The 60,591-nt window shown below is 38.6% G+C and overlaps 4 protein-coding genes and 1 long non-coding RNA gene across 6 annotated transcripts; all 5 read left to right on the top strand.

Annotated features, from left to right (window-relative positions):
- Window positions 1-13,508: 13,508 nt before the first annotated feature.
- LOC124460817 lies at window positions 13,509-15,086 on the top strand. Its single transcript, XM_047012404.1, has 2 exons — window positions 13,509-13,968; window positions 14,020-15,086. The coding sequence occupies exons 1-2, from the start codon at window positions 13,509-13,511 to the stop codon at window positions 15,084-15,086; spliced, it is 1,527 nt and encodes a 508-aa protein (XP_046868360.1).
- Window positions 15,087-37,323: 22,237 nt separating this feature from the next.
- On the top strand, window positions 37,324-38,013 carry LOC124460816. Its single transcript, XM_047012403.1, has 2 exons — window positions 37,324-37,765; window positions 37,826-38,013. The coding sequence occupies exons 1-2, from the start codon at window positions 37,324-37,326 to the stop codon at window positions 38,011-38,013; spliced, it is 630 nt and encodes a 209-aa protein (XP_046868359.1).
- Window positions 38,014-39,745: 1,732 nt separating this feature from the next.
- LOC124460818 lies at window positions 39,746-41,722 on the top strand. The gene is made up of 2 exons (XM_047012405.1): window positions 39,746-40,603; window positions 40,664-41,722. Exons 1-2 carry the CDS (start codon window positions 40,063-40,065, stop codon window positions 41,035-41,037), a joined length of 915 nt encoding a protein of 304 aa, XP_046868361.1. The 5' UTR covers window positions 39,746-40,062; the 3' UTR covers window positions 41,038-41,722.
- An 84-nt stretch (window positions 41,723-41,806) lies between these two features.
- LOC124460820 lies at window positions 41,807-42,304 on the top strand. Of its 2 annotated transcripts, none has more exons than XR_006954805.1 (2): window positions 41,807-42,037; window positions 42,150-42,304. It is a non-coding gene; the product is annotated as an uncharacterized LOC124460820 (long non-coding RNA). The 2 variants fall into 2 exon arrangements; XR_006954804.1 differs by having other exon boundaries at window positions 41,807-42,082.
- An 8,062-nt stretch (window positions 42,305-50,366) lies between these two features.
- LOC124460819 lies at window positions 50,367-51,445 on the top strand. Its single transcript, XM_047012406.1, has 2 exons — window positions 50,367-51,064; window positions 51,125-51,445. Exons 1-2 carry the CDS (start codon window positions 50,467-50,469, stop codon window positions 51,250-51,252), a joined length of 726 nt encoding a protein of 241 aa, XP_046868362.1. The 5' UTR covers window positions 50,367-50,466; the 3' UTR covers window positions 51,253-51,445.
- Window positions 51,446-60,591: the final 9,146 nt, after the last annotated feature.

Genomic DNA, 60,591 nt, shown 5'->3' with positions numbered 1-60,591 from the left:
AAAGACCCATTAATTATTACAACAGAACAAATGGAATTTCATTAGAGTTCAGAAGACAAAGCAGAAACAACAACTTACTTTTACAAAACAAACATAAAATAACATACAAAGAAATGACCAATGCTTACGCAAGGGATATAATCATAAGATATCTTTGCAGTAAGAACACTGTACTATATTTTCATAATGAACAAGATTTTCCCATAATTCCAACAAGCTTTTATCGAAATAATACAACCAAACGCAAATACAAAAACCTCGAAAATCTAGCATTCAGTTAGAGGACCTTCAAACGTTTGCACAATTTAAAGAAATAATCCTAAAAACATAAAGAATATTACATCCAGGAATTGAAAAAACGATTAATTTGTTAAAAAAAATATTATTTTCCCCGATTTTCAAAACCTAATTCAAAACATTATTAATGAATGCTCAGTATGCAATATGCAAAGACAGAAAATAGAAATACAAAACTAACTTTTGAAATAACACCAGAACTTTTTAATATCAGAGAAAAATACGTCATGGACTTTTACATGATCGACAATTTACAATTCCTTTCATGCATTGACATTTACTCGAAATTTGCAACACTTGTAGAAGTAAAGTCTAGAGATTGGTTAGAAGCCAAGAGAGCAATTATGAAAGTATTGACTGAAATGGGCAAACCAATAGAAATAAAATCAGACAAAGATTCAGCATTTCTGTGTATAGCACTAAAAATTGGCTACAAGAAGAAAATGTAAAGTTAGAATCACATCAAGTAAAAACGCATCTCAGACGTAGAATGATTCCATAAAACAGTAAATGAAAAACTCAGAATTATAAATAGTGAAAATGACATCGAAGATAAATTACTTAAATTTGAAAAAATTCTCTACGTATACAACCATAAGACGAGACATAAAACAACTAACCGAACACCAGCGGACATTTTATCTATGCAGGATCCCCCGACTATAATACCCAAACAAAAAAAATACATCAAATAAACAATTTAAATGAAGATAGACACGACTTCGAAATCGACACTAGATTTAAACAAGCACCATTAGTAAAGTCAAAAACGACAAATCCATAAAAAAGACAGGAGAAATAAATCAGTTAGACGAGAAACATTTTGAAGAAAGAAATAGAGGACAAAAAGTTACACACTACAAGTCAAAATTCAAGAAGAAGAAGAAAGTTAATAAAAGCAAATACGACAATTAATTAATTACAGGTCAACAACTCAAGATGACCTTTTTATGCATCATGCTATTCTTAACATTAAAATCAACTTGCAGTCATCCATTGACATAAACCCAGTAAAAGCACCAAACGGTTACTTAATATTTAAAACAGGAACCATGGACTTACCGACAAACTTTGAATATCATTATTTAAAAGTGAATTTAACTCTAATAGACATTACATATAATAATTTAATGCAACAAGCACAGATTTTAAAAACCTAATCCATATTCAATACTTAACAGAAAAACTAAGTAGTGAAATTAATGGAATACACATTGTAAAACGTAATAAACGAGGACTAATTAACGGAATTGGTTCAATATACAAATATCTTTTTGGTACTCTTGATCAGGAAGATAAAGATGAATTAGAAGAAAAAATAAATAATCTTGAAAGCAATAGCATACAAGGAAATGAACTAAATTACGTAATAGACACTGTTAATAAAGATTTAGAAGTAATAAACAACCTCAGGGAAGAAAAAGAAAAATCAGTAAGATTAGAAGTTCTAATCTTTAATTTTGAGCATTTCACAGAATACATTGAAGACATAGAAATGGGCATGCAGCTCACTAGACTAGGAATTTTCAACCCAAAACTTTTAAAACATAATCACTTAAGTCATGTTAATTCGGAAAAACTATGAATACAAAAACTTCCACCTGGCTTTAAACCAAGTTCAAACGAGATATTTATCATTTCAAACATTCCTCAAGAAATAATAAAAACCCCTATCTTTGAGATACTTTCTTATTCAGACGAGAATAAAATATTTGACAGCAAATACATACGATAAATACTATTTTAATAACAACACTTTGTTCAATAAAAACACAAAACAAATAGAAACTAACGAATGTATAATAGGCATTTTAAATCAAATCCCAACCACTTGTAAATACACTAATTGTAACATGGAATCTACCAAAAACTAAACTTAATCAAATTGCATAAACAACGAATTAATAATAGAAGGCAATAACATAATAAAAATTTACGATTGTGCCTTACAACTAAACGAAATATCAATAATAAATTCATTGCTTGACTTTAGCCAAAGCATTTATGTAACAAACAATATCACCAGGCTAGAACCTATTTCCTTTATCCAAACAAAAGAGATAATTAACGAACATACGAAATATTATACTGCACTTCAAACTCTTACATTAACCACTTTTATACTTACTATAATAAGTTTGATTACATACTTAATCTATAAGTTTATGGCAATGCCACAAAAAATAATAATTAAGCATTTTCGATCAAATAACAATCGTGGTCCACAGACATAATCGAAACCCCAATTGTTGAAAAAATTGAGTCCCAAATTATAAACAAAATTGATACTCCAATATTTACAGCTGAGAAAAACCCTCGCTATATCCCAATGTATCCGCCTGAGGACAGGCTATTTTCTTTAGGATGGGGGAGTCATATATCCAACTCCAATACCCAATAACATATAATATTTCGCCCCCTAAAATTCATAACGTTAAAGTAAACATCCGTTTTTATAAACAATTGTCCCCCTCAAAACCAAAGCGTATGAACGCTAATCCATAAAATTAACATAAACAATTAAACACTTGAAATAATAATTGTCCCCTAACAACCAAAAGCGTGAGAACGCTAACTCAGCAATTAAAATCGGACCAATCAAATCATCGAAATATCAATCACGCCACCAAAGGGCTCCCAAATTTAGCTTATAAATATAACCATAAGACATTTTTGTAACCAGTTCTAAGTTTTCATTCAAATATAAAGTACGTTGCTTTTAACTCACAAAACATATCTTTTTTTTTCTTATTGGGAAAATTGGATATTTAATTATATACCCTTGCAGTCCTTGGTAATAATAATTTTACATGTTCAAAATTTGTTTTCTGCAACTCAATTCATCAATATACAAACAAAACAATTTTACTTTTTATTTACAATTTGTTCTTCTTCTTCCCTTATTCCCAAAGCAAAGCAACGCACGCATACACATACAGTTCATGTAGCGCTGCGTCTGTGTGTGTTATATTTATCCGATCACATTCAAATTTTGGGATCTGGGGTTTTATATCCAATTTATCACATATGTAAATTTCATAGCATACTCCGATTTTTATGAAAATGTTTCTTCTAGTTCTTCTAGAGCTATATGATATAGTGGTCCGATCCTTATGAATTTCATACTTTATTTTTCCCGGGTAATAAAAAATCCCGAAAAAAAATTGCAGTCCGATAGCTCTTAAGACGGCTGAGTAAAACGCATACGCACGACGGACGGACAGGCGGACAGACGGACATGGCTATATCGACTCAGCTTCTCATGCTGATCAAGAATATATATACTTTATAGGGTCGGAAACCTCCTTCTGTGCGTTACAAACATCTGACCAATTTAATAATACCCTCTGCAAGGGTATAATAAGTAAACATCTGGATTGTTAATGCAATTTTATATCTTTTGCTCTTTACAATTGGGAAATTTGGTTGTTTGGTAGTTCGATTGGGCGTCCCGAGGAGCTCACCTTATTTAGGACCGCAATTCATCCAATTAGCTATTGCTTTCAGAGAGCTAAAAACAGGCGGACATGGCCAATTTTTCTAGCTAGCAGACTGATGTACATTTTTACATTTGAGCAGTGACAGAAATCGATATGTATAATTGATTATAAGTTTAAGTTATATTTTTTTACTTCATCCTTAGAATAAGTAGATGCAAGAATATCCAAGTAAATGGTGGAAAGGTTTATCTTGAGTAGGCCCAAATATGTAATAATTAGGAAGTAACCCCAAAAGCTTTCCTAAGTTGTTATGGTAACAATGGTGATTAATTCGATTTTTTGAAGAACGTGCTTTATCCTCATGAATCGAATAAATCTGGTCTTGCGGGTATTGTGGAGCCACTTAAAAGCCATTCCCTCAATATTCCACTGTAAATACAACTAGATTATAGACTATAATCAGTATTTTACTGTTAACCATTCATAGAAATAAAATTAAGACATAATATATTAGACTTAAATATAATATTTAATGGAATCACATCTAAAAGATGTTAAAAGAAAGATTATTATGAAATCCTGATCAGACACTGACCGACAAAGGCAGTAGGCGGGAAAGTGAAAAATAAAAAGTGAAAAGTAGGCCATGTCCATTGCCTAGTTTAGCTGCCTCATTTCCTACTTCCATATTTCACATTCTAGAAATCGTGCTCGAGAAAATTTCAAGTAAAAACAAATTTCAAATAATAATGCCCAAGACTGGCCTAACTTTAATAAACCCGGAAAACGGCAAATTTAAAAAATTTGCTCAAAAACTGAAAGTTCCTAAAATGGCGACAGATTGTCGCAACCAAATTATGAAGGATGCACGAAATGTGCTAAATTCAATGGTCGTCCAAACTTCCAAAGTTTTAAAGCGAACAAAGTTAAACCTAAGATCCAAACGAAGAAGGCGGTCTTTTCCGCTAATCCACAAGTAGTGTTTGCATTTGCTGCTACATAGCAGCAATTTCAATAAAAATATTGCTCTGCTCCCGCTACTGCTCTGATTTTGAAGATTGTGCAGAGAGCACAAACGGAAAACGATTGCTCTTCTGCTCTGCTCCGTGGCATACATCGTCGGAGCACAGAGCAATAGCAAGAGCAAAAATTTTCGATATGCTGTATGTAGTTGTAGCAATAGCACAAGCATTAAAAGCCAGATGAGAGCGGATCAAACAAATAAATTTTTGTGCTACTCCTACGGATCATTTCCTTTTCTGTTGCTCTCGTAGCAATTTCGTAGTCGCTCTCGTAGCAACTTCGTAGTCGCTCTCATAGTAGATCTGTACTAGAGGTGGGCATGGGACGAAATGTTACATCCAACCCAACTCAGCCCATGGGATTAACTTTCACCCGCTCCCAAAAGCTAAAAAAATTTGGACATTCAGAGGAAACTGTAATTCCACAAACTGGGAGCACATCAGGGATAAATCCAACATGCAAGTTGATATGGACAAGAGGGTATAGCGGATGCATCTGCAATATTAGCAGTGGCCACGATCGCTGGTAACATGAGTCAGCCAATGCTTTTGGTTCTTGGATTTGGCACCTACACTCACAGTTGCTTGGCGATAGGCATCAATGTATTTCGCAAGGTGAAAGTCCAAGGATCAACTCTGGAGTGAAGCCACTGTGTTGGTTGATGTCGTTGTGTTTGGCTACCCTGGTGAGCTGGCAATTGCCTTTCTTTCCTTTCCGGTATCTGCCCCATACCCTACCGCACCCAACTCGAAATTTGGTTATTTAGCTCTCCCGTTTGATTATATTTAGTTAAAGATTAATTATAAATTGAATCAATGAATGGTAATTGTTTTGTCTTTAGGTTTTTACACGTCTTCGTCTTTAACACTTCTTTACTTCTTTTAATACCCGTCTTGCGTCTTTAATACATCTTTTAAAACACGTCTTCTCGTCGTTGGCTCGTCTTAAAAAGTTCTTCGTCTTCTCGTAGCAGCATTGCCACATCGTCGTTTCGTGGGTCGCTTGCCACCTCGTCTCATATGGATCGCTTGCCACACCGTCGTTAAACAGCTGTTTTGGGGTGGTCTGGCCATTCGGCGTTACCAACCCAACCCCACATATATGTATACGAATAAAGCATATTAAACCAGAGGGCCGGGGCTAACTTTGACCCCGTCTAAGTTTGTATACCCTTGCAAGTTTTTTGTGTAAAAGGTCTAATGCTTGCGAAAGAATGGCTTAGAAAATAACGAAGCTATTGATCAAAGTCACTGTTCACCACCGATTGTTCCTATGGGAGCTATATGATATAGTCGCCCGATCTTAATCAAATTTGGCACAGTCATTAATAGATATGCTAAACTGAGAAATATAACAATATATAATAAAATATGACAATTGCGTCAAAAGTAACGAAGTTATTGACAAAAGTCACTGTTTTCGAAAGATCGTTCCTATGGGAGCTACATGATTTAGTCACCCGATCTTGATCAAATTTGGCATAGTCGTTTATATGTGTAATTAACTCACCAATATTAAATTTCACGACAATAGCTCAGAAAATAACGAAGTTATTTAGAAAAGTCACTGTTCGTGACTTTGCCATTTGTATGGGAGCTATATGATATAGTGATACGATCCGGCTGAGTCCGAGATATACAACGCCTGCAGTATATACAAGCCTACATGCAAAATTTCAGCTCTGTAGCTCCAACGGTCGAGGAGGAGTTTGCGTTGATCCAGACGGACGGACGGAGGGACGGACGGACGGACGGACGGACGGACATGGCTATTTGAACTCGTCTCGTCGTGCTGATCAAGAATATATATACTTTATGTGGTCGGAGATGCTTCCTTCTATGCGTTGCACACTTCTGACCAAAATTAATATACCCTTTTTGCAAGGGTATAACAAATTTCAAGTAAAAATGCCCAATCCTGACTGGCCTAACTTTAATAAACCCGGAAACGGCAAGTTTAAAAAATTTTCCCAAAAACTGAAGGTTCCAAAGATGGCCTTAGATTGGCAAATCCAAACTATGAGGCCGAAGTCAAAGTGGAAGTGCACCAAAATGTGCTAAATTTAATGCTCGTCCAAAATTCCAAGGTTTTAAAGCGAAGAAGGCGGTAATTTCCCCTAATACGAAAGTAATGGTGATGGCTCCTTTTGGCCACGTTTCCCGTGAGGTACGCGCACTCACTAGAAGTCCGACTTCCAAAGCAAGGAGTATCAAGAAAAAACGTCATGTGGCCGATAACGTGAAAGAAATGGCGGTCAAAAGCATGAAGTCAGTTGGTAAAGAAGTACAATAAAATAAGAAATAAAAAAGAATGGCTTAAGGCCGCAGCTATGGGCGATCAACTGGAAAAGTTCAAGAAAATCGTTAATAAACATCCAGGAGAGCTGGCCATACGAAGAGGACACACCAAGATGAATATTGCTAGAAATGACCAAAAAGTTTTGGTTAAGGTGAAGAAAAAGGAGGACAAAGCATATGAAAGGAAGTAAGGCTTACGTATATATTGAATTTTTTTGCATTAGAATTGACAACGATTCTACAAATTTGTCAAAATTTCTATAATGACTTTTTTCGACCCATATTTGTATTTAACCAGAGGGCCGGGGCTAACTTCGACCACGTGAAAGTTTGTATACCCTTGCAACTTTTTTGGTAAATTTTTCCTTACTTATAGCCATCAAAGTGGAAAAACGTTTTATCTAAAAAGGCTAATGTTTGCGAAAGATCGGCCAACAATCTTTGCATAGGGAATAACGAAGATATTGATCAAAGTCACTGTTTTCCACCGATCGTTCCTATGGGAGCTATATGATATAGTAACCCGATATTTATCAAATTCGGTACAGTCATTAACAGATATATTAAACTAAAAAATGTTTAATTTAAAAGCAATCGCGTCAAAAGTAACGAAGTTATTGACAAAAGTCACTGTTTTCAACCGATTGTTCCTATGGAAGCTATATGATATAGTCAGCCGTTCTTGATCAAATTTGGCACAGTCGTTTATATGTATAATAAACTCACCAATATTAAATTTCAAGTTTATTGAAAAAAAGTCACTGTTCGTGACTTTGCGGTTTGTATGGGAGCTATATGATATAGTGGACCGATCCGGCTGAATCCGAGATATACAACGCCTGCAGTATATGCAAGCCTACATGCAAAATTGCAGCTCTGTAGCTCCAACGGTTTAGGAGGAGTTTGCGTTGATCCAGACGGACGGACAGACGGTCAGACGGACGGACGGACGCACGGACGGACATGGCTATATGAACTGGTCTCGTCATGCTGATCAAGAATATATATACTTTATATGGTCGGAGATGCTTCTATGCGTTGCACACTTCTGACCAAAATTAATATACCCTTTTTGCAAGGGTATAAAAATAAGTAAACATCTGGATTGTTAATGCAATTTTATATCTTCTCCTCTTTACAATGGGGAAATTTGGTTGTTTGGTAGTTCGATTGGGCGTCCCGAGGAGCTCACCTTATTTAAGACCGGAATTCATCCAATTAGCTATTGCTTTCAGAGAGCTAAAAACAGGCGGACATGGCCAATTTTTCTAGCTAGCAGACTGATGTACATTTTTACATTTGAGCAGTGACAGAAATCGATATGTATAATTGATTATAAGTTTAAGCTATATTTTTTTATTTGATCCTTAGAATAAGAAGTACATGCACGAATATCCAAGTAAATGGTGGAAAGGTTTATCTTGAATAGGCCCAAATATGTAATAATTAGGAAGTAACTCCAAAAGCTTTCCTAAGTTGTTATGGTAACACAGGAATAAGTGTTTAATTCGATTTTTAAAGAACGTGCTTTATCCTCATGAATCGAATAAATCTGGTCTTGCGGGTATTGTGGAGCCACTTAAAAGCCATTCCCTCAATATTCCACTGTAAATACAACTAGATTATAGACTATAATCAATATTTTACTGTTAACCATTCATAGAAATAAAATTAAGACATAATACATTAGACGTAAATATAATATTTAATGGAATCGCATCTGAAAGATTATTATGAAATCCTGAATTCATCCAATTAGCTATTGCTTTCAGAGAGCTAAAAACAGGCGGACATGGCCAATTTTTCTAGCTAGCAGACTGATCTACATTTTACATTTGAGCAGTGACAGAAATCGATATGTATAATTGATTATAATAAGAATAAGAAGTCGATGCACGAATATCCAAGTAAATGGTGGAAGGTTTATCTTGAATAGGCCCAAATATATAATAATTAGGAAGTAACCCCAAAAGCTTTCCTAAGTTGTTATGGTAACAATGGAATAAGTGTTTAATTCGATTTTTAAAGAACGTGCTTTATCCTCATGAATCGAATAAATCTGGTCTTGCTGGTATTGTGGAGCCACTTAAAAGACATTCCCTCAATATTCCACTGTAAATACAACTAGTGTTGCCGCCGAAATTCGCTAACTGCCCAGCAGACCCGACGCAGCCACCAATGGGTTAACACCCATATCACTCATTCTCTTTCATTTTCATACTTATTCTTAAGCGCCAGCCTACGTGCTGGGAAATTAACCGTTGCATCTTGCGCTTTAAGCTTACATGTTAGGTTCTATGCTTGTTACTAAGCGGCGGACAGAACAGTTTGGTTACAACCGCGAGTAAGGGCGATTAATTTATAGCGGCTCGCTTACAACCAAACGGCTCGCATAATAACGACTCGCATACGGCACACACACCATACACACCCCATTAGCATTAGAAATACACGTGGAAGAAATAAATGAAGTATCACGTGAAAGTGGAGTGTTTTCTTGTGGGCCCGCTAAAACATCGAACCTTAGCGCCAAACTCAACAATTCTATAAATTAATGGCAGGAATTAATTCTATAAATTAATTCTATAAATTATGCCAGGAATTAATTCTATAAATTAATTCTATAAATTACGCCATAAAGGCAATGAATTAATTCTAAAAATTAATTCTACAGATTAATTCCATAAATTAATCTTACAGTGGTAAACCACTAAATGAACCGGAAAAGTTAATTATTTAACTCAACTCGACAGGTCAACCCACGGTTCTACACGCCAATCATATAGAGGTTAACCTCGATGATTGCATAACCAATCACTAAATTGTGATACATAACCTCAACGGTCAACCGTTTACGACCTACATAGGTCACATAACTAATCAACATCGCTTAAAAGAATAAACTCATTGGTAAACCATGGCAACAAAAGACTTATCAAGTGCAATATATCATTGCAAGAAATGCTGTTCCTTGCATCATTTCGACTGCGTTGGAGTAATAGACGAGAAATCTGAGAACAGCTGGAACTGCGACTGCGTCAACGTGTCATCGGAAGTCATCACAACCATATTGAGCAACGCCCTGCAGAACCTCGGAAATACCACACGAGCAGCGAACCTCAGGCTACTTCGTCACCAGCAAAACCAACGGCGCCGCTACCAGAACCGGATCGGGACTTTGGACTATGACCGCCAAAAATATTCCCGGACACAGCTAGGACGGCTGTTCCTATTTTTACTTCTGCCAAACAAAAAGCGATGGTCACACACTCAGCTGTGCGTGTCACGTGGCATTACGATCACGAGGCACCGCAGCTGCCGTTCCTAACCTCAAACAACACGCGTGCTACGACACGCGAACAACCGCACCTAAGTGCTACGCCGATGGCTCCCTGGAATTTCACAAATACTCAAACCAGGGCTGCATCGTACTATCCAGCCCGTCAAGCGATACCGAAAGAGCTTCCAACATTTGATGGCAATCCTCAGAACTGGCCTCTATTCTACAGTAGTTTTCAGACAAGTACGGAAATCGCTGGGTATACGAATGCAGAAAATCTTATGCGGCTGCAAGCTAGCCTGAAGGGAAAAGCACGTGAGTTAGTTCAATCCAAACTCCTGTTACCAGCAATGGTCCCTGAAATCATACAAACATTACGTATGTGTTTCGGTCGGCCAGAGCATACTTTGCACAACTTACTGGAAAAAACGCGGCAACTACCCGCAATAAAAGATAAGCTTGAACCACTTATCGAATACGCACTGTGTGTACGAAACATCTACTCAACGATGGAAGCATGTGGACTCACAGGTTACATGCAAAACCCAATGCTCGTACAAGAGCTACTAGAGAAATTCCCCACACAATTGAAGCTGCAGTGGGCAATGTTTCCCAAAGACACTAAGGTACCATCAATGGAATCTTTTAGCAAATGGATCTACGACATAGCTGAAGCAGCAAGCCAGGTAACATCGCCGCTTTACCATAAGAAGAGCGGAAGCCTAAATCATCACACAGAGGCACCTAAAAAGCAGGTCAAGGAAATTACGTGCGTCGTATGTAACGAACCTGGGCACAAAATACACAGCTGCCCATCGTTCAAAGCCACGCCACATCAACGAAAGATGTCTTTTCTGAAAAATCACAAGCTCTGCCAACAATGCCTAAACCGTCATCACCAAAAGTGCCAACGTGAAAAGGTTTACGGCATACGAGGCTGCCGAAGCAAACATCACCCATTGATCCATGAGATGCAGCCGATGCCAGAGGCTGCGAAATCCAGCAGCCCAAACAGACCAGCTATGGTCACCAACGTGCATACGACGGAGGGCAAGCACGCCCAACGATCCAGAGAGTCTGGCTCAACATATTTCCGTGTCATTCCAATACAAATCATCAATAAAACGAAAGTCACTAATACTTTTGCATTTCTGGATGAGGGATCGGCACTAACGCTCATCGACAACAAGGTCTTTAAGCAACTCGGCTTAAAAGGCGCTCCAGATCCACTGTGCCTAAAATGGACCAACGATACAACACGCGAAGAAAATGCATCGGAACGTGTCACGCTTACGGTTGCCAATCCACATAATGGCAATCAATTCTACTTGGAAGAGGTTCACAGTGTAGATACCCTGGATAGTCGATCGACATAAGGGCTCTCGCCAAAGAATTCCCTCACCTAGCGGGACTACCGATAGCGTCATACACCAACGCACGACCAAGCATCCTAATCGGCACAAATAACTGGAACCTCGCCGTACCCCTTAAAATCAAGGAGGGGGCATGGCACCAACCAATAGCGTCAAAGACGCGACTGGGATGGGCACTACAAAGCTCCACGCCATCAAGAGCCACTAGAGCTAATGTCAGCGTTCACATGTGTGGATGCCGAGACGCAGACGCCAAGCTGCATGAGATCTTCAAACAAGCGTTCTCATTAGACGCTACCACAGCAAAACCGCTATCATCACCAGAAGAAACTCAAGCTCTAACCAGACTTGAATCTACTACCGCCTTGAAGAATGGCAGGTACGAGGTCGGTCTAATGTGGAAAGATCCTGAAGTTTTATTACCTGATAGCTACGCAAACGCACTAAAACGGCTTAAATGCCTACAAAAGCAATTTTCCCGACAACCACAGTTGAAGGAGCAAATCACCAAGCAAATCGAAAACCTTGTCGAAAAGGGCTATGCTCGCATGCTGACGCCGGAGGAAATAGCTGCACCAAACAGACGGACATGGTATCTACCAACATTTATAACTAAAAATCCAAATAAACCAGAGAAGGTCCGGCTTGTATGGGACGCAGCCGCCCAATCCGGCGGCAAGGCCCTGAATGACTACATCTGGAGTGGTCCAGATCTCCTAAACTCCCTGTTTGACCTCTTACTCTCATTCCGAGTGGGACGAGTGGCGATCTGTGGCGATATCGCCGAGATGTTCCACCAGATCCAGATCAAAGGTTTCTGTGGTTCGACAGCAAATCCGAGAGGCAAGAGCCTAACGTCTATGTTATGGAAGCGCTTACTTTCGGAATCAATTGCGCACCCTGCATTGCACACTTTATTCGTGACAAAAATGCAGATCGATTCTGCCAACAGTACCCTCAAGCAGCACAAGCCATGAAGGACTACCACTACGTGGATGATTTTATATACAGCGGCGACAACTACGTGGAAGTCGGAAACATCGCAACTCAAGTCAGAGACATCCATGCAGCAGGTGGTTTCCACATACGCAATTGGTCTTCGAACTCAAAGGAGGTAGAGGTAGAGGAGGAAGCTGTCGAAATTACCGCAACAGAAAAGGTACTCGGTTTATATTGGATGCCGAACTCCGACGTATTCACATTCATCTGCAAGTTTGCCAGGCTGAAGCGCAACGTTTTAGACAGCGACAAAACATTAACCAAACGCGAGCTCTTGCAAGTACTTATGTCAATGTACGACCCACTCGGCTTCATCTCATGCTTTACAATAGAGCTGAAAATCCTACTGCAAGAAGTCTGGAGAAGCGGCATTGGCTGGGATACTGGTTTGCCCGACGCATTGTTACCCAAATGGATACGATGGAAACGGATCCTTACAACAATCGCCGGATTGACCATCCCGAGATGTTATTTCAACAGCAGCGATCAAATCCATGATGTCCAGTTACACACGTTCGTTGACGCCAGCGAATTGGCATACGCAGCTGTCTGCTACCTTCGGATACGCCAGGGGGAAAGAACCTAACTCAGCTTCGTGGCCTCCAAGGCGAAAGTGTCACCGTTGAGTCCACTATCTATACCAAGGATGGAACTGCAGGCCGCAGTTATCGGAGCAAAGCTGAGTAACCGAATCCAACGCAATCCATGTTTGTCAATTAACTCGAGTTGTTATTGGTCCGACTCAAAGACTGTTCTCAAATGGCTTCGTATGGATCCACGAAAGTTTCAGCAATTCATCATGCACCGCGTGGGCGAAATACTGGATATCACAAACGTTAGCCAATGGAACTGGGTTCCAACCAACCTTAACCCTGCAGATCTTGCTACTAAAACAAACAACGCCAATAAATATAAAACTTGGCTACACGGTCCAGACTATTTGCTGCAGGATCAACACGAGTGGCCAAAATGCGATGATTTGGGGCCACCAAACAATGCTGAAGTCAGGCATAACATACTCTTCATCGACAATTCGCCGATGGAGCTAAAACTTAACGCGGAATATTTTTCCGACTGGCGCAGGCTATATCGAGCTTTAGCGCGCTTTATTCTCTACATTGAGAAACTGAAAGCGAAACAAAAGAAGGCATCCCCACCTACAGAGGTGTCTTACGAGATGATTCAGCAGGCACGCACACTCCTACTGCGGCATGCGCAGTCATCTGAATTCAACCCAGAAATTCGCAACTTAACGAGAGGTAAACCTTTAAAAACAAATTCTAAACTCATATGTTTGAATATCTTTCTAGATGAAAACCAGCTCCTACGTACCCGAGGGCGAGCAGAAAACCTAAACGGCCAAAACCAAATACTGCTCCCATATGGGCACCACATTACTCGGCTCATAGTGAACTGGTATCATCAGGAAATGCACCACACATCCCATGAGACGTGTATTAACAGGATTCGAGGCATGTTTTACATACCACGCCTACGAGTCTTATACAAAGGCATGCGGAAGTCTTGCCAACGCTGTAAAAATGAGAGCGTCATGCCTGTTCCACCGCAAATGGCTCCCTTGCCCATCGCCAGGCTGGCTGCCTACCAACGTCCCTTCACTTACGTCGGTATCGACTACTTCGGGCCCTTCTTGGTTGCTGTAGGACGGCGAAGCGAAAAAAGATGGGGCGTTATTTTCACCTGCCTAACCATACGGGCAGTGCATATAGAACTGGCGTGCTCTTTGGACACTGCATCGTGCATAATGTGCATCCTAAACTTCATTAATCGGCGCGGGACCCCGAGAGAAATTTACAGCGACAATGGCACTAACTTCAAAGCTGCTGAAAAGATTATCTGTGACAAAGCGCAGACGATCAACCTCAACGCCGTGCAACCGGCGTTCGATGACATGAAATGGAAATTTAATCCACCAGCCGCTCCTCATATGGGGGGAGCATGGGAGCGACTTGTTCGTTCCGTCAAGACAGTACTCTACGCAATCTGCCCAGCGAGAAAATTCACCAGCGAGGGCCTACAAAGCGCACTCTGGGAAGTGGAATTCATCCTAAATTCCAGACCGCTTACTTTTGTCTCTCTGGACAGCAAAGACGACGAGGCTATCACCCCTAACCATCTACTACTAGGATCAGCAAGCGGCTATAAACCAGTCTTCGAAACCACACATACCGTACAGCACATGTGGCAAGCTGTACAAGAATTCGCCGATCAATTCTGGCGACGATGGGTACGCGAATACGTTCCAGATTTAGCCAGGCGAGGAAAATGGTTTACGAAGAGACCACCAATAGCAGCTGGAGACGTCGTTGTAATATTGGACGAGACTCTGCCCGAAATAGATGGCCAAAAGGTATAGTCGAGCAAACAATCCTGGCCAAAGACAACCAGGTGCGTCGAGTGATCATCAGAACTTCCAACGGGACTCTTCAACGGCCCGTGGCTAAAGTAGCTGTATTAGACGTCGGCTGTTTTGGAGCAAAGCAACCCCCTGAAGAGAGCAGCTTTACTGGGGGGGGGAATGTTGCCGCCGAAATTCGCTAACTGCCCAGCAGACCCGACGCAGCCACCAATGGGTTAACACCCATATCACTCATTCTCTTTCATTTTCATACTTATTCTTAAGCGCCAGCCTACGTGCTGGGAAATTAACCGTTGCATCTTGCGCTTTAAGCTTACATGTTAGGTTCTATGCTTGTTACTAAGCGGCGGACAGAACAGTTTGGTTACAACCGCGAGTAAGGGCGATTAATTTATAGCGACTCGCTTACAATCAAACGGCTCGCATAATAACGACTCGCATACGGCACACACACCATACACACCCCATTAGCATAAGAAATACACGTGGAAGAAATAAATGAAGTATCACGTGAAAAGTGGAGTGTTTTCTTGTGGGCCCGCTAAAACATCGAACCTTAGCGCCAAACTCAACAACTAGATTATAGACTATAATCAGTATTTTACTGTTAACCATTCATAGAAACAAAATTAAGACATAATATATTAGACTTAAATATTATATTTAATGTTAATAGAAAGATTATTATGAAATCCTGATCAGACACTGACCGACAAAGAAGTAGGCGGGAAAGTGAAAAATAAAAAGTGAAAAGTAGGCCATGTCCATTTGCCTAGTTTACCAGCCTCATTTCATAATTCCACCCTTCACATTCTAGAAAATCGTGCTCGAGAGTTTAGTTCTAATAATTAAAACAAATTTCAAGTAAAAACAAATTTCAAGTAAAAATGCCCAATCCTGACTGGCCTAACTTTAATAAACCCGGAAACGGCAAGTTTAAAAAATTTGCCCAAAAACTGAACTTTTCAAAGATGGCCTTAGATTGGCGCATCCAAATTATGAGGCCGAAGACAAAGTGGAAAGATGCACCAAAATGTGCTAAATTGAATGCTCGTCCAAAATTCCAAGGTTTTAAAGCGGACAAAGTTAAACCTAAGATCGAAGCGAAGAAGGCGGTAATTTCCCCTAATACGAAAGTAATGGTGATGGCTCCTTTTGGCCACGTTTCCCGTGAGGTACGCACACTCACTAGAAGTCGGACTTCCAAAGCAAGGAGTATCAAGAAGAAACGTCGTGTGGCCGATAACGTGAAAGAAATGGCGGTCAAAAGCCTGAAGTCAGTTGGTAAAGAAGTACAAAAAATAAATAAAAAAGAATGGCTTAAGGCCGCAGCTAAGGTCGATCAACTGGAAAAGTTCAAGAAAATCGTTAATAAACATCCCCGAGAGCTGGCCATCCGAAGAGGACACACCAAGATAAATATCGTTTGAAATGACCAAAAAGTTTCGGTTAAGGTGAAGAAAGAGGAGAACAAAGCATATGAAAGAAAATAAGGGTTACGTATTGTTAACGTCAAGAATGTCTCGACCACGCGTTACTTTAACGCCCGAGAGTTTTACCGATACAAAAATAGAACATTTAGCACGAATTGATTTTAAACTTATTTATTACAAACTGAGTATAGAATAATTATGATGGTGTTTCTTAGATACAACAAATTATAAAGTTTATCCATATATATTAAGCCCTAAGGCTCCTAGCCTCGAGCTTCGTTTCGTGCCAATTATCGGATGTTTATTTTAACGTATCGTTCCTGTGCAATTTTCTTCTATACTGACGCCTCGTCTCACTTCTTAGAGCTGGTTTCTGCCTCGATAAGTCAGGGTTGCATTCAGGTCGATACATACTAAGTCTAAAGGGAAAACGATCAGAGCTACCTAAATTCAGGGCATTGGCAGTAACGTACCGCCTCCACAACATCCCACCTACCGTAAAACTACTCGAGAGTTTTACCCAAAACGTCTAATACAGCAAGCTTAGACACTGGTCGTTTTAAAATTCCGGCATTTGTTTGTACTTCAGCAACTCGTATTAGCCCATCTCTTGCTGGAATAACTTTCACGATGATTCCCCTTTTCCAGCTTGCCCTTAATTGGTTTTCGTCACATATTATGACTAAGTCTCCCATCTTGATGGGTCGAATCGGTGCGAACCACTTTGTTCACTTTGTCAGAGTTGGTAGATATTCCCTTATCCATCGTTTCCAAAACGTATTTTTTAATTGTTGACAAATCCTAAATTGTTTTCGATGACAAAAGTTGTCTTCCTCTCCAGGGGTTTGTGTCGAATTGGTTGTGCCAAGCAAGAAATGATTAGGTGTTAATAGACCTGCATCGTCTTTATCCACTGGAATGTGTGTAAGTGGTCTGCTATTTATGATATTTTCCGCTTCGATAAGCAAACTTCTAAGTGTTTCAACCTGCGGCGCCTTGTCTTGCAATGTTATTACCAACACCTTTTTAACTGACTGAACTAGGCGTTCCCAACATCCTCCTGAACTTGGGTTTGCTGGACAGTTGAACTTCCATTCTATGCCTTTATTTGCCATCTCTTCAGCGATGTAGTTCCAGTCTTTGACTTCCCTTATTAGACGATCAGCTCCAACAAAATTTGTTCCCATATCCGACCGTATTCTGATTGGTATACCACGCCTGTTTACGAAGTTTTGAATACATAAAATACATGCGTCTGTAGACAAATCCGCTGCTAATTCCAAGTGTATAGCTCGTATGGTAAGGCACGTAAATAGAGCCACCCATCGCTTTTCATGTCGACGGCCGATCGTTACAGTAACTGGCCCAAAATAGTCAAGTCCTACATAGGAAAACGGTCTTTGGTAAGGAGTGACACGATCGGTCGGTAACTGACCCATCCGCTTGCGGTTGAATTTTTCTATTTTTACAAAACGGGCAAACTGTTTTTGCCCTTTTTACAGCAGCTCGCAAGCATATTATCCAAAATTTTTGACGAATCTCAGTGATAATGAGTTCATCGTTTTGATGGTGGAGTCTCTCGTGATACGATGTTACTATTAAATCAGTTAGTTTGTGTTTTTTGGGTAATATAATAGGTTGACGAGCACTTTGCGATAGTGATGTTGCATAGTCAAGCCTACCGTTGACCACGAAGATCCCGTCGGCATTCATCGTAGGAGTTAAAGAGAAGATGCTACTTTCATTTGATACGGATGAATTTGCTTGTAAATCAGCTAGTTCCTTATGATAGATTTCCTTTTGCATGATTTTTATACCCTTGCAGAGGGTATTATAAAATTGGTCAGATGTTTGTAACGCACAGAAGGAGACGTTTCCGACCCCATAAAGTATATATATTCTTGATCAGCATGAGAAGCTAAGTCGATATAGCCATGTCCGTCTGTCCGTCTGACCGTCTGTCCGTCTGTCCGTCGGTGCGTACGCGTTTTACTCAGCCATCTTAAGAGCTATCGGGATGAAATTTTTTTTGGGAGCTTTTTTTTACCCGGGTGAGATAAAGTATGAAAATCTTTGGGATCGGACCACTATATCATATAGCTCTAGAAGAAACATTTTTGCAAAAATTGGAGTATCCCCATGAAATTTACCAATATGATAGTAATAGATATAAAATCTCAGATCCCAAAATTTGAATCTGATCCGATAAATAGAACACAAGTTACAGTCAATATAAATCGGTTCAAACGCTGCCGGCAGCGCTGCTTGCTGCCTACTACTGCCATCATCAAATCAACAGAGCACACGCATACACACACAGACGCAACGCTACATGAACTGTATGTGTATGCGTGCCGTGCTTTGCTTAGAAAATGATGGAAGAAGAAAAACTTGTGGTAAAAAGAGAAATAATATTTTGTTTGTGTATTGATGAATTGAGTTGCAGGGAAAGAAATTTCAAAAAGGAAAAATATTATTGCCAAGTATACTGCAAGGGTATATAAACTTCGGCATAGCCGAAGTTAGCTTCTTTGATATTTACTAATGTATTTTCTGCATCTTGCAATTCCCGCGAAGAAAGTGTTGTTACATCATTATCACATTGACGTTTCAATATCCGTTGTTTAAATCTCAATATCCATCCCATTGTTCGCTTCAGTTTCAAATACTTAGAAAATCTGTTTAGGTCAATAATATTTTCAACAGAAGTTGTTAAATATACCCGTTTTACTTCAGAGGAATCGTTTTCAACGTAGATCTTTTCCTGTACTGGCCAGCTAGATTCATCCTTCAATAAAAATTCGGGGCCTCTTGTCCAAATATTACCTGGCTCGTACTTAATTTTTACCTTTGTTCTCGTGGCTTCATCGGCAGCATTTAAATGTGTTGGAACCCATCGCCAATCATTTTCGTTTGTTATTTCCAGTATTTCATTTATACGGTGAGCCACAAATTGTTTATATTTCCGATGATCTGATTGAATCCAAGCTATGACAGTCTTTGAATCCGACCATAATGTATATTTCTGTACGTTAACAGAATGACTTTCCAGTTTCAGAGTCTTAAGTCGGGTACCTAAAACCGCTGCCTAAAGCTCTAATCGGGGAACAGATAAAGTCTTTATTGGTGCGCATCTAGTTTTCCCGCGACGAAAATTGTTTCGATAAGTCCATTAAGTATTATTCTCCAATAACCAACGGCAGCAAAGGCTTGTTCACTAGCATCTACAAAAATATGCAATTCTATGTTAGCTTGAGATGACATAAAATTTCGAGAGTAACATCTGTTTAATCTAAAACTATTTACATTTTCGATTTGTAAGACCCAATTTTTGAAACGAATAAATAATTCTTCTGGGATCAAATAATTCCAGTGAATGCCTGACCTCCAGACATCCTGAATCAATATTTTTCCATGAATCGTCAGGTCGGCTAACATCCCTAATGGATCATAGATAGACATGACCAAGCTTAGAAGCTGCCTCTTTGTTGGACAATTTTCAGCTTTAAGTATGCTTTGTTCCACGCGATTCATTTTTAAGTCAAAAGTAAATTGGTCTATGTCGTTGTACCAATACATGCCCAATACCTTATCGACAGCCTTCTTATCCATACTTACTGGTAACTTATCAGTTTTATTTTTCTCTTCTTTATTCAATCTGTTTTGTACCCACTTCGAGTTTGAAACAAGGCCTCTTAGTTCAAAGTGAGCTAATTCATGCACCCTTTTTACTTCAGAGCTTATGTCGTATGCCTTTTGCTCAGATACAAAGCTTGCTACAAAGTCATCAACGTAATGATTATTTTGTATTGCATCAATTACTTCCTTTGAACTCGTACTGTTTTGCGCGTTTATATTTTTTACATATTGAGCACAACACGGAGAACAAGTGGCTCCGAATATCATGACCGTCATCTTATAAGTATCGACTTCTCTTGTTGTGTCACCATGTCTCCATAAAAACCGTAAGCAATCCTGATCTTCCTGTCGAACTCGCACCTGCAAGAACATTTCCTTGATATCTGCACAAACTCCCACTGCTCCTTGTTGAAATTGGAATAAAATTTGAGTCAATGGCGGATTTTCATCGGGTCCTTTTAATAATCTTGAATTCAATGAAACTTCTTCGATTGAAGCTGCTGCGTCGAATACTAGTCGTAGCTTTCCTGGTTTGTTCACGTTGTAAACGGCGAAATGAGGCTTCATCGTAGGTCTTTACGCTATTTGAGCGAATAATTTTATGCTCTATTAATTGGAGTCTTTTCAAAGCCATACTGTAACTGTCGGGAAGATTTAATGTTTCTTTTGACCATAACAATCCGGTTTCATATTCTCCTTCTAATTTTACTGTTGTGTTTTGAAGTATCTCTTTAGCTCGAATTATGTCAGCGGACTCTACAGACTTAATATACGGCCGTACTCCAAAATTCTCAGTTGTGAAATAATCTGCCATCGAATCGTGCATTTCCCTGTTCATTTGATCCTCCAAAGAATTCGCATGAAATACTGATGTCACTAACGGGCTTGTATTAGAATGGTCTGCTCTTGATCCAAAAATCACCCATCCCAAAGGTGTTTTTGATGCCACTAGTCTTGGACCGATATCAACGCTTCGTATAGTCTTGACCAGGTGGGTATTATCTATGCCGATCAGTATTGTTGGTTTGGCATCTGTGTAACTTGCTATTGGGAGGTTCGCAACTCGAATATACTCTTCCGCTAATGTTTGATGATCCATTGATTGTAGAGGTAATTCCAGATCAGGGATTGTAGTGCCTTTTAACTGTAACCAATTTTTATTTCCATTAATACCTGTTATTTTAGATGACATACTGTCGTATTCAAGTTAATGGCATGATTCTTTATCCAATTTAATGTCAACCGATCCATGTTTTCTTTTACCCCTAGCTTTTTAGCTAAATTCTCATTAATTAACGTTACGTTGGAACCCTCATCCAAAAACGCGAACGTTTCAACTAATGTATTCTGCGGGCCCATTATTTCGACTGGCAGGACTTTAACTAACAACCTTTTCATGCTGGATTTGACTGTATGTGTCGCTGCTTCTGCTTTATCTTCTTCTACCGTCTGTCTATTAGGATTGTGCAACGATTTGTGATGTGAACTCTTGCAGCGACTGATGTTACATCTTCGTTTGAACTTACAGGATATCATATTGTGGTTGCGTTTTAGACAGCTGAAACAAACCCCTAATTTCTTGACCATGTTCCACTTTTCATTTACATCAGCCTTTACATATACATCGCATTCAGACAAAGAGTGGTCACCATTACATTCGGTGCAAACTTTTGTATATTTCTTATCCTTCTTTTGATATTCGCCAGTATTTGTTTGCATTACCAGTTTTGGATTGTGACGACAATCACCTTTTGAAGGCCAATTCGAAGTTGTCATTAATGTTACCTTCGCAATCGTTCTTGCTATACTATTTAACCACTTACTAAAATCCATCAAATTGGCGTATGGATATATTTGAGATGAAAACTCTTGCCACTGCATGCGTTTTGACATTGGCATTTTTGAAACTAATTGATCCAGCAAAGATGGATTTTGCAGGTGTAATACTGCATTTGAAGATTGCAAAAATATGACCAAATTTTTTACCTTTGTGGCAAATGGAATCATCCTTTCTAGATTTTTCTCTGGGATTTGGGATATATAATTGACCATTTCTAGCTGACTTTTAATAAGCAACTCTGGTCTTCCGTACATAAACTGTAGGTGCTCGATAATATGTGGCACGTTTGCCGGATTCACTAATAGCCCTTTTACCTCCTCTTTTGCCGCTCCCTTTAAGCTTTTCTGTAAACGTATTACATTTTCCAGTTGGGTATAACCATAATCAGCGGAGGATTCTATGAACATTGTAATAAATACTGGCCAATCTTCTGCCCTACCACTAAATTCTGGCAGATCCATAATTCTGTGTCCCTGACTAGCCTGACCAACCCGAACGCAACCCGTAACATTACCAGACTCACCCGTACCAACATTAATGGGGAAAGGTTCGTAGACACCAGATATTCCGGTTGTAGTTTTAAATGGCATTTTGTTTTGTGTAGCACCATCATCGGTAGCACCCTGTGTGCCGCTCGAAGCATGCGGAGCGCCCATTATGGCTCCATGACGTTGTGCACCGTTTATATTTGCAGCACCCAAAGCATGCGGAGCTCCCATTATGGCTCAATGACGTTGTGCTCCGTCCAAGTTTGCAGCACCCTGTGTGCCACCCAAAGCATGCGGAGCTCCCATTATGGCTCCATGACGTTGTGCACCGTCCAAGATAGCAGCACCCTGTGTGCCGCCCAAAGCATGAGTCTTCTCCAATTCTGAAATGCAGTCAGTTATAGATTCATTAGCAATTTTTAAATTAACTATTTCACTTTGCACTAAAGGAATTTCTTGTATTTGTTGTTCTTGTCCATTATGGATAGCTTCAATTTTTGAAATTTGTGACGCAATTTGTTCTTGCAATTGCGTCATCATTCTTTGCACACTTTCCAATATATTCGTATTGTCTTCTCTGTCTTTTGGCGCTTTGCTTTTATTGGAAGCGTCTCTTTCTATCTCGCTCTCTCCCGCGGTAGACTCGTTTACCGCCGATTTCGGCGTTTCCATCGCGTCCATATTGATACGCTTTTTTCTCCCGCGCGTTTTCATTTTATTGCTCATATTTCACATGTCTAGTCAATTCCGACACCATCAAAGCACTTTTACTTATTATTTAAGTTAAAATAAAGAATGTTAACTTCAAGAATGTGTCGACCACGCGTTACTTTAACGCCCGAAAGTTTTACCGATACAAAAATAGAACATTTAGCACGAATTGATTTTAAACTTATTTATTACAAACTGAGTATAGAATAATTATGATGGTGTTTCTTAGATACAACAAATTATAAAGTTTATCCATATATATTAAGCCCTAAGGCTCCTAGCCTCGAGCTTCGTTTCGTGCCAATTATCGGATGTTTATTTTAACGTATCGTTCCTGTGCAATTTTCTTCTATACTGACGCCTCGTCTCACTTCTTAGAGCTGGTTTCTGCCTCGATAAGTCAGGGTTGCATTCAGGTCGACACATACTAAGTCTAAAGGGAAAACGATCAGAGCTACCTAAATTCAGGGCATTGGCAGTAACGTACCGCCTCCACAACACGTATATATTGATATATATATTTTTGCATTAGAATTGACAACGGTTCTACAAATTTTATTAAATTTCTATAATGACTTTTTTCGACCCACATTTGTATTTTAAAATAAGTAAACATCTGGATTGTTAATACAATTTTATATCTTTTGCTCTTTAGAATGGGGAAATTCGGTTGTTTGGTAGTTCGATTTGGCGTCCCGAGGAGCTCACCTTATTTAGGACTGGAATTCATCCAATTAGCTATTGCTTTCAGAGAGCTAAAAACAGGCGGACATGGCCAATTTTTCTAGCTAGCAGACTGATGTACATTTTTACATTTGAGCAGTGACAGAAATCGATATGTATAATTGATACTTAGAATAAGAAGTAGATGCACGAATATCCAAGTAAATGGTGGAAAGGTTTATCTTGAATAGGCCCAAATATGTAATAATTAGGAAGTAACCCCAAAAGCTTTCCTAAGTTGTTATGGTAACAATGGAATAAGTGTTTAATTCGATTTTTTAAAGAACGTGCTTTATCCTCATGAATCGAATAAATCTGGTCTTGCGGGTTTTGTGGAGCCACTTAAAAGCCATTCCCTCAATATTCCACTGTAAATACAACTAGATTATAGATTATAATCAGTATTTTACTGTTAACCATTCATAGAAATAAAATTAAGACATAATATATTAGACTTAAATATAATATTTAATGGAATGCCATCTTAAAGATGTTAATAGAAAGATTATTATGAAATCCTGATCAGACACTGACCGACAAACAAGTAGGCGGGAAAGTGAAAAATAAAAAGTGAAAAGTAGCCCATGTCCATTTGCCTAGTTTACCTGCCTCATTTCCTAATTCCACACTTCACATTCTAGAAAATCGTGCTCGAGAGCATAGTTCTAATAATTAAAACAAATTTCAAGTAAAAACAAATTTCAAATAAAAATGCCCAATCCTGACTGGCCTAACTTTAATAAACCCGGAAACGGCAAGTTTAAAAAATTTGCTCAAAACTGAAGGTTCCTCAAATGGCGACAGATGCGCTACATCCAAATTATGAAGCCGAAGCCAAAGTGGAAGGATGCACCAAAATGTGCAAAATTTAATGCTCGACCAAAATTCAAAGGTTTTAAAGCGGACAAAGTTAAACCTAAGATCGAAGCGAAGAAGGCGGTAATTTCCCCTAATACGAAAGTAATGGTGATGGCTCCTTTTGGCCACGTTTCCCGTGAGGTATGCCCACTCACTAGAAGTCCGACTTCCAAAGCAAGGAGTATCAAGAAAAAACGTCATGTGGCCGATAACGTGAAAGAAATGGCGGTCAAAAGCCTGAAGTCAGTTGGTAAAGAAGTTCAAAAAAATATGAAATAAAAAAGAATGCCTTAAGGCCGCAGCTAAGGGCGATCAACTGGAAAAGATCAAGAAAAGAGAGCTGGCCATCCGAAGAGGACACACCAAGATAAATATTGCTAGAATGACCAAAAAGTTTTGGTTAAGGTGAAGAAAGCGGAGGACATGGCATATGAAAGAAAATAAGGCTTACGTATATATTGATTTTTTTTGCATTAGAATTGACAACGATTCTACAAATTTTTTAAAATTTCTATGACTTTTTTCGACCCACATTTGTATTTCCCGAGGAGCTCACCTTATTTGAGACCGGAATTCATCCAATTAGCTATTGCTTTCAGAGAGCTAAAAACAGACTGATGTACATTTTTACATTTGAGCAGTGACAGAAATCGATATGTATAATTGATTATAAGTTTAAGATGTAATGACCGGGTTCCATTTAAGAAGAAATGATATTATTGAGGACGGACACGTCGGTGTCCGTTGATTCTAGTTTTCAGATTGATTCTTTATTCCAAATTATTATTTAAGCTAAGTTTACATATATATTCTTATGCTGCGACTTATGCGACAGCTACAAAAGAGAGGGAGAGTGTCAGTACATACATACATATTGTTGGAGCGCATGCATCAAAGTGCATATACAAATGCACATACATATATGATCATGCTTAGCTGTAGATTTATGTGAATATGTTTATGTACATACATCAATGTATATATATATAAACATATTCAAGTGCACAATTATATTTTAATGCGTGTAGCGTTGATTTAGCGATCGTTACTATATTTATTTATTTATTAATATTTGAATTGTTTGATGACAATCGAGTTCAATATATTGTTAGAATTTAAACATACTTATAGAAATAACACTAAACTAATTATGGACCTTGACGTGCGACTCAGTTGACAGTCTCTTTGCGAATGATCCACGGCCTCTTTAACAAGCTCTCTCTCAACTTATATAATGATCCTATGCCCCCTGCTCTCTCTACTACTACTAGAATGTTCGGCCACTACGCGTTTGTCTCCTCTCTTCTATTACTTTTGATTGCTCCCTCTCAATACCATTTCCCACATTCGGCCCTCCTGACTGTACATTCGACCCGAATGACGGTCCCCACAATTTCATATATTCCGATACAGTTGATGTCCTATTAGGCCCTTCCGCCTGTCCAACTTTCTCTACTTCATATCTACCATGATTTTTAATTGCCGTTACTTTATAGGGTCCTAAATACTTTCCTTTAAGTTTCAGACCAACGCCATATTGGGTACGCTTAATAGCAACCAAATCATTTATTTTGAATCGTTTTCCCTCTTTTCTCTTTAGATTAGCTGACTTCTTGTTCTCCTCCTGAATTTGTTTTATATTTTCAACTGCCTCCATTCGTATTTTCTTTCTGTGTTCTGCTAGTTCTTCGATTAGAAGATCATCGAGTAGTTCTTTAAGTTTTACATCCTCTGATCTACGCATGTCAATACCGGTTAGGATCTTAAAAGGAGCTATCTTAGTACTTCTAGGTGCCGTATCGTTGATGATTTGCTGAACTTTCCCAACGTATTTATACCATGAAGCTGGATTATCTAAACTCATTTTAGCTAGCATTGGAATAACAATCTTGTGAATCCTTTCAACCTGCCCATTTCCTCGCGGTACTCCGGTGGTAATCAATAAATGCACGATGTCGTGATCCTCGCAATACCTTTTGAAAATATGCGATGTAAAAGCCGCGCCTCTATCAGATATCAATCGTACTGGGTTCCCAAAATTTGTTGCTTGAACTTCTAAACACCGTATCACTTCATCTACGCCTGTGCTCCTAGTGGGATACAACCAAACGTACTTAGAAAAACCATCTATAATAACCAACAAGTAATTATACCGTTTATTTGTAAGTTCCATTGGTCCGACGTGATCAATATGGTAAGAACAAAGTGGTTTGTCACCCTTTTCTATCGAAGTTAGATAACCCTCTCTTTTGCCAGCCTTTGCGTTAATAACAATGCACTCCACACAACTATGTACCACACGAATAACCTTATCTCTCAATTCGGGAATATAGTATGATTTCTCGATTAAATCTTGCGTTTTCTTGACGGAAAAGTGACCCTGGGTATGTGCAAGTCTAATAATCTCATGTTCCATTGCCGAAGGCACTACAATCAACTCACAATTAGGGTCTTTAAAGAGAATCTCGTTCTCTATATAGAAGTCTTTATAACTTTCTTTTTCGACTAGCGTCCTTACTGCCTTGGTCCACTCATCTTGCAACTGAGCTTCTTTTAATCGATGTTTAATAGTGTCCTCAACAAGCATAAAACATGCAAAACGACTCAACGCATCGACGTGCCTCATTTGAGTACCTGATCGATGTACGATAACATAATCAAAATCTTGAAGATACATAGCCCAACGAGCAACTCTCAAAGGAACATCTTTCTTTTTCATGGTCATAGCAAATGCGTTACAATCAGTAACTATGGTGAATCGAGATCCTAGGACATAAACACGCCATTTGGTTAGTGCTCCAATTATAGCAAGCACTTCGAGTTCGTAAGAATGATACCTTTCCTCGCACAATTTTGTCTTACGACTCATATATTCAACGGGATGAAATAAATTATCCTCTGGATGCTTTTGTAACAAAGCTGCCCCAAATCCGTATTTTGAAGCGTCCGCATGTATTTCAGTTTGCAATTTCGGGTTAAACAATTTAAGGACGGGTTCTTTGGTCAACGCAGCTCTTAGTTCCTCGAAAGCGAGTTTGTGTATATCTTTGAATTCAAACTTAGAATCCTTACGCATTAAATCGGACAATGGTTTCGCAATTACTGCATACCTTTCAATAAACTTTCTAAAATAGGAAGTTAGACCCAAAAATCTTTGTAACCCCTTTTTGCTATTTGGGATAGGAAAATTCGAAACAGCTCTAATCTTTTCTTTGCTCGGCGTTATGGTACCATTTTCCACATCATACCCTAAAAATAGGACTTTTCGTTGTAGCATCTGACATTTACTCCAATTAATTCGTAAACCGTTTTTGGCTGACACGTCTAGTACGCGTTTTAGCTTGGCCAACCCATCATCGATACCTGTACTTGGAATGATGATGTCGTCCATGTACACTACACAATCGTTTGCTTTAATCAAATCTCGTAACACAACCATTATGAATCTTGTAAATACAGCTGGTGAATTTGAAATACCAAAAGGAACATACAGGAATTCATATTGTCCACTCTGAGTAACAAAAGAAGTGTATTTCTGAGAGCTTTCTACTACCGGTACATGGAAAAATCCGTTTGTTAAGTCTAAAGTTGAAAACATATTGGCACCTTGCAACTTTTCTAAAACGCTGTCCATATGAGCCATGGGAAAGTTATCACGAAGAATCTTCTCGTTTAATTTCCTGTAGTCACAGCATAAACGCTTTTGACCATTCTTTTTCGAGACTGGCGACGCGTACTCAGAAGTACTGGTTTTAATTATTTTCTCTGCTAGCCATTCTTGAATTTGTTTATCAACAATTTCCTGATCACAAAGGGCTAAACGTCTCGGGTGCTGATACACAGGTATTTCGTCGCTCAATATAATTTTCATGCTTACTGGTGCGTTTGCATTTCTTTTTGGCTGGTAGTTCCGAATTAATTTCTCTACATCCCCTTTTATCAAATGGTTTAAATGCGAAAGATTTATGTCTGGACTCTTATCCCTGTCTTCAATATTTGTGATGAAGATATTTCCAATATCTCCTGCCCACTGAATATCTGACTCATTTTGTTTTCTCTTTGACATACTATGGGTGTGACAAACTTCTATATCGTTGCGCATAGCAAACCTAGATCCATTTGCTGTTACATTTATATTGACAGTGTTCAATATCGTTCGACCCAGTATAGCATCAAAACTTATATCCTGATCTGGCACTACATGGAATTCTATGTTCATAACTAAACCATCCACTTTCACTGGTATGATAAAACTACCGAAAGTCAACACTTTACTGTCGCCAATTCCTGTTAAGTGTCTAGCTCCGCCTAATAACGGTTTCGATCCAATCATAAAATAAATATTTCTTCGCATAAGACATAATCCAGCGCCAGTATCTACGAGTCCTTTAAATATAACGTTAGAATATACGATGTCTTTAAGTTCTAACCCTGACGGAGTAAATTCGCTTGACGGCTGTATTACTACATCTTCATTTTCTACCACCTTTGTATTTCTCTCGTATTTAATTGGATTTTATAGTTTGCACTGTGCCATTCGATGTCCATCTTTACCACATTTGAAACACTTTTGGTCGTTCTTCGGACAGTCTCGTCTGATATGTGATGTATCACCGCAACTATAGCATTTCCGATTCTTAGATGTATCAATTATTTTACCCTGATTAATCTTTCCTCCTGACTGAGCCTCAAACTTGTTTAACGACTTCTGTGAAGCACGAACTTTCTGATACGTTTCTATTTGAAACTTCAGTTCTTGTAGATTCCTGGCTTGAAATAGAATAGCTTTATTTACTTGTGAGTCTGGAATGCCCTTTACAAAGTATTCTATCAAGCTCTCATCGTCCAAATTCACTGGTTTGGCAATTTCCATTAAAGCATAGAAATATTCATGCAAAGTCTCCTCTCTTTTCTGAGAACGTTGCGATAATATTCTATGTATCTCAGCTGCTGATCGTTTCGAACCAAATTCTTTGCGCAGTGCTGCTTTTAATATCTCCCAATTGTTTATACCATGTTGACTCCGAATAAATGATTTAGCTGCCGCAGCTAACAACTGTTTGGCGTATATAAAGGTCTGTAACTTGTCCCATTGTACTGTAATAGCACACTCTTCTATCTCTTGTACCCACGAATCAATGTCGGGACTACCTGAGCCGGAAAAATAGGATACACTGCCCTCAACATCTTTTAAGGTGTACCAAGATCGACTACAATTGTTTATGGGCAATTCGCCTCTAGCTGTAACTACTGATTCTACTTCTTCATCCTCGCTATCTTGGTCTTGAATATCGTAATGAGTAAGAAGTCTATTCTGTAGATCACGTTTTCTTCCCACTGTGCTTAGGTTCAATTCGGCCAACTTATTTCGCAAATCTGCGACTCGCAATGCCATAACCCCGTCAAGCTCCATATTACAATATTTTCTTTGTTCAATACCAATAATTAATGCTAAGGTTAGTTTTAGTAAATTCAATTAAGGTTAGAGCTATATACATATAGTCCCCAAAAATTTACCCAAGTCCGCTCCTGTCCCACGAAGTCTTCGTTTAATTTCTGCCAGCAGGTTGTCTGTCCTCTTCTAACGTTTTGTCTCTTGCCGCGTCCAGCTTCTGCCTCTGCCAACGGGTTGCCTCTGCCAACGGTTCGCCTCTGCCAACGGGTTGCCTCTGCCTCTGCTGACGTTTTGCCTCACGCTACGTCCAGCTTTGCCTCTGCCAACGGGTTGCCTCTGCCAACGGTTCGCCTCTGCCAACGCGTTGCCTCTGCCTCTGCTGACGTTTTGCCTCACGCTACGTCCAGCTTTGCCTCTGCCAACGGGTTGCCTCTGCCAACTGTTCGCCTCTGCCAACGGGTTGCCTCTGCCTCTGCTGACGTTTTGCCTCACGCTACGTCCAGCTTTGCCTCTGCCAACGGGTTGCCTCTGCCAACGGTTCGCCTCTGCCAACGGGTTGCCTCTGCCTCTGCTGACGTTTTGCCTCACGCTACGTCCAGCTTTGCCTCTGCCAACGGGTTGCCTCTGCCAACGGTTCGCCTCTGCCAACGGGTTGCCTCTGCCAACGGTTCGCCTCTGCCAACGGGTTGCCTCTGCCTCTGCTGACGTTTTGCCTCACGCTACGTCCAGCTTTGCCTCTGCCAACGGGTTGCCTCTGCCAACGGTTCGCCTCTGCCAACGGGTTGCCTCTGCCTCTGCTGACGTTTTGCTTCTTGATTCGCTCTGTCCAAATATTTCTAGACTGTTCTAGAAAAATTCACTGATCGCCGTCCGTTACCAAACATGCTCGTGCGTGTATTGTCTGCGTCGTAACGTATTTGGGCACCAAAGATTTTATGCAACAATTTAGCACAGCCTATCTCGCTTGCTCTTACACAATGATGACGACACAAAAGTTTTTGCTTTGTCACTTCGAAGAACTTTGTTTGTTGTCTCATTCACTCACGCAGTGTTATATGTTTGTATGTTAATTTCTTTAAACAATATTTCGGGCGAGCCCCCAAAAATGTAGCGTTGATTTAGCGATCGTTACTATATTTATTTATTTATTAATATTTGAATTGTTTGATGACAATCGAGTTCAATATATTGTTAGAATTTAAACATACTTATAGAAATAACACTAAACTAATTATGGACCTTGACGTGCGACTCAGTTGACAGTCTCTTTGCGAATGATCCACGGCCTCTTTAACAAGCTCTCTCTCAACTTATATAATGATCCTATGCCCCCTGCTCTAGTGGCCTGCGGCCACTACGCGTTTGTCTCCTCTCTTCTATTACTTTTGATTGCTCCCTCTCAATACCATTTCCCACATGCGTATATGTTTAATTGTTTACATTGTACTGAATGATTATTTGTATGAATATACTACACCTCCCCTTTTTAGAGAATAACGTAATATTATGGAGTTATTAATAATCATTAGATTAATTAAAGGTAAAATAAGGGTAAGGTAAATGTGTATATAAGGGAAAAAAAATTTTTTTTGTGTTTTAGTTTGTGTCTGCTCAGACAAATACTCTTTCTCTCTTTCTTTTCGAAATCATATGAATATATTTTCAATAATAGATGAATCCATAAAAAAATTTTATATATATATTTTTTTTCGTTTTCACTTTTTGATATTATATATTTATTTTATTTTTTTTTTTGTAAAGATATCTATATATATATATTCTTATTAAAAATTTTTTTTTTCTTTTTTTATATATATGTATATATATATTTTTTTTTGTGTTTTATTTGTTATTCATTTTTAGTCTATCCTTATGAACTTTTTGTTCCCTATTTTTCCTATTCTTTATAACTACATTATTATTTTTCTCTATACTAATGACCTCAAACGGTCCTATATAAGAAGATTCTAATTTATGACCTGTTTCATTCTTGAGATAAACTTGGTCTCCTATTTCTATTTTAAAATCTAATACTTTGCTATCATTTATTTCTTTCTGCTTAATTTTATTTTTTTCTAAAAGAATTCGAGCTCTCTTACACGCGTTTTCTAATCTAAACTTAACTTCCTTAGAATAGTCTTCTATATTATATATTGGATCTATAGTATTAACGCTATTAAATTGAATGGTAGGTTACTTTGTCTACCAAATACAAGTTCATATGGACAATAATTATGTGTTACTGATGGTGTTGTGTTAAAACAATACACGAAATACTATAACCATATGTCCCAATCAGTTTTATCTACTGAAATATATGAACGAATGTACTGTTGAAGGTCCTATGACTTCTTTCAACGGTACCTAATGTCTGGTGGTGGTGTGCTGTAGACGTTATATTGTCTATTTTTAAATACTTGCACAAGTCATTTATAATGGAATTTTTATATTCTGTTCCCATGTCCGTAATGAACGTCTTCATTGGACCGTACTTCAGAATAAAAGATTCGACTATGGCTTTTGCCACAGTTGTTGCACTTTTGTTTGCCACAGGAATTGCTACTAAATACTTTGTCAGGTCACATATTAATGTGATTGCGTATTCATTCCCATTTTCCGAACGTGGTAGTGGACCAATTGTGTCCACTATCACTCTGTCAAAAGCATATTGTGGAGTTTCGGTTATAATCATAGGTGATCGTATATGTTTCGTCGTTTTCGACGTCAGGCATTTTGGACATTTATTAATGTACTTTTTTACATATTTAGTCATGTTTTTCCAATAATATAGTCTCTTTATTTTTGCAATTGTTTTATTTATGCCTGTATGACCTCCTTGAATTGGATCTTCATGGAATGTAGACAATATAGCTTCTTTTTCTTCATCGTTTTGGATGAGGGTCACCGGCGTGAGTAGCGCTACTCTTAAAAATTGTAAAATTTGATTGCCCATATTTTTGAAAGATTCTATTGAAATAGTTTCAAAGATCTTTTCGCTCGGTGCCACTTTGACTTTGGTGATACTAAGTATACCGGCTTCTTTTTCAAGCCTTTGAAAAAATTGACCTAAGTCGAGAATTCCATTGGTATAGATATCGCAAATGTCAATTCTTGCTATAACTTTCTTGCCATGTTTGAATGTGGTCGAGGAATCAGTTATTCGCAAGGTCACTACTTTTCGTACTTCGTCATTTACAATAACGTCAAATACGTTGGGCTTACAAGCTTTTTCAAGATTTTGCCTTGGCAATAGTTCTTGTTTATTTTCTGCGCAGAAATTGTTTTGTCTACTTTGGTACCTGGTAGTGACTTTCAGGATTCTTTTGTTCATGTCAATTAGATCGGATATTGTTATCCTTGATAGGGCGTCTGCCACAAAGTTATCTTTACCTCTCAAATACTCTACTGTAAAGTCGTACTCTTCCAATTCTAGCCGCATGCGTGTCAGTTTTGAACTCGGGTTGACCATGGAGAACAAATATGTTAATGGTCTATGGTCTGTTCGCACTGTGAAATGTTTTCCATATATACATGGTCGAAAATATGTTATTGCCCAGTGTATTGCTGCTAGCTCTTGTTCTGTAGTACTCTGGTTGCTTTCACCTTTAGTGAATGCTCTTGATGCATATGAAACTGGAAGCTGGAGTCCATTATTGTTTTGTGTTAAAACTGCTCCACATGCTTGTTTGCTTGCATCTGTGATTATGCAAAATTCTTTGCTAAAATCCGGGTACTGCAATAGATTAGGTTGAACGAGCTTTTCTTTTAAGTATTGGAATGCATTTTCGCATTCTGCTGTCCATTCGAATGGAACATTCTTTTTACATAATCTTGTTATGTGCCGGGAATATTCGGCGAAATTTTTTATGAAACGTCTATAGTAATTGCAAAATGCAACGAAACGTCTAGCACTATCTGCATCATGTGGATAATTCTTGATGACGTCAATTTTTGTGTCGTCCGGCAAGATTCCTTTATCTGTGCATTTGTGACCTAGGAATGTCACCTCATGCATAAAGAATGAGCATTTTTCTGGATGCAGTTTTAGATTATTTTTTCTGCAGAGTTTAAAAACATCTACTAAATTTTTAATCATATGTTGTTCAGAACAACCAATAACGATTAAATCATCCATATAGAGGAAAGCTTGACTTGGCTCAAGCCCCGAGAATGCTATTGTCATCATTCTCTGAAATGAATTAGGTGCTATTTTTAGACCGAAAGGTAATCGTGTAAAACGATATGAGCCATTGCTCGTTGAAAAAGACGTTATATCTCTTGATTTTTCTTCTAGTTCAATTTGATGAAAACCTGACATTAAGTCAAGGCAAGAAAAATATTTTGCTCTTCCCAATTGATCAAGAATATCATCAATTCTGGGGAGCGGAAACTTATCTGACAGCAATTTTTTGTTTATTTGACGATAGTCAATTGCTAATCGCCAGTTTTTTTCTTTAGATCCCGAAAGTGTTTTCTTTGGGACTAGCAAGAGTGGGCTATTATAAGGCGAAACAGATGGTTCAACAATACCCTGTTCGATTAACTTTCCAACTTGTCGCTGGATCTCGTTTAGTTGGCTATGCGGACTCCGGTAATTTTTCACATATACCGGTTCATCATCCTTAAGTCTTAATTTTTGTTTATAAAAATTATTTGTTGTGATCGGTTCGGTGTCAAGTCCGAACACATCACTATACTCAGTGCATAACTTTTCGAGTTTGTCTTTGAATAGTATTGGAAAATTTTTCTTCAATTTATGAATTACAGATTCTTTTCTTATATCTTTGGTGTTTTGAACTATATCGTAGTTCGAAAGTGATTCAAATTTTATATTGTTAACGCCTACTATTTGGCATTTATCTGTGGTATTTAAGAATCGGACAAAAGTACTTTGGGCTGTTGCAATAGTGTTTGCAACATAAACGCCCGGTTTAATTTCCTGATTCGGAATTAAAATGTTATCTTCTGCTGAAGATAGTTCTATTTTGCGTACCACTTGGGATCTTGCCGGTAGAAGTGTTGAGTTATTACCAGAATTGAATGTTATTGGAACATAAATTGGGTACGTTAAATTTGGTGGTCTAATTATTAACCAATCCTCGGAACTATTGTAATCTAATTGGCAATTAAATCTTTTCATGAAATCTAGTCCTATTATTCCATCGCAGGGGATTGCGAAATCTTCATGAAGTACATGAAATTTATATGGAATAATGTATTTGTCTGTTTGTAGCTCAATTGAGGCTAGTCCTTTGGATTTTATTACTCCTTCTCCTATGCCTCGAATGTCTACAGTTTTGTTTACTTGGATGTCGTGAAATACGTCAGAAAGTTGCCGTACATGAAAATACTGGATCAATAAAATTACCAACCGGTTTTTGCACGATCGTCCACTCGCAAGATGTTCTCATCGACTGTATATTTCCCGATGTACACACACAATATATAAATCTTGAGTGGCTGACAGAAAGAGCCATTTTAGCAGCGAAAAATGTGGACGTTCATGGATTAAATTTCATGATACAACAATTGTTGCCAACAAACTCTGTCATACAAATCTGTTGATACAGTTTGCAATACTATCGAAGCTGTAAATTACCAAGTAGAATTTTTGAATTCCTTGGATTTGCCAGGCATGCCACCGCACCACTTACAATTGAAAGTAGGATCTCCGGTGATTTTGCTCCGTAACTTGAACCCACCACGGCTGTGCAATGGCACACGATTGGTTATTAAAAAATTAATGAAGAACGTGATTGAGGCCACCATTTTAAAAGGCAAGTTTCAAGCTAAAAGGTAAGACGAAATTCTTTGACTGTTAGGCGTTACGAAGTTCGCCGGGTTTGCTATCTATATATATAAAATTCTCGAGTGTGTTTGTGTTTGTTACAAAACTACTCCGAAACGGCTCGACCGATTCTCACGAAATTTTTTATGCAGATCGTGTAGGACTGAGAATAGGCTAACATCTACTTTTTATACCCAAATAATAAGCTCACGATTAAAACTGCCTAACTGTGCTGGATATCTGAACTACCCTGTGTTTTATACGAGTGAAATTAGACACACGGCCTACTTGATAAGAGATGAAATTCAACAAAAATAATTTAAATCTTCAAATCGGAACAGGCCGTGAAAAACCATATACAACGTTGAGACTTTCTAGATTTCAGTAAGGTGATGTACACTGTTGAGTTCACACGGCTTCGCTTGGGGATTTCCGTATACAAAAATTTAATTTTCCACTTTTTTTTCGCAACAAACAGTTGAAATTTTCTTTTAATTTCAGGACAAGCGTTCTGTCGCTGTCGCCGAGTGTGGTTCGGTGGAAGGCGCGCACAAGAATTGTGCGTCTCGAGTTCAGTCGTTGTTACAACTCGAGTGCGACCGAACTCGCTGCGCTAATTATTGATCAAGAAAATAATACACGTTATACACCAATCAGTTTTCCAACTTGATTTATTACAACAATGCCACGAACACGCAGGGGGGCTAATTTGAGTCGTCAAACAAACAGATCTAGAGGCATGCAAGATAGAAGAGCAATAAGATCAGATGCAGAAAGGCAACAAAGTAATGCAGATGTCCGTGTAAGAATGGCGCAGTTACGAGATGAGCGAAACCAACAAAGACAATTGGAACGAAGAGAAGCGCGCAGATTCGTAGCCAACAGACGTAGAGGGATTGACCAACATCAACAAGTACTTCGAGCATTTACATCACATTCATTTCTTCGACTAGCATTTCAGTATGAGCCTGATGTTGAATATTACGCTCATTCCAAAGTGGTAATTGGTACATTGGACAAGGAATGCCCGCACTGTCAAGCCCTTAAATTTAAAAATGAGCCAATTGGGATGTGTTGCTCATCAGGAAAAGTGAAACTTCCAGAAATTGAAACACCGCCGGAACCATTGCACGGCCTCCTTATTGGTACTGATCCAAATTCTTCGCTGTTCTTGCGTTTAATTCGGCAATTCAATTCATGTTTTCAAATGACATCGTTCGGAGCAACGGAAATAGTTAAAAATACTGCTGCAAATGGTCAACAATTTAATTCCACGTTCAAAATCAAAGGCCAAATAATAAAGTCGGCTCATTACTACCAATGCCAAACGAACCTTATAAATTTTTACAAATTTACTTTATGGGTGGCGAGGACTCCGAACGGGCACTCGCAAATCGCGTGAATACACGTTGCAACTATAATCACCTCAATTCACCATTTGCAACGCGCATTGTCAGCGAGCTGGACGCTCTGTTAAATGAGCACAACGAATTGTTGAAATTATTCAAATCACATATGCATAAGCTACTAAGTGACAATCACGCTATTTTCATCAATCCTGATAGAACACCAGCTGGAGGGCATATACGTCGATTCAACGCACCTGTTGTTGACGACGTGGCTGGAATCATGGTTGGCGACCATACAGCTACGCGACAAATCGTGATTCGAAGAAGAAATAATTCTCTTCAGTCCATTCCTGATACCCATCGTTTATATGATGCTCTCCAATATCCACTCATTTTTTGGAAGGGACAAGACGGATATTGCATAAACCTTAAGCAACGAGATCCGGTAACAGGTAATTCATTCATTAAGAATATGAAAACTCTTCAATTAATACATGGATATACTATTATAGGAACCGAAACAAACAAGAATATTAGCTCAAAGGATTTCTATTCGTTTCGGTTGATGATTAGACGTGGTCAGGATAATATCATTCTACGATGTCGTGAGCTTTGCCAACAATTTATGGTCGATATGTACGTCAAGATAGAGAGTCAACGACTACGATACTTGCGATTTAACCAACAGAAAATTGCGTGAGGAAGAATACATTCACTTGCGAGATGCTATTGCCAGCAACGCTGTTACTGCCGAAATCGGTAACTCTGTCATCCTACCATCATCGTACATAGGTAGTCCACGTCACATGCAAGAATACATACAGGATGCTATGGATATAATATGGATAATATGGACGACCTTGCTTTTTTATTACTTTTACATGTAATCCAAAATGGCAGGAAATTACATCGTTATTACCTGGACAAAGTGCAATACATCGTCATGACAGGGCATGTGAACATGCGCGTTCAAACGCTTCAGGATCCATCCGCCGAAACTTTTTCGAAACAGCTATTAGATATTGGCAGTGGGATAGTTGCCGTACATGAAAATACTGGATCAATAAAATTACCAACCGGTTTTTGCACGATCGTCCACTCGCAAGATGTTCTCATCGACTGTATATTTCCCGATGTACACACACAATATATAAATCTTGAGTGGCTGACAGAAAGAGCCATTTTAGCAGCGAAAAATGTGGACGTTCATGGATTAAATTTCAAGATACAACAATTGTTGCCAACAAACTCTGTCATACAAATCTGTTGATACAGTTTGCAATACTATCGAAGCTGTAAATTACCAAGTAGAATTTTTGAATTCCTTGGATTTGCCAGGCATGCCACCGCACCACTTACAATTGAAAGTAGGATCTCCGGTGATTTTGCTCCGTAACTTGAACCCACCACGGCTGTGCAATGGCACACGATTGGTTATTAAAAAATTAATGAAGAACGTGATTGAGGCCACCATTTTAAATGGCAAGTTTCAAGCTAAAAGGTAAGACGAAATTCTTTGACTGTTAGGCGTTACGAAGTTCGCCGGGTTTGCTATCTATATATATAAAATTCTCGAGTGTGTTTGTGTTTGTTACAAAACTACTCCGAAACGGCTCGACCGATTCTCATGAAATTTTTTATGCAGATCGTGTAGGACTGAGAATAGGCTAACATCTACTTTTTATACCCAAATAATAACGAGCTCACGATTAAAACTGACTAACTGTGCTGGATATCTGAACTACCCTGTGTTTTATACGAGTGAAATTAGACACACGGCCTACTTGATAAGAGATGAAATTCAACAAAAATAATTTAAATCTTCCAATCGAAACAGGCCGTGAAAAACCATATACAACATTGAGACTTTCTAGATTTCAGTAAGGTGATGTACACTGTTGAGTTCACACGGCTTCGCTTGGGGATTTCCGTATACAAAAATTTAATTTTCCACTTTTTTTTCGGAACAAACAGTTGAAATTTTCTTTTAATTTCAGGACAAGCGTTCTGTCGCTGTCGCCGAGTGTGGTTCGGTGGAAGGCGCGCACAAGAATTGTGCGTCTCGAGTTCAGTCGTTGTTACAACTCGAGTGCGACCGAACTCGCTGCGCTAATTATTGATCAAGAAAATAATACACGTTATACACCAATCAGTTTTCCAACTTGATTTATTACAACAATGCCACGAACACGCAGGGGGGCTAATTTGAGTCGTCAAACAAACAGATCTAGAGGCATGCAAGATAGAAGAGCAATAAGATCAGATGCAGAAAGGCAACAAAGTAATGCAGATGTCCGTGTAAGAATGGCGCAGTTACGAGATGAGCGAAACCAACAAAGACAATTGGAACGAAGAGAAGCGCTCAGATTCGTAGCCAACAGACGTAGAAGGATTGACCAACATCAACAAGTACTTCGACCATTTACATCACATTCATTTCTTCGACTAGCATTTCAGTATGAGCCTGATGTTGAATATTACGCTCATTCCAAAGTGGTAATTGGTACATTGGACAAGGAATGCCCGCACTATCAAGCCCTTAAATTTAAAAATGAGCCAATTGGGATGTGTTGCTCATCAGGAAAAGTGAAACTTCCAGAAATTGAAAAACCCCCGGAACCATTGCACGGCCTCCTTATTGGTACTGATCCAAATTCTTCGCTGTTCTTGCTTTCAATTCGGCAATTCAATTCATGTTTTCAAATGACATCGTTCGGAGCAACGGAAATAGTTAAAAATACTGCTGCAAATGGTCAACAATTTAATTCCACATTCAAAATCAAAGGCCAAATTTACCACATTACTACCAATACCAAACGAACCTTATAAATTTTTACAAATTTACTTTATCGGTGGCGAGGACTCCGAACGGGCACTCGCAAATCGCGTGAATACACGTTGCAACTATAATCACCTCAATTCACCATTTGCAACGCGCATTGTCAGCGAGCTGGACGCTCTGTTAAATGAGCACAACGAATTGTTGAAATTATTCAAATCACATATGCATAAGCTACAAAGTGACAATCACGCTATTTTCATCAATCCTGATAGAACACCAGCTGGAGGGCATATACGTCGATTCAACGCACCTGTTGTTGACGACGTGGCTGGAATCATGGTTGGCGACCATACAGCTACGCGACAAATCGTGATTCGAAGAAGAAATAATTCTCTTCAGTCCATTCCTGATACCCATCGTTTATATGATGCTCTCCAATATCCACTCATTTTTTGGAAGGGACAAGACGGATATTGCATAAACCTTAAGCAACGAGATCCGGTAACAGGTAATTCATTCATTAAGAATATGAAAACTCTTCAATTAATACATGGATATACTATTATAGGAACCGAAACAAACAAGAATATTAGCTCAAAGGATTTCTATTCGTTTCGGTTGATGATTAGACGTGGTCAGGATAATATCATTCTACGATGTCGTGAGCTTTGCCAACAATTTATGGTCGATATGTACGTCAAGATAGAGAGTGAACGACTACGATACTTGCGATTTAACCAACAGAAGCTGCGTGCGGAAGAATACATTCACTTGCGAGATGCTATTGCCAGCAACGCTGATACTGCCGAAATCGGTAACTCTGTCATCCTACCATCATCGTACATAGGTAGTCCACGTCACATGCAAGAATACATACAGGATGCTATGGATATAATATGGATAATATGGACGACCTTGCTGTTTTATTACTTTTACATGTAATCCAAAATGGCAGGAAATTACATCGTTATTACCTGGACAAAGTGCAATACATCGTCATGACAGGGCATGTGAACATGCGCGTTCAAACGCTTCAGGATCCATCCGCCGAAACTTTTTCGAAACAGCTATTAGATATTGGCAATGGGAAAGTTGCCGTACATGAAAATACTGGATCAATAAAATTACCAACCGGTTTTTGCACGATCGTCCACTCGCAAGATGTTCTCATCGACTGTATATTTCCCGATGTACACACACAATATATAAATCTTGAGTGGCTGGCAGAAAGAGCCATTTTAGCAGCGAAAAATGTGGACGTTCATGGATTAAATTTCAAGATACAACAATTGTTGCCAACAAACTCTGTGTCATACAAATCTGTTGATACAGTTTGCAATACTATCGAAGCTGTAAATTACCAAGTAGAATTTTTGAATTCCTATGATTTGCCAGGCATGCCACCGCACCACTTACAATTGAAAGTAGGATCTCCGGTGATTTTGCTCCGTAACTTGAACCCACCACGGCTGTGCAATGGCACACGATTGGTTATTAAAAAATTAATGAAGAACGTGATTGAGGCCACCATTTTAAATGGCAAGTTTCAAGCTAAAAGGTAACACGAAATTCTTTGACTGTTAGGCGTTACGAAGTTCGCCGGGTTTGCTATCTATATATATAAAATTCTCGAGTGTGTTTGTGTTTGTTACAAAACTACTCCGAAACGGCTCGACCGATTCTCACGAAATTTTTTATGCAGATCGTGTAGGACTGAGAATAGGCCAACATCTATTTTTTATACCCAAATAATAACGAGCTCACGATTAAAACTGACTAACTGTGCTGGATATCTGAACTACCCTGTGTTTTATACGAGTGAAATTAGATACACGGCCTACTTGATAAGAGATGAAATTCAACAAAAATAATTTAAATCTTCCAATCAAAACAGGCCGTGAAAAACCATATACAACGTTGATACTTTCTAGATTTCAGTAAGGTGATGTACACTGTTGAGTTCACACGGCTTCGCTTGGGGATTTCCGTATACAAAAATTTAATTTTCCACTTTTTTTTCGGAACAAACAGTTGACATTTTCTTTTAATTTCAGGACAAGCGTTCTGTCGCTGTCGCCGAGTGTGGTTTGGTGGAAGGCGCGCACAAGAATTGTGCGTCTCGAGTTCAGTCGTTGTTACAACTCGAGTGCGACCGAACTCGCTGCGCTAATTATTGATCAAGAAAATAATACACGTTATACACCAATCAGTTTTCCAACTTGATTTATTACAACAATGCCACGAACACGCAGGGGGGCTAATTTGAGTCGTCAAACAAACAGATCTAGAGGCATGCAAGATAGAAGAGCAATAAGATCAGATGCAGAAAGGCAACAAAGTAATGCAGATGTCCGTGTAAGAATGGCGCAGTTACGAGATGAGCGAAACCAACAAAGACAATTGGAACGAAGAGAAGCGCGCAGATTCGTAGCCAACAGACGTAGAGGGATTGACCAACATCAACAAGTACTTCGAGCATTTACATCACATTCATTTCTTCGACTAGCATTTCAGTAGGAGCCTGATGTTGAATATTACGCTCATTACAAAGTGGTAATTGGTACATTGGACAAGGAATGCCCGCACTGTCAAGCCCTTAAATTTAAAAATGAGCCAATTGGGATGTGTTGTTCATCAGGAAAATCGAAACTTCCAGAAATTGAAACACCGCCGGAACCATTGCACGGCCTCCTTATTGGTACTGATCCAAATTCTTCGCTGTTCTTGCGTTCAATTCGGCAATTCAATTCATGTTTTCTGTCGCAGAAAATACTACTTTATTTATATTTAAGCTATATTACCGAAAAATACCATTACCGTTCATGAATCTAGTATATAAGTCAATTATCATTTTTGTTGTAAAAAGAGATGGTCACTCTATATAAAATACGATGCGAAGAAAAATGTGCCTAAAAGAATAAAACAATAAAAAGCTCTAAAAAGAAAAATAAATAATAAAAAAAAACCACGGCCAATTCCACAACATAAAATTGGTCCTTCGAGCCGGATCATTAACGCGCATAATACAGTCCACAATAGTTAATAAAAATGTGGAGTTGGCCTTAAGTGGTAGAAAAGAAATTGGAGGCGTTGAAGTCGCAAGAATTGCGCGATGTTCATTTCGCCATATATACAAAATTTGTTAGAGATAATTTCGTAAAGCGCGAACTACGAAAATTCAAGGGTTTACCTTACGATTCCAAAAAGAGGCTGGAACACATCGACTGCATCTCGAAAGAGCTGGGCGCAAACGCTTTGCAACGAGTATGCCAATTCCTAGAAATTTCGCCGCGAGAAGGGATAGACTGTACCGAGATGGCCTCAAAAATTTATGACGCCATTTCGTACGGAACTTCTGGCAAATCAAGCGGGAACGTCATACAAGCATCAAACGCGAACCAGTCCGAGAACCAGTTTGAAAACATGAACCAGTTGGAAGTATTAAGGGGAATAGAAGCCATCGATGTAGAAAACGTGGAACTTCAAGACGAAATCTCAAAAAAGGAAATATTGATGCTTGGTGTAAAAAGACAGCTAAGCAAAGCCCAAACTGGGGGCGCTTCTGCTGACGTCATCGAAGAGCATGAATATGAAATACAACAGCTGTCATTAGAGGTGAAAGTTCTGAATGCACGCGCGGAAGCTTTGGTGAGCAAAAAACATACTTTGAACACTACTGTAGCACTGATTCGTTCGTCTACCTCCTCCCAAAAATCTGTCATGTCTGATGGAGACCACCCGACAAATGAATCGCTATCGATCTCCAACGGCGACAACAACATACAAAGCACTGTAATCACCATGTTAGCCAGACAAAGCTTAGGCAATAAAAATCTCGAATTTGACGGTTCCTCTCATTTGGCTTGGCGACATTTTAAGACGCAGTTCATAAAATCGGGGAGCGAGTGTCAGTATTCTGGAGAGGAGGAGGTATATCGTCTCGATAAGTCACTGAAAGGGGCAGCGCGTAAGAAGGTTGACATTTTGTTAATGTCGGCCAAGGAGCCATCGAAAATTCTAGCCATTTTGGACAACATATACGGAGCTCCAGAAAATGTGGCGTTCGAACTGATGGCAAAAGCACAGGAAATAAAATATGTAAAGGAAATTGGAGATTTTCACGAGTTCAACTGCTCTGTTCAAAATATCAATTCAGCGCTGGAGTTTGTACAATGAGCGGCTAGATGAAAGTTTTCTTCGAGAATGGGGATCATTTTTAACCGCTCGAAAATTAAAAGCTGCAGAATGTAATTTTGAAATATTTGCTGAATGGACGCAGGAGCAGTCGAGATTGTATCATGATATATGTTTTTATAAGAAGATAATTACAATCAATAACGTAGATAATGAAGCACAAAAGAAGTTCGGATCACAAATTCAATCACAAAAGGTTACACAAACTCGCTCAACCAGCAAGTGTTTCATTTGTGATGAGGACAAGCATTCCCTTGATAAATGTAGTAAATTCAGAAAAGCAGAAGTGAAGAAACGGTGGGATTACGCAAGCACAAGTAACGCCTGCTTCACATGTCTAAAATTTCATAAGGGTCAATGCAATAATCGTGAGCAATGCAAGATCGACAACTGTGAACGATATCATCATCGCTTACTACATAAGGCAAAACAGCCTCATCTACAATCCTTGCCGCAAGCTTTTAGCGGATGCATTGAAGAAGTCCAAGAAGCAGCAATTTTTAAAATGTTACCAGTTATATTACGTGGTCCAACTGGTGAAAAAGAAATTCTGGCTTTTCTCGACGATGGGAGCACAACAACAATGTTGGATATTAATGTAGCACGTGAGGTCGGAATAATTGGGAAACCTGAACCGTATTGCTTTGGATGGACTGAAGGAATCTCTAGATATGATGAAACTTCAGAAATAGCAGATATTGCTATTACTGGCGATAGCAAAATTCAGAAGCTTCAAAATGTACGTCTTATCAAGGATTTGAATTTACCAACTCAACGAATCGATTACGAAGCTATACAGAAAGAATTTCCATATACAAAAATGGCAATTGAACTCGATTCGGAATGTTCAGCCTCATCTCCTCATTGGACAACGACATGCAACACTCCTTACAACTCAAACCATACTAAATGTAGATCCAAAGGGTCCGATTATGGCAAAAACCAAGCTCGAATGGGTCATACACGGTCCGATAAAAGCAAAAGTAAGAGAAGCAGACTTTGTATGCTGCCACATCGAGGATGAACATCTGGGCGATATGCTTAAAAACCAATTTAGTATAGAAGGATTTGGTGTCTGTAAACCAGCAACGGACAAAACTAAATCAACAGAAGAAAAATTGGCTATTAGCAAGATATCCTCATCTATAATAAGAGTAAATGGACAATATCAGGTAAACTTACCCTGGAAAAGCGACATGGTGGAACTCCCCGATAGTCGCCAAATGGCAGAACAAAGACTAAAATGTTTAGAAAGAGAGCTGAACAGAAACAGCGAACTAGCGCGAGCATACCAAAAGGAAGTGGAGAAGCTACTCAAGAATGGTTATGCAAAAATAGTCACTAATGTCAACTTGGTTAAGTCCCCAAAACTGTGGTTCCTGCCACATTTTGCAGTAATTAATCCCAAGAAACCGGGAAAAGTTCGAGTAGTGTTCGACGCAGCAGCTATTTGTAATGGCACTTCCTTGAACGAAAATCTACTAACTGGGCCGGATTGGCTTTCATCAATCGTAGGCGTGCTAATAAGATTTAGATTAAACACAATAGCCTTTGCTGCAGATATTAAAGAAATGTTCAACCAGGTAAAAATCGCCAAGGAAGATGCAGTCTCACAATGCTTTTTATGGAGAAATATGAATACCCAAATACGACCAACAGTCTACCAGATGACGTCAATGATATTCGGAGCAACCTCCTCACCATTTATAGCACAATTTGTAAAAAACCACAATGCAGCGATACATAAAAATGAGGCACCAGAAGCAGCTCAAGCCATTATTGAAAACCATTACGTCGACGACTATCTGGATTCAAAAGCAACAGTTCGCGAAGCTGTTGAGATAATTCATGCAGTAATTAAAATACACGCAGCGGGACATTTTCAAATTCGAAATTTTATTTGTAACAATCATGATGTCTTACAGGGAATACCCGAAGATCTACGTGGTCCGTTAACACGGATTCGATTGGGCGAAAAAGGAGACATATCTCAAAAGGTTCTCGGCATGATTTGGGACGCACAAAAAGACATATTTATTTTCTCAACAACTACAATGCACAGCATAAGCGAGGATATACTGAAAGGAACAAGGATGCCTACAAAAAGAAAGGTGCTTGCAGCAGTCAACTCAATATATGATCCCTTGGGAATGGTGACTCCAGTAACAATAAAAGGTCGGATCTTGATGCGTAGTATTTGGGAACTTGGCATTGGATGGGATGATGTGATTAAAGGCGACCCTGTCAAAAAGTGGCAAGAGTGGTTAAACGATCTGAAAAGACTACATGATGTTAGTATACCAAGATGTTACTCCCAATATTTATCTATTGCTACGAAAGTCGAACTACACGTTTTTTGCGACGCTAGCAGTAAAGCATACGCTGCAGCAGCATATATTCGAGTAAGTTACAAGGATGCAGAAGCCGCAACAAAATATGACGTCATGCTTATAGCATCTCGGGCTCGAGTTTCACCTTTGAAACATGTTACCATTCCAAAACTTGAAACATTGGCAGCTGTGATGGGATGTAGACTGGCGGAAACTATTGAAAACGAAATGCATCTAAAATTTGATAAAAGGTTTTTCTGGACAGACTCCCTAACAGTGATTTCATGGATAAACAGTAACGAAAGGCTGCAAGTTTTCGTAGCCAACAGAATAAGCGAAATATGCGAAAAGTCCAAGAGGGCAGAATGGAACTGGGTTCCAACCTTGGAAAACATTGCTGACATCATAACAAGAGATTCGCCAATAAAAGTTGCCACAGACAGATGGCAACAAGGTCCAGCCTTTCTTGGTCTGGATAAAAAGATGTGGCCACAGCCAAAATTAAAGGCACCAACCGAACCAGGGCTTATGATGCTGGTTCACCAAGATGACCACCCATTTAAAATACTGGAAAATAGAATTTCGAAGTTCACAAAACTGGTAAGAGCCACAGCATGGGTCAAAAGATTTATAGAAAATGTGAAAGCGAAACGTTGTAAGATGGAACTCCGTCGGGGCGATATCGTCGTGGAGGAGTATAATTGGTCTCTATCAAAATGGTATCTCCATGTCCAAGCGGAATGCTTTCACAATGACATAATCTATGCTAAGACTGGCAAGATCACAGGGGGTTTACGCCTCACTAAATATTGTCTTTCTATGAGTGAAGATGAAATTCTACGTATAAACAGCCGAATAATACGTGCAGAAGGCGTCGTCGCGACAAGTCCTATTGTGTTGGATGGAGATCAAGTATTCACAAAGTTGATGGTACAACATTTTCACAACGAAGTGCAGCATACCGGAATACAAGTCGTCGTACATAAATTCAAGTCGCAATATTGGATGCCGAAGATGAATACCAAGATCAAAAGAATTATCAACGAATGTATGTGGTGTAGACGACGCAAAGCCAAACCGGTTAAAGCGCAAATGGGTATATTACCCAAGGAGAGGTTCTCTACATTTCAAAAACCATTCACATCCGTTGGCATGGATTATTTCGGCCCGTTCTATACGAAAGATGGTCGGGGCTCCAGCGGCAGATACAATAAATGTCCGCGAAAACGATATGGCGTTCTCTTTACATGCTTAACATCTAGAGCAATAGATGCGGAAATCGCACACTCTTTGACTACAGACTCGTGCATTTTGGCAATCCGTCGAATGATGGCAAGGCGAGGCGAAATTAAAACATTATGGTCCGATAATGGTACTAATCTTAGAGGCGCTTCAAGAGAACTAACAGAAGCTCTAGAGGAAATAGATATACAAGCAGCGCGCGGAGAACTAACACAAAAGGGAATCGAATGGAAATTTATACCAGCAAACTCACCAAATTTTGGAGGTTGCTGGGAAAGGCTAATTGGATGCTTTAAAAGAACATTAGAGGCCGTACTATCCGTCGAAAGTAATCCCACTGACGAAGTGCTGCAAACTCTCTTTTGTGAAGCGGAACATTTGGTAAATAGTCGACCGTATATTCTCGAATCGGATGATCCAGATGACGGCTTAGGATTATGCCCCAATGATATAATCATACAACAAAGTGGATCTATTGAAGCACCATGCAAAATTAACGGATCCAGTGAAAAGAAGACATGGAGGATGACGCAAATGTTAGTGGAAGCATTCTGGAGACGATTCATTAAGGAATATATCCCAAGTTTAGTTAACCGATCGAAATGGGAAAAGAATTGCGACAACCTGAAAGAGGGTGAACTCGTCGTAGTAAAATGCATGACACCAAGAAGTGAATGGCCAATTGGAATAGTACTCAAAACACACCCAGGAGAAGATGGAATTGTGAGAGTAGCAGACATAAAAACAACCAAAAACACTTATCGTCGGCCAGTAAGAAACCTATGCAGATTAGGACTGGAATCCCGTGACATAAAGACTTGGTTCAACACTAGGGGGCGGAAATATGTCGCAGAAAATACTACTTTATTTATATTTAAGCTATATTACCGAAAAATACCATTACCGTTCATGAATCTAGTATATAAGTCAATTATCATTTTTGTTGTAAAAAGAGATGGTCACTCTATATAAAAAACGATGCGAAGAAAAATGTGCCTAAAAGAATAAAACAATAAAAAGCTCTAAAAAAGAAAAATAAATAATAAAAAAAAACCACGGCCAATTCCACAACATTTTCAAATGACATCGTTCGGAGCAACGGAAATAGTTAAAATACTGCTGCAAATGGTCAACAATTTAATTCCACATTCAAAATCAAAGGCGAAAGTCGGCTCATTACTACCAATGCCAAACGAACCTTATAAATTTTTACAAATTTACTTTATGGGTGGCGAGGACTCCGAACGGGCACTCGCCAATCGCGTGAATACACGTTGCAACTATAATCACCTCAATTCACCATTTGCAACGCGCATTGTCAGCGAGCTGGACGCTCTGTTAATATCCACTCATTTTTTGGAAGGGACAAGACGGATATTGCATAAACCTTAAGCAACGAGATCCGGTAACATGTAATTCATTCATTAAGAATATGAACTCTTCAATTAATACATGGATATCTATATATATAAAATTCTCGAGTGTGTTTGTGTTTGTTACAAAACTACTCCGAAACGGCTCGACCGATTCTCACGAAATTTTTTATGCAGATCGTGTAGGACTGAGAATAGGCTAACATCTACTTTTTATACCCAAATAATAACGAGCTCACGATTAAAACTGACTAACTGTGCTGGATATCTGAACTACCCTGTGTTTTATACGAGTGAAATTAGATACACGGCCTACTTGATAAGAGATGAAATTCAACAAAAATAATTTAAATCTTCCAATCGAAACAGGCCGTGAAAAACCATATACAACGTTGAGACTTTCTAGATTTCAGTAAGGTGATGTACACTGTTGAGTTCACACGGCTTCGCTTGGGGATTTCCGTATACAAAAATTTAATTTTCCACTTTTTTTTCGGAACAAACAGTTGAAATTTTCTTTTAATTTCAGGACAACCGTTCTGTCGCTGTCGCCGAGTGTGGTTCGGTGGAAGGCGCGCACTAAAATTGTGCGTCTCGAGTTCAGTCGTTGTTACAACTCGAGTGCGACAGAACTCGCTGCGCTAATTATTGATCAAGAAAATAATACACGTTATACACCAATCAGTTTTCCAACTTGATTTATTACAACAATGCCACGAACACGCAGGGGGGCTTATTTGAGTCGTCAAACAAACAGATCTAGAGGCATGCAAGATAGAAGAGCAATAAGATCAGATGCAGAAAGGCAACAAAGTAATGCAGATGTCCATGTAAGAATGGCGTTACGAGATGAGCGAAACCAACAAAGACAATTGGAACGAAGAGAAGCGCGCAGATTCGTAGCCACCAGACGTAGAGGGATTGACCAACATCAACAAGTACTTCGAGCATTTACATCACATTCATTTCATCGACTCGCATTTCAGTATGAGCCTGATGTTGAATATTACGCTCATTCCAAAGTGGTAATTGGTACATTGGACAAGGAATGCCCGCACTGTCAAGCCCTTAAATTTAAAAATGAGCCAATTGGGATGTGTTGCTGATCAGGAAAAGTGAAACTTCCAGAAATTGAAACACCGCCGGAAACATTGCACGGCCTTCTTATTGGTACTGATCCAAATTCTTCGCTGTTCTTGCGTTCAATTCGGCAATTCAATTCATGTTTTCAAATGACATCGTTCGGAGCAACGGAAATAGTTAAAAATACTGCTGCAAATGGTCAACAATTTAATTCCACATTCAAAATCAAAGGCCAAATTTACCACAAAGTCGGCTCATTACTACCAATGCCAAGCGAACCTTATAAATTTTTACAAATTTACTTTATGGGCGGCGAGGACTCCGAACGGGCACTCGCCAATCGCGTGAATACACGTTGCAACTATAATCACCTCAATTCACCATTTGCAACGCGCATTGTCAGCGAGCTGGACGCTCTGTTAAATGAGCACAACGAACTGTTGAAATTATTCAAATCACATATGCATAAGCTACAAAGTGACAATCACGCTATTTTCATCAATCCTGATAGAACACCAGCTGGAGGGCATATACGTCGATTCAACGCACCTGTTGTTGACGACGTGGCTGGAATCATGGTTGGCGACCATACAGCTACGCGACAAATCGTGATTCGAAGAAGAAATAATTCTCTTCAGTCCATTCCTGATACCCATCGTTTATATGATGCTCTCCAATATCCACTCATTTTTTGGAAGGGACAAGACGGATATTGCATAAACCTTAAGCAACGAGATCCGGTAACAGGTAATTCATTCATTAAGAATATGAAAACTCTTCAATTAATACATGGATATACTATTATAGGAACCGAAACAAACAAGAATATTAGCTCAAAGGATTTCTATTCGTTTCGGTTGATGATTAGACGTGGACAGGATTATATCATTCTACGAATTCGTGAGCTTTGCCAACAATTTATGGTCGATATGTAAGTCAAGATAGAGAGTGAACGACTACGATACTTGCGATTTAACCAACAGAAGCTGCGTGCGGAAGAATACATTCACTTACGAGATGCTATCCTACCATCATCGTACATAGGTAGTCCACGTCACATGCAAGAATACATACAGGATGCTATGGATATAATATGGATAATATGGACGACCTTGCTTTTTTATTACTTTTACATTGTAACCTTCCTATTCGGTTTCTCGTTGCGCGCCATGAATTTTATAAAATCGGTTCTCCTATCACAGCGACGATAAAGCTATCGATAACCAAAAAGAAGGCGGTAGGTGAATTGCAGCAGATCGAGATCCTCTGGTTCCATAGCTCTTGCGGGGTGGGGGGGTTGTTTGCTGAATCTCTACCTTTAATTATAAAATTTAATTTTATTAGGATCTCTACTGAAACTAACTTTAAATGAAAATAGAATGACTGGCAGAAAATACTTACGAAAACAGTAAAGAATTCATGTTAATAAAAAAGGCGAAAGAAATGAAGGTGTATCCTTTTGTTCACAAGCTAGCGGTTACTGAGGTCAAGATGTAGATGGACCTTATCAGTTCTATACCCTCCCAACCATGAATCTTTATTGGCATTTGTAAAGATTCCCAAAAAAAAACTGATAGATATCAACTCATGTACCCATGTCACTAGGAAAATTAATTATAAAGCTTAAGCAATCATATTCAAATTCATTATAATTTCAGATAGAAGCATTTCTTGTTGTACACAATAAATTTTAAAGAAATATTTACAGACTAATTTTAAACAGCGGGTCTGGTATGACTCAACATTTTGAGATTCTGAACTTGCAGACTTGCAAAACAATGGAACTCAAAGTTAATTAAACTATTGAATAAGAGGGACTAAAACTAGCAGTATAAAAGAGAGCTTACTAGTTATACATTATTAATTATTGTAGAAGATTATAGAATAAAAAAATATAGAAGGAATATTAAAGGAATTCAGTTAACATTTTTTTTTTTTGTAATTATTCATCTTTTTTCAAGTTTTCTTCTATCTTTTTTTTTTTTTTTTTTTTGTTTTAAATTCTTTAAAGTTATTTTAAATTTTCAAGTCGCACAAATTCACTCATTGCTTTTGATTGCTCTTCAAGTCAAACATTATTTACGGAAATCAATTTTTTTTTTTTTTTAATTTTACTATCTGGTTGATTACAAAACGCTGAAACAGAAATTACATCAACAAGTCAGAGTATCAATTGACTACCATCCTCCATAGTTCGCAAAAACTTGGTTGAAAGTCGCCGAATTGATACTACTTAATACACTAGGCACTTACCCCATAGTTTATTCGCTGAAAGGCCTTCCATCGATGCACTGTGGGAGGGTGTTTATATGATGATTTCTCCTTCGCGCTTTATGACCACCATTAAACTCCGTTCACTCACTTTGCTTTTACATTTACTCTATTTTACGTTACTCTCGACTTGAATTATTTAATAAAACCTTAACGAGATTTTAATTGATTCAATATTTGACTTATTTACATTCTCTTTCTTTTTTTTTTTGTTTAACTTGATTAGGAATTAAAATTTAAAAATAAGATCAGAAATGAAAATATCGGGACCTAAAGATTCCGTTCAAAACGAGGTTAATTTCAAAAAAAAATTTGTAGGAGCTTTCGAGGTGGTCACATGGAATGCGCTAAATAGGGCAACAGCAAGCAGTATCCAGATTTTGGCTAAAAGACAAACTTTGTCTGGGTCAGCAACGTCAGAAGGTTAGGTAGGCCACTGCCTTTAAAACCTTGCCATACAAAAATCCGGTTCACCGAAGGTTAGGACACCTTTCGGGAAATGAGACACTTTGGCCGCACCGTAAGCCTTAACTTACAAACGTTGTGGCACTGCCGGTGTTTAGTTGGCGGTGTCTTTTCAAAGTCCGAATGCCAATTCCAGAAGGCAACGACAACCGAAACTTCGGATGCACGTGCTCCGGCACCAGAAATGGGTATTTGAAAACTCGCCGGTTTTCCAGAAAATAATCTTCCCAAACGAAAGCTATCAGGAATATTGGCCAGAAAAAGTAAGGTTTCCAATCTAGGATATAGAGTAAGATGCAGATGGCGGCGAGGTAAAAATTTTAGTTAACCTACATACCTGCTATGATTTATAACCAAAGATTTGGACTACAGTTTTTTTCTTTTTACACACTTTTCTCCTCAAAATTAAAAATGAAAATGAAGCCTAAAAAATGAAGCCCGTTGCAACCTCAAGAAAAACGATAGATCATTTATCGCTATCCCCCTATTATGCGTTTATCGATCGAGCGATACCAATATTTTATTTATTGATTGATCGCTATTGGCAAAGTGGCGCGTAAAGACGTTAAGTTTAAAAATTTGAAAGTTTAAACTAGCGCACGCTACACCACCCGATAATATGCAACGTTAGGCAGCATATTAGTGGGAATTAGTTCCGTATATCCTTGGCGTGAAATGTTCCTACTTCTCTACCTTGCATATTTTCTAACAAATAAAAGCAGTTTCCGAGCTTCTTTTTGATTCGACATTTTATGAATTTAGGGGCTAATTTAGCATTGAAGTTTTGAGAGAATTTGCTTAACGCGAAATTTCTGCGAAAAACTTCTTGGCCTTCTTTAAAGGAGACAGACTTACTGCGAAGATTATACTGTGCTACATTTCGCTCATATGCTTTCTTAATGTTTTCTCTTATATCCTGTCGCAAAAGGTTTAACTGGTCAGTCTGATTGAGCGGTGTTATGGGCTCTTGTAACAACTTTAATTCCTTTAAAAGTTTATAATCTGATCCATGAGTAACCATGTCCAGTCCGAACAAAGCTTTAAAGGGTGAGCAACCTAAAGATTGATGCAACGAGGATCGCAATGCGCAAGATATACTCGTTAAATGTTGATCCCAAAGCGTTTGATCCTGATTTTTTAAATACGAACGGATCGCAGCTAACAGAGAACGATTAACACGCTCAGCTGCGTTGCTTTGCGGAGAATATAAAGCGGTATACTGATGTTTTATGCCTAGTTCAGTAAGAAAAGAATTGGACGAATTTGCCTTAAATTGAACACCATTATCACTAACGATGATTTCCGGTACTCCAAAACAATGAAATATCTGTTTTAACAAAAATTCTTGTATATCCTCCGTGCGAAACTTTTTCAGAGGTTGTAACCAATGATATTTACTGAAATGGTCAAGAACAATTAATAAACCGACAAATCCATTTTTGCTACGAGGGTAAGGACCAAGTAAATCGATATACAGACGTTGAAAAGGTCTACAAGTTGGAATATGCTGTCCCATAGGTGGTCTGAGCGTATAATTTGGTGCTTTGGACTCCTTACAAGTGTCACATTGACGAATATGGTCCCGCACATCCTTTACCATACCAGGCCAAAAAAGAGTTCTACGTATCTTGTCAACAGTTTTCTGCATACCTGAATGTGAAGAGGTGTGGCTATCGTGAGCTTGTTTTAGAACATCAACTCTGAGTTTATCCGGCACCCATAGTTTCCAAGAAAGCTTCTCTTGATAAGAATCTCCATTGGCATGTTCGGTTCGAATATACAAATGTTTATTTACAATTTTGATATCTGGGAATTTGTCTGGATTTTCAGTGATTTTCTTCTTCAGATACATATAACTATCGTCCAAAAATGCTTCAGAGTCCAGATCTATAATCGGACCCATTTCTATCGCCTCTATCGAAAGGTTGGGCAATCTTGATAACGCGTCAGGAATCAAGTGTTCTTTTCCTTTTCTATGCGACATATTAAACTTAAATTGTTGTAAGCGAAAAATCCATCGAGCTAATCTCCCAGAAACATTTTGTTGACGCATTAGCCACAATAAACTGGAGTGATCAGTAACTACTTCAAATTCTTGCAATTCCAAATAACACCTAAATTTTTCTATAGCCAGTATAACGGCTAAACATTCGCGTTCAGTAACACTATAATTGCGTTGGGCACGTCTTAACTTTTTAGACATGAAAGCAATAGGCTTCTCTTCCTCTGCGTCTGATAATTGGACAAGTACAGCGCCAATACCATAATCGCTGCCATCACAATGTAAGAAAAATTTCTTATTAAAGTCCGGGTTTTGTAGAATAGGGGCAGACGTTAATAGATCCTTCAACTTATTCATAGAAGCTTGAGCTTCCGGAGTCCAAACAAAATTTCTTATAAAAAAAATTTCTTTCTTCGTATAAAACGGCGATACCAACCGCAAACTCCAAGAAATCCTCTAGTTTGTTTCAAATTCCTAGGTGATGGCCAATTTTTAATACATTCAATCTTTGACGGATCGGTGCAGATACCTTTACTGTCTTTTACATATCCTAAATAACTAATGCTTGCGACACAAAACTGACTTTTCTCTATGTTAATGGACAGATTAGCTTTCCGAAATTGCTCCGCAATTCTTGCTAACACCGAAAGATGAGTTGAGAAATCCTCTGAAATTATACACAGATCATCTAAATAGCAAAATACACAATGGCGAAGGTCAGCAGGGACTACTTCATCCATTAGACGACTCATAGTAGATGTGGCATTACAAAGGCCGAAAGGCATTACTGTGAATTGATATAACGGTCTTCCTGGTACTGTAAATGCAGTAAGAGGTTTGATTGCTTCCGTTAATTCTATTTGCCAATAGGCATCCCTTAAATCGATTTTGGAAATAATATTTGCCTTGGGTAATCTTGAAAAAATACTGTCAATGCTGGGCAAAGGATAAGCATCCTTAATTGTGACTGCATTTAACTTGCGAGCGTCTAAGCACAGTCGCACTTTATTGGGCTTTATCACTGGTCGAATAGGAGAGCTCCAGGCGCTAACAGCTGGTTCGATAACTCCTAGTTGAATCATACGATCAATTTCTGTGTATACTAATTTTTCAACAGCGGGACTAATAGCGTAAAAACGTTGTTTTACCGGTATGGCTTCGCCAATCTCGATATGATGTTTTATTAAAGTACGTCCGAGATTTATTAAACGTACGTCCGAGATGATGACTTGCGTTGGGAAACATTTGCTTGACGGCTTCAAGCTGTCTAATTTGGGAATACGTGAGAGAATAAGAACTAGGGTCAGTCTCTAACTTTTTTTCAGAACCAATCTCGATCGAACTAATTATAGACGGGGCAAGTTCGAAAATTCTCCAAAAATCATGACCTAATATTAATCTTTTCTTCAACGTAGGAATTACAAATAATTTCAACATTCTTTCCAATCTACCGTACCGTACTATTACTTCTAACATACCAATCACATTTTGGCCGTTTCCGTCCGCTGTGCGCACTTGACCTTTAGTTTTTACAAATTGGGGAAAATGTGAAAAATCTGTTTGTGCTAAATCCGAGCCTATACAACTAATGCTGGCACCGGTATCCAATAAACCTAATTCTGTGAACGTAACAAAAGAGACTTCTGCATAGCTCCTATTATCGTTATCGTTTCTAAAAATTGTTGCAACAAAAAGTTTCTTGGTTTGTCTTGCGTGATCATAATATTTCCTTAGTCTTAACGTGCGTTTAGACAAGGGTTGGTCAGATCTGAAAATTCTGTCTTTAACAGTAAGGTAATGTTGTAAACGCTCAGGATATGACAAAAATCTTAGTGGGAGTTTTTGAGACTTTCGTACGTTTACTTTGTGATTCACAATGTTGATACTTTGTTGAACGTTTTCCGAGTTTGATGTAACTATTGCGGGAGCATCTGACGTTGTCTGGATGCACCCTTCGGTCGGTTTTCCGCTAGCCTTTTTATACAATCTTGACATTGAGGCTTGTAAACATTGGCCGTGCCGCAACCGTAACAAAAAATTGTGCGTTCCTCTAGACAGTTTTGCCAGGTGTGACCGGCTTCGCGACAATTCCAACAAACGAACTTCCCTTGCACAGCGGCAACTTCATATTCCTCGTCTGGGTCGGGAACTATTTTATTATCTTCGGTTTCCCCTTCTTGAATTTCAAAAATTTGTCTGCGTCCATTCGCTTTGGTGTTAGAAATTACTTTTACTTGAGGGCTGAGCTCTTGTGTTAGATTTTCTTGCATCTGTACTAATCTACGAAGGTGACCTATTGATGCGATGGATTGATATAGTAACTTTTGTCGTATCTCTGGCAACAGGTTATTTGTAAAATTTCCATCAGCTCCTCTTCCTCAAACTTTATACCGAACTTGTCAATCAAAGAAGCTACCTCATCGTAAAAACAAATAAAAGATTCTCCAGCTTTTTGCTTTCTAGCACGAATCATTTCTTTGTTCATAAAATCTGATCGATAGTCTTTATATTGCTGACGAATAGCTGAACAAAACTCGCTCCATACTATTCGAGGGACTTGCTTATGATATCTCCAATACCACTCGCGGGCTTTTCCTCCAAATAATATTTGAATATGTTTACACACCCCAATAAAATCACTATCAAGAGTTTCCTCCGTTAGGGCTTTTACTCTATAAATAAATTCTTCTACTCCTAGACCTTCCGTAGATCCGTCAAAACGTAAATTCCATTTCTGCATTACATTTGCAATTTTTGCATTTTGAACAGTTGTAGGGCAGGGCGAAATTATCAGAGATCGGGTTTGGACCGTGTCTAATGGGACTTCTCGCTGGCCTAAATTCATAGGTAACGACGATACTACACGAGAAACTGTTTGTTCTATCATATTTTGTATGACCGTATAATCGATCTCTCGATTAGGACGAGTATTATTACCACGATTTGGTCTTGCTCTTCGCTGATTAGGCATGGTTCTAGGTAGTTGCGGTTCTGGTTGATTACTACTGTGACTGGCATCTAAGCATGATGCTGGTGCTTCGTAAACTGATATAGCTGGTTCGTTGAGCTGTTCTGCTCTGTCTCTTGGGACTTGACTTAGCTGTTTTGTAAAATTACGAGTCCATGCTCGAGAAGTGCTGGGTGCCAATGACAAATGTTTTTCCTTCGCTTTTGGTGAACAGTTGCCTACTACGAGCTTTATACTAGACACATTTATCTCACTCTCACAAATTGGGCAATGCTTTTCCTTTTCTAGTAGAGCTTCCAAACAGGATTTATGAAAAATGTGTTTACAGGGAGTACAGAAACATGTTTGCGTGTTGTCCAAAACCAAGGAACAAATTTTGCATATGTCTTCTGCTGGAGTGTCCGTATTTGGGTGACTATGTTGAACTAGAGCCATTCTTTTTTTTAAAATTATCTTCCTAAGCGTGACATGACTGGGTACATGATTTGAAATCATAACTAGCTAAATGAACCTAAAGAATATTGGTAACTTTATTATTTTTGTTTTGGGCTATTGCATCTACAAAATTGTTTCTTTTAGTCAGGCTTCGGCCTTTTGAATCTTCTGATCGGCAAGGCTATACTATCTGTATTACCAAGATCCAGACACCAGATTATTAAATCATCCGAGTCTTACTAAAAAACAATATATTCGTGTTCTCTTCGATTTCTTTAGACGTTCAGCTGTCGTAACATGATCTTAAATCCAATCAGTACTAATATCGAAACATCCAATATACAATAATCTAAATTGCTAAGAAAAGTTTGAACGACTTTACTAAACGAGTGCTAAATTATCGAGGACCTTAACTAAACGAGCAATTTGTGATACAGAGTATTGAAATTCTTGTTTACATTCATTCTTGCTTTAACTTTGCGGCTGAATATTCCTAACAGAAACATCGGCTTCGCCAAGCAGACTTAAACCGTGCAGGTTCATTTATACGCGTAAGTTAAACCATAATATAGTCTAACAAAATCGACGAAAATTTGAAACCTCATGTTTTGATCTTAAGACTTTCCTGATATACTTGAACTCAACATCATTATATCACTTAGGGTAGAACTACATACTTCTAAGGTGGTCTGCTGTCAAAATAACCACATGCTGTAACTTAAATAAACTTCTTGTCTATATCTAATATTGTCAAGGAGTTGAGTATGCTTTTATCCTGCCCCAAGTGTTGGGCGCCAAAAATTTTATGTAACCTTCCTATTCGGTTTCTCGTTGCGCGCCATGAATTTTATAAAATCGGTTCTCCTATCACAGCGACGATAAAGCTATCGATAACCAAAAAGAAGGCGGTAGGTGAATTGCAGCAGATCGAGATCCTCTGGTTCCATAGCTCTTGCGGGGTGGGGGGGTTGTTTGCTGAATCTCTACCTTTAATTATAAATTTAATTTTATTAGGATCTCTACTGAAACTAACTTTAAATGAAAATAGAATGACTGGCAGAAAATACTTACGAAAACAGTAAAGAATTCATGTTAATAAAAAAGGCGAAAGAAATGAAGGTGTATCCTTTTGTTCACAAGCTAGCGGTTACTGAGGTCAAGATGTAGATGGACCTTATCAGTTCTATACCCTCCCAACCATGAATCTTTATTGGCATTTGTAAAGATTCCCAAAAAAAACTGATAGATATCAACTCATGTACCCATGTCACTAGGAAAATTAATTATAAAGCTTAAGCAATCATATTCAAATTCATTATAATTTCAGATAGAAGCATTTCTTGTTGTACACAATAAATTTTAAAGAAATATTTACAGACTAATTTTAAACAGCGGGTCTGGTATGACTTAACATTTTGAGATTCTGAACTTGCAGACTTGCAAAACAATGGAACTCAAAGTTAATTAAACTATTGAATAAGAGGGACTAAAACTAGCAGTATAAAAGAGAGCTTACTAGTTATACATTATTAATTATTGTAGAAGATTATAGAATAAAAAAATATAGAAGGAATATTAAAGGAATTCAGTTAACATTTTTTTTTTTGTAATTATTCATCTTTTTTCAAGTTTTCTTCTATCTTTTTTTTTTTTTTTTTTTTTTTTGTTTTAAATTCTAAATTCTAAAGTTATTTTAAATTTTCAAGTCGCACAAATTCACTCATTGCTTTTGATTGCTCTTCAAGTCATACATTATTTACGGAAATCAATTTTTTTTTTTTTTTAATTTTACTATCTGGTTGATCACAAAACGCTGAAACAGAAATTACATCAACAAGTCAGAGTATCAATTGACTACCATCCTCCATAGTTCGCAAAAACTTGGTTGAAAGTCGCCGAATTGATACTACTTAATACACTAGGCACTTACCCCATAGTTTATTCGCTGAAAGGCCTTCCATCGATGCACTGTGGGAGGGTGTTTATATGATGATTTCTCCTTCGCGCTTTATGACCACCATTAAACTCCGTTCACTCACTTTGCTTTTACATTTACTCTATTTTACGTTACTCTCGACTTGAATTATTTAATAAAACTTAACGAGATTTTAATTGATTCAATATTTACTTATT

Source organism: Drosophila willistoni, unplaced genomic scaffold (genome assembly GCF_018902025.1).
Source record: "Drosophila willistoni isolate 14030-0811.24 unplaced genomic scaffold, UCI_dwil_1.1 Seg123.1, whole genome shotgun sequence".
NCBI lineage: Eukaryota > Metazoa > Arthropoda > Insecta > Diptera > Drosophilidae > Drosophila > Drosophila willistoni.
This window is presented reverse-complemented; position numbering and strand designations above follow the sequence as displayed.

Coding starts and splice junctions, on each gene's coding strand:
- LOC124460816 (XM_047012403.1), top strand. CDS start 37,324: ATGGGTGGCGAGGACTCCGAACGGGCACTCGCAAATCGCGTGAATACA. Junction 37,766..37,825: donor GCAACGAGATCCGGTAACAG/GTAATTCATTCA, acceptor ATACTATTATAG/GAACCGAAACAAACAAGAAT.
- LOC124460818 (XM_047012405.1), top strand. CDS start 40,063: ATGGTCAACAATTTAATTCCACATTCAAAATCAAAGGCCAAATTTACC. Junction 40,604..40,663: donor GCAACGAGATCCGGTAACAG/GTAATTCATTCA, acceptor ATACTATTATAG/GAACCGAAACAAACAAGAAT.
- LOC124460817 (XM_047012404.1), top strand. CDS start 13,509: ATGCACCGCGTGGGCGAAATACTGGATATCACAAACGTTAGCCAATGG. Junction 13,969..14,019: donor AATTCGCAACTTAACGAGAG/GTAAACCTTTAA, acceptor ATATCTTTCTAG/ATGAAAACCAGCTCCTACGT.
- LOC124460819 (XM_047012406.1), top strand. CDS start 50,467: ATGACATCGTTCGGAGCAACGGAAATAGTTAAAAATACTGCTGCAAAT. Junction 51,065..51,124: donor GCAACGAGATCCGGTAACAG/GTAATTCATTCA, acceptor ATACTATTATAG/GAACCGAAACAAACAAGAAT.